Source organism: Triturus cristatus, chromosome 12, assembly GCF_964204655.1.
Source record: "Triturus cristatus chromosome 12, aTriCri1.1, whole genome shotgun sequence".
Taxonomy (NCBI): domain Eukaryota; kingdom Metazoa; phylum Chordata; class Amphibia; order Caudata; family Salamandridae; genus Triturus; species Triturus cristatus.
The window spans coordinates 306,785,638-306,857,726 of record NC_140595.1 but is presented as its reverse complement, the minus strand read 5'-3'; the positions used below and the strand labels follow the sequence as shown (position 1 = coordinate 306,857,726).

Below are 72,089 nucleotides of genomic sequence, written 5' to 3'. Positions count from 1 at the left end.
TCTGCACGACTCATCCTGGACATCCCTTGTTACTCCCACATCTCCGCCCACCTGAGAGACCTGCACTGGCTCCCCGTCAGCAAGAGAATCACGTTCAGGCTCCTCACCCACGCACACAAAGCTCTCCACGACAGAGGCCCCGAATACCTCAACAACCGCCTTACTTTCTACTCGCCGGCCCGCCAGCACCGCTCCGCCAGCCTCGCCCTCGCCACCGTCCCACGGATTCGCAGAACCACCACCGGAGGAAGATCCTTCTCCTACCTGGCCGCCAAAAAGTGGAACTCCCTCCCCACCCACCTACGACTGACCCAGGACCACCTCTCCTTCAGGAAGCACCTCAAGACCTGGCTCTTCGAGCAGTAGCAGCACCCCCCCTCCCCCCCCCCCCCCCAGCGCCTTGAGACCCGCTCGGGTGAGTAGCGCGCTCTACAAATTTCATGATTGATTGCAGCACGAGTCATCCTTGAAATGTTAGCTTTATGCACATTTTTTAAATTAAAAAGTTAAGAGTTATGACAATACACCCATTGTTTATACATATATTAAGAAAACTAAGCAAAAGTTCTGATTCAGCAGACTGTGCTGCTTAAAGGAGAACTATTTACTGGTAGCAGGAGGGCTATCAGTAGCTCATGATCTACTCGCTGGAGAAGCCTGGTTATATAGGAATGTTACACATCCAAATTCTATAGAACAATAGCAGGCAAATACGATGTGGTTATACATTATATAATGCCAGCAATTAAATAAAAAGAAAAGAAATACATAATGATAAAAGTACCACTATAGTACACTATAGTCAGGGCCACTGGAATTTTGCTGCAAGAGAGGACGGAATTATGTGGCAGGGTTTACTAAATTGTGCTGCAAGAAAATGCTAATTAAGAGGCATAATGTGGCACACTTTGTGATAGCATCAGTTAATATTTTGTCATTTTTACACGTTAATGCTGCCTGGACAAACACTTCACTTTATTTTAATACTAAAATACAGCAATGTGCAACTGAAAGCTGAAAATTCAACCTTTGCAAAGTGCCTTCCGCTGCACAGCAACATGCGTTGCTACATTTTTAGTAACTTTTGATCCATTTGAGCTAGAAACAAGTTTTTTTTATTAAAATCTGCAAATTATTATGTAGCAGACGATGGATTATGTGGCAAATGTGGCAAATCAATACGTATATGAAAAAAAGCAGCAGGTACAAAATCTCATAATTCCAGTGGCCCTGAGTATAGAGTTGGGATGGAACAGTCCTCTGTATGGTAATGGATATGTACCCCTGCCCTGACTGACCAACTGCACTATTGTCTGGATCCCTTGTTATGTTTTGTAATGTACCCCAATATAGGCCTGGGTAGTCACCTAACCTGTCACCTACATTTTTCCTGCCATTGTTCTACAAACCGGTTTTTGGTATTGACCTTTTACCTACTTAAGGTGCTGCATAAGTGTTGTGTGGTTTTCCCAGAAAACTAGCCTCATTTATTATGCACGAGGATTCTCAGACTCACAGCAGGATTACCATCTTCTGCATAATAACTATGTATAAGAGTCATCCCTTTCATCACCCCCGGCCGACATGACACAGCAAGGTAAAACTCCTGAGGGTACCTTTTGGGTATATAAACACCATATCTTTGCTGCGGCAGGCAGAGAAAGACTTCCATGCTGACACTGACGCGAGACGCTGAGGTTCCGGCACACAAACACTCCAGCTTGCAGTGGTCTGACATCCCTCGCGGGGTGTCCATCTCGAGACCAAGACGGGGTCCCACAGTCTCTGACTTCAGGTAATGGGGTTGGCTTTAGCCTATTGGGATTCTTGGCTTTACACCTAAATACATGCTAGGTACACGTAGGTACATCTAGTTCGGGTTGCATCTTAGGAGAACACATTATTACTGTTGTGGATTTGTATACCTGCCGGTATTCATTATTTTAGCACTATGGTAGGAATCTACCATCCTTTTACTCTGTTGTTGTTTCAGCACACCTATTTTACACTAGAATGAGGCTGGTTCAATAAATGCTTATTGAAAATGTCCCCATTATTTATTCTGTGTTTCTCTCTCTGAGGCAAAGTGAGCGCGAGTGAATGAGCGAAAAGTACTGTATTGTTTCTATGATCCCTGATGGGACAGGGTTGTCATGTTCGATAGTTGCCAACAACTATTCTCTCCTTGGTAAGAGGAGTTTACAGTGGCACTGAGGGCTAGCTGGTATACAGACGACCATACCAGGTGGGGGTGTCTGGAATCAGTCTGGACACCAATCCCACAGTCTATGTTGTCTAAACGCGCAGATCCTATATTGGTTTGTAGGAACTACACAACACCCTAATGCTGATTTTTGTTGTCATAAGCAAACACGAATCATGCGTGTGTGCCATGACATCGGCCTGTCACTTGAATTGCAGCCTTGTTGGACCTGGAGGAGCGTCCAAAACAATACCCTCATAGTGATGGATGGCTACAGCCTTCTCTAAATTAAGCAGCATGAAAGTGATGGTGACAGCATACCTTGTAGTGATCAGTAAGAGTAAACCGGTCCTTTTTAACCTTTTCAACCAATGTTACTGGAGTGAGGCCTATAGGCTCACTCACCTCTTTGAAAGTTTTGCTGATGTGTGATTAACTCACCCCTTGGCCCGCATCAGTTAGATGTAGAGTGCTGCACAGCACAGAAGTGGCGATTCTGTGCTGGATTTGTGTGCGCCTAGGAAAGGGTACAGTACAGGGATAAAGTATTGCTGTACAGTACATGCATTGTAGGTGAGTGTCATGGGCGTATGTTTACCTACGACGGATATATTGCATGAGAGATGTAGTGCTGTGCAATGCATGTGCAGTGGAAGCATGGGCTGGGTTTATGTGTGCTTGATAGAAGTACAATACATAAAGGGTGAAGTGTTGTGCAGTGCACATATGGTGAGTGTGTGTGCTGGCAGTGTGTGTGTTTTCAAATGGCACACCATGGCGCAATACAGAAAGGCTAAAGTACTAAGCGGCTTGCACAGAATGAATGCGTGGACTGAATGTATGTGTGCCTGGGAGGGGAACACCCCCCGAGGAAGCCTTGGACTGCTCGACCCCAGATATTACCGAGAGTCAAGTGCAGAAGAGGTACTTGGCCAACTTCTCAGGATCCATAGTAGGTCAGGCCCTGCGACACCAAGAGTAAATGGCCTCAACCTCCACGGTTGGGCCCAGTAACCGATGCTTGCCCCGTGGCCCCCTGAAAGGGGTACTGACATATAGTAATAGTACTGAGGACATATATAAAATCATATCGCAATAATAAACAAGAGTGTAATTTGATTATTACTTGAGTGAATAGAAAACCGAAAATGGACATGAAAATGAAGATGCAGAGAGAGAATAGTGAGCTACAAAATGTAAAAAGGGGTAAACAACCAATATTGCTAATGTGTATCAAATGCATGTTATACTTATAATAAGAGATTACATAATACCTGTATAATATTAAAAACAAAATAACAGCACCAGGTATTAATGATTTAATTTTGGCAAAACAAAGAATAACATTGACAACTAAAAGAAATATTAGGCCACGGTTTAGGAGACAGAAATGTAATAAGTGTTAACAAAAAATGAACACTTATAACTTTAACATTGCATTAACAGCAGTTACAGTACCTATTTTATGTATTACATTACATTACATATGACCCAAACTTTGTCCCACCTGCAAAAATTGGATAATATAGGAAAACCCATTCAACAGGAAGTTGCTCGCTGAAAACGAATAACTGTATTCACATTCACAATAGTAATAAATCTCGGCCAATTGTCTTCTACCAAAAAGATGACTATGAAGTATATCTGATTCCAGCCATCATTATGAGAGACCCTTAATGGTATCACTGTGACGGATAGAGCTCTGGGCCATTTTAGCAGTGGCGGCTCCTCTGTTATGGCGGAGAAGCATCGCCCCCCCTGCTGAAAGCCAGCAGAGGCAAGGACATAAATGTAGTGATAATAAAACATTTTTATTATCATTTTATTTTGCGTCCTGTAGGCTGCCTGCCAGCCAAGCCAAGGGAGGGGCGGGTACAGCCACAGTGACGCTGCCGCAAGCACCAGGGAGGAGGGGGTGAGTGGTGGGCACTGTTGAGTGTGCATAATGGTTTGGCTGACCCCAGAGAGCCAGCCAAACTGTCATGCACACTTACCTTTTCTTCACCTAGCTGTGTTGTACAGCTGGGTTGAGAAACAAACACAGGCTCCCAGTCAATGTCTTAGCACCGAACCGAGGTGCTCAGACACAATCCCAGTGCTGCTCCCATGCTGGGACAAGCATTCCCCAGCATGTGAGCAGCACTGGGATTGGGAGCTGGGAACCTGCGCAGTGTGCAGCAGTTCCTGGAAGCAGGCAGGGATCAGGAGGAAGGTGGCGGGTGTCGGAGCAGTTAAGTGCTTTATTGTAATTTTTTTGTATTCTATCTTTTTTATGTGTTCCCTTTCCCCCGCCCGACCACTTTACAGTACTAGCGGCCGCTACTGCATTTTCGCTTTTCCAGTGTATCTGAGCCTAGTATTTTCGGGTCTGCAAACTCTGGACCCCAGAATTCTGGGCCTTAGACACCAAGTGCAGACTTGTCAGTAGAACAGCGGGAGCTGTGGGCAGCTACTGCACTGGCTTCCCCCGGCTCACTCACTTGAGGGAATGAGGAAGCAAGAAACACTTTTTCACATGAAATCAAAATGTATTCACATTGTGCCCTTGCACCACCCCTTCCTATCCCTGACACCAGTGCCTTAAAAAAAAGTCCCCATTCCTTATTTACCTCATGCTCCAAGGAGATGGTAAATGTGTGTAGATGTGGACCCACAAGCAGAAAAACATGCAGAATAGGACGTGGAGTTACCAGGTCACGTGTAATTCTACATGATGGTAGACATAGCATTTCATGCCTGGATACAGGAGCAGGGAAAATGGCTGGACTCATAGATTCCAGTCCTCTGGTATCCTTGGAACTATATAGTAGGAACTCCTAATGAGGCCCTCAGTGTTTTATTTTCACTAACAAAGTGATGCTTAAAATACATCTTGGGTACCATCAGCAAAGCTAAACGAGAAGGCCATGAGGTTGGATTCGTATAACTGGTTAATTAAAGAGAATAACTGACGAACCCAGAGGGATTCCATAGGGAAGCCAGAGCAGATTTGGAAGTAAATACATCAGAAAGACAACAGTTGACGCAGTTCTTGCTACTCATAATATCTAGGGATCTTAATGCTTGCCTTTGGTAGAGAGCAGCTCTGTGGAGGACGGCAGGTAGCAGCAAACTGTAAACTAAGAGCAAGACGATGAGTTCCTTCTTGCAACAAAGACACATCGCTCTGACTTTTGCATCCACCTGGTGCTACCACAGAAATCCCAAAATAATACTCGAAAACCCTTGAAATGACCACCACGCGACTCACAGAAGAAGAACATCCACCATCTGTAATGAGACTCATGCACCAGAACCCGGTTAGACACGATGACTGCGGTTGCCCAGTATACACTGATGCAATCGCAAAATTGGCAAGACATTCGGAAGAGGATGCACAGAAACATATTTGAAGGCATAAAGAACATCTCATTATAATAATATTACAGCGGTGTCAAGACGTCACTCGGAAGCTGGAATGTCATTTTTCCACCTAAGCTAAATTTGACATCTAGTCATTAATTGTACCCACATGCCGAGGTTTCGTACACAACTGTACTGATGTCACAGTACGAACAGAACTCGGTTTTGACACCGGAAGTGGCACCTGTCAACACCACAAATACACAGAAAGAGACAGACAGAGTTTGGTTGGAGGATCTGTAGAACTGCATGGTGCTCGATGATGTTTACAAGGGCCATTAATATTGAAGGGATGTTGGAGCACTGAAGGCCAATTAGAAAAACGTTATTGTAGAGGTCAGGAAACAGAATATGAGAGAGAACACAAACCTTATGGAAACCATACAAATTGATACAATGGTAGTGATGGTTATAATAGTCGCACATCAAGTTCTAAACATTTCTCAAGTTGAAAATTGTGCTACGAGTTCACGGTGCCCATCGGGGTAGAAAAGACATCCCACTACCAAAGATGTAAAAATGAACAGGGCATTCAGGAGGAGAGCCTGTTGCCAAAAACGTTTTTGTATTTTCGAACTATCCCGGCACTCTAACGTTAAAGTTGCAATGTCAACCAGTGTTCTGAAAAAGTGAGTAATGTACAACCATAGGTGACTTTACATATAATCAGTACTGTCCCGTCAGAAAAAGACCATATATGTCAGACAGAGCTCCTTGAAAAGAACCCAAAGGAACATCAATGTACAAACATGATTTGTGTAGTTAGTATCCGCACAATTTGATGTGGTGTAAATGGTTTTAAAATATACCAAATGCAGTCTCAAAAATGATGATGAAAGTATACTATAGATTACAATAAAGTCTCTTAAATATACAGCACACTCCATGTGGTTTAAAACTAATTCTTCATACACTGTACAGAATTCAGAAACACAATTTTAATATTAGGAAACACAATTTTAATACTCAAATGTCTCATTTAGAATGCACAATATACAGAGTAATGACCCAATATGAAGATCTGATTCTGAAGGTTTCTCAGGATAGATATTTGAAAAAAAGGACAGGGAACACAAGACCCCCGTAGGGGGAAACAATCCAGAGTCGCCACCCCGTCGGGGAAACAGTCCAGGACAGCCGACACATGTTTTGTTACAATGTGTAACTTTATAAAGGCTTAAATTCTAGGTGAAGCAAATTGTAAGTGGATAAGGTCCAAGGTGTAAACCGTCGCCCAGTGGTCGACACAATGTACTTCAACAATCCTGTATATGTGAAGGTAAAAACAAACACGAAGTCTTAACTATTTCACACGTAGGGAATAGTGCAAATGTATTCCGGTTTATGGAGTCGTCCCACGGATCGACGCCCGAATTGCTGCTCACCTACTTGGCTGAGAAGGACCTATCATAGTACTTCCAGCGCCAACTATTTTTTGTTGCATACAATTGGATGACGACTCCATAAACCGGAATACATTTGCACTATTCACTACATGTGAAATAGTTAAGACTTCGTGTCTGTTTTTACTTTCACATATACAGGATTGTTGAAGTACATTGGCGACGGTTTACAACTTGGACCTTATCCACTTACAATTTGCTTCACCTAGAATTTAAGCCTTGATAAAGTTACATATTGTAACGAAAATTGTGTTTCCTAATATTAAAATTGTGTTTCTGAATTCTGTACAGTGTATGAAGAATTAGTTTGAAACCACATAGAGTGTGCTGTATATTTAAGAGACTTTATTGTAATCTATAGTATACTTTCATCATCATTTTTGAGACTGCATTTGGTATATTTTAAAACCATTTACACCACATCAAATTGTGCGGATACTAACTACACAAATTATGTTTGTACATTGATGTTCCTTTGGGTTCTTTTCAAGGAGCTCTGTATGACATATATGGTCTTTTTCTGGGGGGACAGTACTGATTATATGTAAAGTCACCTATGGTTGTACATTACTCACTTTTTCAGAACACTGGTTGACATTGCAACTTTAACGTTAGAGTGCCGGGGTAGTTCGAAAATAAAAAACGCTTATGGAAACCATGTTAAGAACCAGCTTTAACAATTTGGAACCCGTATAGCATTGATTATTTTTACTTAAAAGCTTTAGAAGTTTACTACAAAGAGAAGAAAGGTCTTAGGAACTAGAAAAACACAAGCAGTTAGGTATTAGAAAGCAGGCACAATTAAGTGTGTTTTTCAGGACACAAATTTATGGGTACAGCATGGGTTAATCAACTTGACTGTGATTGTTTGCTTGCTTTCATCCAGTTGTTTACCATGCATTAAATGAAAGCTAAGGAGTGACTGATGTTTTCAAAAGTATACTTATAATTTTAGACATTTCTGTCTATGGGGAAGAAAATGTTTTGTGCTCGTAAAATATTGAAACCTGACAAAGGAAGGCAGGATGTACACCAGAGGGACAGTAGCAGACATCCACAATCAATTCCCTTTCATTTCCTGTCTCCAGGGCACCGGCCAGGCCACGAGTAAGAAATTAGTTAAAGAATAACCAAAGCACACGCCCACACAACCTTTTCAGAGAATAGAAGAGAAAATTGGCATTCAGAAAATCATCCTACAAACATAAATAAATAAACAGAGGAGAAACAAGTCAGGTCGTACTTGCACCAGACTCAATTAACTAACAGTATCCCTTGTTCACAAACTCGCATTTACAATCAATTAAAATACAGGACTTAGGGGTACATGCATCAAAGGTTATTGTGATCGCAAACGGTGCGATTCGCAAAATCGGACGTTTGCGATCGCAAAATGACCTTTTGCGATGCATGAAACTTTTTGGGATGCGCAATTTCGGTAATCGCAATTTTTTGCGATTTCTCAAATTGCAATTGAAGGAATCGCGATTTGCGATTCCTTAAATGCAATGCTTGAAGCACTTTCAAATAGCGATTTCGCTATTTGGTGCCACAAATTACCGTAAAATAAAACTGGTCGGTAATTTGCAAAACCTTTGAAAAATGCACTGAAGTGCATTTTTCAAAGTTTCATGTTACACACACACACACACATGCCCTTGGGGCATGTGTGTGCGCAACATGGGTGCACAGTACAATTTCATGGGTGCAACAGGGTGTCCTTTTGACACCCTTGCACCCTTGAATTTGCATGCGCAATTTGCTAGTACCAATTGGTACTCGCAAATTGCGCATGCAATGTCTCATTCATTCCTATGGGCCTGCAGGCCCATAGGAATGAATGGTAAGCCATTCCTTACTTGTGACTCTCAATTTGCGAGTCGCAATTAAGGAATGTTTATTCCTACATGCAAAGGTTTTTGCAAGTCCTTAATTGTGAATCCTTAATATTCGCAATTAAGGACACGCAAAATCCTACCTTGATGCATGTGCCCCAAAGACTAGCATACCTATTTAAGAGTCTATTTAACTTCTTAATGTGTACATCTTACACTGCCACAACAACTCTAGCCTAGATACTTTACTTTGGGAAGAAACACTTCACTAAAGGTAACCTCTTGCCTGTTTTCCATTTTCTTTTTTTCTGTCTACCAATATTAAGTCATCCATCACTGATATAATGCATCCATCACTATTGATTCTTTGTATATCCTGCCTGTAACTGATCAACTAATTGATACTCCAACAAGTGAGGTGCATTGGTCAGCATTGACTTCGGGTGATTTCAACAGGTAGACCAATGTCTCTGGACTGTCAACTAGTCACAAGTCAATCACAGGTAAGACCAGAGTGTTTACCAGGATGGGTGTGTTATTTTAGCCAGTCACCGGGACTGTAAAGAGATTGAAATCAAAATAAGAAGACTACTACACAGATATACAAATACATCTGCCTGTAACAATAAACTCAAAGCAACTAAAACACAGTGTAATCTAATACAGGAAGGGCCAGATGTACAACCCTTACAAATTGCGAGTCACAAATTGCGCCGCTTTGCGACTTGCAAAATGTAATTTACAACAGTTTCTCAGACACTCTTAGCGATTCCTAATGGGGTCGCAAATTGCCTGCCTCATTAATATTCACGAGGCAGGTGCAATTTGCGACCCCATTAGGAATGGCTAGCACTCCCATGGATGGTGGCCTGCTGGGGTTGCAGACCACCATGTATGTGACTGTTTTTTAAATAACGTTTTTTTTTTTTTAATGCAGCCCGAAAACAGGATGCATTTGAAAAAGATAAATGAAACATTTCCGTTTCATTTTTTAAGAGTATGCAGTGTTCCGTGGGGCCACTGCCTGCTCTAAAAAAATATTTTTCGCACAAACTTACAAAGGAGAAGGGGTCCCCTGTGGACATCTTCCCGTTTCTGAGTGGCTTACCACCTACTTAAAGTAGGTGGTAAACTGTGAGTGCTTTGCGACCGCAATTGCGGTCACAAAACAATCATGCATTTAAGTTTGACTCGCTATTGGGAAGGGACGCCCTTGGTACGCCCCTTCCTAATAGCGAGTCGCAAACCCTATTTTGCGAGTCGGTAATAGGTTACTGATTCTCAAAATAGGGTTTGTACATTGGGCAGACCAATTTTGCGGTCGCAAGCGGGCCCATTTCCCGTTTGCGAACGCAAAATATGGTCGCACATCTGGCCCAAGGACATAATCAAAATACCAAGGTGCGTTTCATCTGCTACAAAATGTATGAAAAATTATGTGACCAAGTTAAAGATACACATGAGTTGCGTACGTTAGTTTGGTTCATTATAAATATTACAGCTTTTGTAAACATAGCAGCTTTTGGTGGTTAGTGACGGAGGCCTGATGTATCAAAATTACATTTTCCAATAGCTAAATAGCGAGTAATACTGAATTGCGATTTAGAAATTGCAAAATGTGATTTACTATGAGACCAGTGTCTTAAATAGCGAAATTATATTTCAGAATACTGAATCGCAAATCAGGAATCGGTATCATTTGCAAATAGTGAATGGCACTGGGTCTCATATTTATGATATCACATAATCTATAAAAGACCCTAGAGAGCACATTAGGCCACATGTGAGATGTTTTGCCAGAGGTTAAGGAACATTCCATTGCCACCCACCCCCATCCCGCATCATGGCTGGCCAAATTCCCAGAACAAAGGAAGTAGGAAGGGTAAAAGAAAATTTAGCGACCAGGAACTTGAATGTTTGACAGAAGAATGTGTCATTGAGAATGATAAACGTTTTGGCAAGTCATCAGCAACTGTTTCAGAGGCAACCAAACAACAAATCTCGACCTGTATCCAACAGAGGATGAATGCGGTTGGTGGGACAAACAGGAGTGTGGAAGAAATTTGAAAAAGATGGTATGACATACGGTCGAACAAAAAGGAAAAACATGCGGCAAGATGTCACATACTGGAGGAGGACTAAGTACTGAACCTTCAGCAATACCCCTGGAGCAACCGATGGAATCTACGCTCCAGTCAGAGGCAGCGATGGGTGTCAGTACCATTGACACATCTGAGAGTTTCAAATCTTATGCGCTTTGTTTTTTTTTTTAAGTGATATACATATATATGTTTAACAGATCATACACACATTCAAATCATTCTTCCTGCAAATATTTTTTTTAAATGTGTAAAATGCATTTTTTAACGTAGTACAGATTTTATGTAGGGTCTTGCAATGCATTGTGGTTCATGTAGTCAAGATTATTAGGTAGAATATTTGCTCTTGATGCAAGCTATTTTACAAATAATCCTATTCGGTTTGTAGTGAAACTTTAAAATGTTTAATTAGATTATCAAGTCAACATATGGTATATTAAATATTACTGATTACTAATGAGCACAAGATGGGAAAGAGGAAAAACCATGACAAGGTCCAGGGCATGGTTAGCTCCAAAAAGAAGAAGTCTCTTGGCACTACTTGCCATGGGACTATGGACCGCATTGAGACAATACTAACTGAGTGCAAAGAAATAGCTGACTCAGACTTATTGAGCTCCCCTACTCAGGCGGCTACCATAATCAAACGAGCCACAACCAGAGATGATGATTCCGCAGCCCCTTTTGACTCCTGACCTAAATTAGTACAAGGGAGAAAATCTGGCAAGATAATTCCTCATATGTTTAAACAATGTACTAAAGGGTCAGGCAGGAGTTTGAAAAACCGACTTATCAGTCTGGAACCCGACCTGAGTAAATTTGTGCAATGGACCCAGTTAGGTGGGTCCCCTAGTACATCACAAGCTACCCCAATTGAATGCCGAAATAGAGTTGAGATCCTTGCCAATGAGGAGGTAGGGTGCTCGAGAGAGAGAGTCTAACGATTACCAAAGTGTGCTGTAGTGCCCATGCCCCTGAGGTGCTTGAACTGAAGTCGCTGATCGAGTCAATGAGAGACGAGGTCGCTGCCCTCAGAATGGAGGTCGCTACCTTGACTGAGGGGCAGTATGTAGGAAGGAGATGTACCATGGGCCTCTTTTAGCTCCTCCTCCTGTAGCAAAATACATAGAAGAGGACAGGGGCTCAGGGCTTTACTCTCGGGAGATCCCGGAGCCCCCAAATAAAGCTAACCCACACAGCACCTTATACCAACCTCCTGACAGCCCTAGGAGCCACCACCCAAGCCACATATATCCATTGGCAAACAGACACACACAGGCAGGTATTGTCCATGCCAGGGCTTGATCCAGAGCAATAGATTAAGGTGAGGTGACCCTAGATGAAGGCCATACTCCTAGGCAAGGGTGCAGGGAGACATGGGAAATGGGGTCAGTAAGGGATGGTTTTTACACGAGGCAGAGTGTTCAGGATGCCCAAGATATGGTTTACCTCCAATCTTTGACCCTTAGTGGACGATATGATAGTGGTGAAAAGATCAGAGAGTGACCACAATGCCCTAGCTCTAGTCTTTACAAAACTTGGCCCCCCACAGACAATCAACCTGGAGTGCCCTGACTTGGGTGTGCTCTCGGTCACAAACAACCAAAGAACTGTTAAGTGGGGCTGGGTGGAGGAGCATCCGGCAGCTTTAGAAGCAGTGAAGGAAAAAGCAAGGCAGTTGATCAAGGAGCTGGTCTCGCTATCTACCAAGGATGCAGTGGAAAGTCTGGGGCCCCGCCACGAGCGTTTTTTTTTTGTGAGATAAGGGACACACTTAGTCGGCCATTTACAGAGCGCTGGAAGGGGAGACATTGTAATGAACCACTGCAAGACACTAAGAGTTCCTGGTAGAATCAGGAGTGCAGGAAGGCAAAGTGTGCACTTATCGGTGCATTAGAATGTAGGGTATGTGCGGGGATCGCATCCTGTAGAGTTGAGTACAAAACTGCCATCAGCAGAGCTAAAAAGGTTTGAGCGGGTTCTCTTTGGATGTCCTTACATACTGCATTGAGGGATAAAGACCCCAAGGCCTTCTGGAGACAGGCAACATACTGGCTAAAGGGGGCAAGGCAAACCCTGGAATATACTGTCCAGCCCGATGAGTGGGTTGCCTCTTTTGGCCCTCTTTATGGTAACGGAACAAACGAAGGCAATGAAACTAGTGAGATGAGGACCGAGTCCCTGGGAGGAGAAGGTGAAACTCTGGTCTTCTCTAGAGGAAACCCAAACAGCAGTTTTATCTTGTGTGCCAGCAAGAGCCCCGGGTCCAGACAGAATACCAAATGACCTGTACAGAGAAGGCAAAATGCTCTGGGGTTCGTACATAAACCTGGTAACAAATCTGATTTTGTCTGGTGCCCCTATTCCATCCTCATGGCAGATTGCTGAAATAGTGCCAATCTACCAGAAAGATTATAGAGCCAAACCGATGAGCTACAGGCCAATAAGTCTTATAGACTCTCTTCAAAAGATTTTTTGTAAACAGGTTCTAGGAAGGATACAGAACTGGATGACGGAGGTCCAAATCCTGAGTGATTCCCAGGCAGGGTTCCGTACGAAAGTTAGTACCCTGGACCAGGCCTTCCGTCTTATCTGCATCTACTGGAAGGAAGTAGTCGTTAAGGGGGGCAAACTATATGTGGCTTTTGTCGATTTGCATACTGCATTCGACTTAGTCCCCCAGGCAAGGCTGTGGAGTGTCCTAAAAGAGATGGGCCTCCCTGCTAATCTTTTAAACCTTTTAATGTGACTCCATTTATCTAACACAGCACAGGTTAGGTGGGGCGCCAACAACCAAGTAACAGAAGCCTTTCCTGTCCAACGCAGTGTGAAGCAGGGTTGTGTGTTGGCGCCCACCCTTTTTACTCTTTTTATTAACGGAGTTGTTGATTATGTAGACAGGGACGGCTGTGATGCTCCCAAAATTGGTGTTAGAAGAGTACCTGCACTTTTGTTTCCTGACGACACACTTCTAATATCCAAATCGCTGCAGGGTCTCCAACAACTGAACGATTTTACAAGATTTTGTGCAGCTAGGGGTTTGATTTTAAATGAGATAAAACACAAGTTTATGATTTTTAATAGAGGGAAAAATAAATCAACAACTAAGATCTGTGTGGGCTGGTAGCGCCAAGCTGGAGCAAGTAGAAGTATTTGCCTACCTGGGAATTCGTTTGACTCCATCGATCAACTGGGGAGCACATATGGAAAAAGCAAAGTTACAATTAATTTACCTATGTGCCCACATCAGCAAAATACATAGGAAGATGGTATCTTGTCAAATTGCCCCAGTCCTTGAAATCTACAACACCAAGGTTTTGGGAGGAGTTCTCTAAGGTGCTGAGCTATGGGGCACGGGCAATTAATCCCCCTTACAATTGTGGAAAACCGCTTCCTAAGATCGCAGGTTAATCTTCCTGGTTGTTCCCCCTTGAAACCTTGTACTTGGACCTTGCCCATAGGCAGCTGCAACATAAGTTGAACTGTAAACTGCTAATGTTTTGGTTTAGGCTATGGACAGTGGATGAGCTGGAAACCTATGGAGAGACTCTGAAAGACCTCCTGAAATTTCCTAAGGCATCCTCGATCAGGTTGTATATCTCCTTACGTGAACTACTGGGAAAGTTGGGGATGGAGACCTTTTGGACCAATCCTGAAAGTATGGTCCAATTCTCGAGGGTGAAGCTGAAAGAACTGTATTGGGAAAAGACACTGACAATGGCCCTGGCAGAACCAGCTAATAGTTTGACAAAAGACTTTCTGCTCTTCAAATCTGTTCCATTGTTTGAGTCAACTATAGATGAAATCATTCCAACGTTTGCACGCAAAAGTTTTTTTACAGTTCCGTTATAAGACCCTGCCCACCAGACTACTTTTGTTAAGTGTGTCATGGTGCTTCTTTTGATGTATTGAGTCCTGCATGTAAAGCTCGCCCAGAATCAATTGTCCACCTACTCTTTTTTTTCCTTGTAATTTATCCATGAGGTGAAAAAAAAAATACCATTGTGCAGACTTGTTGGCCCGGGACATTATCTTGAGTTAATGAGAGTATTATGCACTGATACCCGTAGACCAATGGTTTTTGACCTTTCAAGATTCTGCTACGCTCTGCGGATCAGGCGCGGGAAGTTTCTTGCATGAAGCACTTTATTCTTCTTGGAATTATTGAGTACTCATCACAAGAGCAAGGCAAACATTGTGAATATGTAATTAAATCAAATGTACTTACACACTGCAATGACATGTCACCCCTCTCACTCCCTATAAATCCTATTATTGGTGATACATTTTTTGTGAATCGTTTAAACTTTTTGAGCAATTTACTAGTTTTTTTTCATATAATGAAAACAATATTCATTACTACAGTAGAATTTCTTGTTCTTAATGTTCTTTATCTGTGGAAAAAAATGGTGTTACTCCAATAGAGTAGAATTATCAGCATCACTTCTTTGAGTATTCCCTCTTCAATGCCTGCCCTCTGCTGCCATAGTTGCCTCTTGTCCTGGTTGTGTTGGGGGAAGTGGTGGACCTCCATCTTCATCAGAGCGGTCATCCTCAGGTTCACGTGGTAGTCCTCTTCTCATTGCTGTGTTGTGCAGAATTGCACAGTTGGCGATAATGTTACAGCTCGTTTCAGGTGTGTACTCCAATGCTCCTCCACTTTTTATGAAGGCAGCAAAACCCGCCTTCAGAATTCCAAAAGTGCCCTCTACTACTGATCTTGTTCACTTATGTGCACAGTTGTATCTGTGTAAATGTAAATGTATGTGTCTTGTAAAGCGCACTGCTGCCCTGAGGCGTCGTGGCGCTGTAGACCGCTGGGGAACCCGTCCTGGCTATCCCTGTGAGATGGTCCCTCCTGGGTATCTCCAAGGTGAAACCAGGCATCCCCGGCGAATGTGGGGGGCCGTTGTGGAGATGAGGCAAGCTAATGCCCAGAGTTGCCGAGTGTGTTCCTGGTTAGAGTAGGTACCGAGGCGAGAATTATCGAGTCCGTTTTGACCTTGGTCCACGACCCTGCCGCTTCGGGAATTGAACCCTGGTCCCTGGCCGATTCTCTGCTTGCGGATCTGCCGCCTCTAAGCAGTGAGCCACACCTCTCTTGTGTCTCTTGTTATGCTTGCATTTAGGTAAGGGGTCATAACCCCTGGACGAATTGCACATGCTCTGTCACCTACATTTATAGAAAAGGCTCATTACACTTTAAGAGCACGTAATGCGTACTTTAACAAAAGGTTCAATTATCATGAATCTGACCAAGAAGATAGCCCTGTTTGTAAAGGCCTGAAAGAAGAAACATGACCGAGTCATGTGTACTTCCTGGGTATTTTTCTACTAAATCTGTGATAACATAAACAGCATTGCAAACTATTTGAATATTCAGTGAATGGTGATTTTTTTTGATTTCACAAAAACAATCCTTCCTGAAATGCAGGCACACTGGCACCATGGTGCAAGAGTGCCTGCGTTTGCGCTAGGCAGCGTGTAGTGCCCCAGCGCAAAGAGAGAGCAGGAATGCACCATATAATGTTAAATATGCTGCATTCCTGCCCTCTCCCTAGGCCACAATTAAGTTTTGAGATATTTTGATAAATCTGCCCTTCTGAAATGGAAGTCAGAAATCCTCAGCGGGGAAAGAGGAGTTGGGGGCCTAAGAGGGCTTCATGTTGCTTGATGAGCTCTCAGTGAAACTGTTTACTTTAGACAAGAAAGCTTTAAGCAATAGAAATTTGAATGTTGTGCACAAGGAAGGCCCTCGTCTGCCGGAAACCTTTGGATCTTTTGACCGGTGAAGATTTCTACCTTCAGACTATGGGCCTGATTACAATTTTAGCTGATGGGATACACCGTCATAAACATGATGGATATCCCGTCCGCTGTATTACAAGTTCCATAGGAAATAATAGAATTGTAATTTGGTGGACAGGATATCCGTCACGTCTGTGATGGAGTAACCCAGTCCGGTAACATCGTACTCAGACCCTTAGTCACTTGTTTGGAGCTCTGAGTCTTCCAGCATGGGAAGCCTGCGTGGCAAGCCAAAGAGGGCTCCATGAGGCCACATACCTTCTCTGTTTGTCCTGCTGAATTGGATTTGCTGCTGTTAAAAATCTCAGAGTGGAAGGAACCTTAAGTTTTAGCTCAGGGGCATCACATGTTCATCTGACCAGCTTAGCAGGTTGGTTCCAGTCCTCCCGAACTCTTTGAAGCCAAAAAGCTTCTTCATTCCAGCTGTCGGGAAAAGATATAAAGAGTACACTTTGGCACCAGCCCAGGGTACAGCCTTTATTCCCCTGTGCAGAGCTCCTGTGCCCACCCCAGAGGTGTGGCCAGGGAAATGAGTAACCCCTCCTCTGCAGTCACACTCAGCCAGTTCTCGAGGCAGCTTCTCTCCCACTGGGATTGGGGATAAAAAAGGCCCTCCTCAGGTGTCCGCTAACTTTTGTCTGTGACAGGGAAGGCCTCTATGAAATTATTTAAGTTCAGAAGCAGCTGCCAGTAAGAGGCCGCCAGGGCGCCGCCCACCAAGATTTGCAAGATATCTGGATGGTGATTGTCAAGAGCAATTACCATCCACATAAATACTTTTTTTATTTAAATAAGGGCGTTAAGCCTGTGCCGAGTGCTGCTCTCAGTACCTGGCTGCCAGGTACTCTTGAGAGGGACACATGCTCCAGTGAGCATGTGCCAAGCAGCAGTATCCGTTTATGTTTTTTAAATCACTATGCTGGCTAAGGGCTGGCCTCATCCCAGCCCTGGCGTGCAATTGTTGGGGTCTAAGACACCTCCCATATATGACGCACAGCAGCGTCATATTTACAAGCAGTCCCAGGTGTCTAGGGCCTAAGCCTTGCATTCCTGGAATTGCCCGTCAATCACTTCAGAGGCTGCGAACCAGCAACACCCTTTCCCAGCTCTCACCTGTGAGGAGCTGAGAAAGGGTGTTGCTTGCAGCCTCTGAAGTGATTGAGGTCATGTGACCTAACGCTGTGCCCTAAAGCGGAGCGTACTTAAGAAAATGCCATCGCTTGGAAAATAATTAGCTGCCAAAAAGGCCACCGCAGCAGTACCAAGGTACGGCCCTCTGCTCAACACCGTCAGTGTTAAAAGCAAACCTGCAGCTTTCACCAGAAGGGGACTTTATATGCTCCTTGCGAGTGAAGGCGGGGGCCCAACATTTAGTTTTAAACGCCAATGTGATATTCAATGTAGAGGAGAGGGAGTGGCGTTATTGCCGGAGCTGCCGACTTTCTAATTGGGGAACCAGGGTGAAGTCCTGGAGTCGGCCTAACATCCTGTCATCCTGGGCAAATGACTTAATCTCCCCAGTTAATGTGACCTTTTGAAATGCTCCAATACCTTTGGGTCGAGTTCACACTCTAAAAAACTGTAAAAATTAAAAAAAGAGGAGGATGGATGGATTTCTTTTGAATTAGATAGGGACCAGATGGCTCAATGATTAGAGCGGCAGACTCTGATGCAGAGGTCTAGCCCGGGACCAGGGTTCAATTCCCCGCCTCGGCGGGTCTTGGTCTCCAAAATTCCACGGACCTGATCAATCTCGCCTCGGTGCCTATTCCAATCATGGAGTCCCACTCTGCAACTCTGGGCAATAGCTTGCTTAATCTCCACAACGGCCCCCACAACGCTAAGGATGCCTGGCCTCCACCTTGGGGGTGCCCAGGAGTGGATGCCTCACAGGGAAAGCCAGGATGGGTTCCACAGCGGTATTCGTACAAGCGCCTTGAGACCCTTGCGGGTGAGTAGTGCGCTATACAAGTATCAAATTTACATTTACATTTACCAGATGCGAAAACAATATTTTAAGTCAATACAATGCAGGGAATTGTAGAGCGCTTAGAAATACCGGCTATCTTTCAACTGGCTTTTAACCTATGCTTCTGAAGCCTGCCATGTCCTTTTGACCTTGAGAGACACTATCCTTTCTGATTCCACACTCCTTGGTACGTCCTTTTCCAGATACCGCAGGCAATTCACCAGCCTCTATTACGTTGTTATGTTATGTTGTATTGATTTGTATAGCGGGTCGAGTTCAAGCTCTATAAAACTGCAAAAAGAAGAGGTAGGGATGGCCATTTTGGGCAATCAGTAAGGGTGGAATGGGAGAGACATCTCAGAGGTCTTCATGTAGAGAGTACCTGTGGAGGTAAGACCTGAGGGGCCGGGTGGGGGGGTTTTCGACAGACGACCACGAAGAAAAATTAATTATATATTTCATTTTCCCTCGTCAGTGTCTGTCGCAATTCCCCCAACCCAGCCTCACCGCTCTTACCCGCACAGGCCGAGCCAGCAGCGTTCTTGTGGGGGGTATAGAGGGTGGCAGAAAAAAACCTTCCGTGATGTATATGGACGTTCTGTGGATCACCATACACACTTGTCAGCGCTGTAAATGATTCTGCTGTGGGCAGAGAGCAAACCCCCCTTGTGCAGAGAGGGAACAGAAGCAGGTGTGTGCCTGCTGAGGATGAAGATACATTGTTTTTGTTCAGGAGCCCTAAAGTGTGGGCTGGAATGTGCTTGTCTTCGTGACTGCTGCGTGCTGGAGTCTGAGGAGAGAAATGAAACCTAATGAATAATTCTAGTTCCATACAGCTGTGAAGAAGGGAAAGCTGCTCTTGGATTTTAGACGGTGGCATTCACATTTTTGAAAGCCAGTTTGCCTTGCGTGTTCTTTTAAATTGCTAAATATTCTTTGCATCGGCACATCTGCTCTCAAGGGCAGGTGTTGCTCCTCAGTGATCTGACAGTGAGTTGAACTGTTAATTCATAACTGCAGAGTTTCAGACTGCTTTTGTGTGGCATTTCCAGAGTTCCAATGAACTTATGACTGACACTCTTCTGTTATATGTGACCCTGTTACCATATGTAATAAAATTGTAAAGTAATAAATGGCATTGTGTACGCTGCCTTCTCTCTCACAGGTTGGGACCTCATTAGTCCCCACTGCTCCAGCCAATATTCCATTCTGTTTCTTTCTTGCTTGATACACACCAATATCTTCAGGGATTGCTTTATCAATTGACAAAGTAATGTATTTCTCACTGATTCATTTTATTCAAATTTATCTTTAATTTAAGGTGTGTGCGCTCTTTTGTAAGCAGTTACCTTTGCGTACACCCAAAAATATATAGATTTAAAACACTTGTTTTATATTAAACAAAAAAACTTTTTACAGTTTTTATGGCAGCCAATCTTATACATTATGCATAAAAATGTTAAAATATTGGCTTAGATATTAAAAGGACCAACTCAGTCGCAGGCTGTCACCTTGTAGCACTATAAACACACAATTGACTATTTCAAAATGCACCAACCAAGATTTAATTCTGTTTCTCTCCGGTTACTCACACTTTCTTAAACGTGCTTTAAAATGCAGCATTTACCACTCTTCTTTTCAAACTTTTCTCTAGGGGAACCTCCTAAACAACCCATATGTCAGTGGGGGCGTAGCAATCATCCCCAACTTTTACGCTGACCACCTTGAAGTGTCACCAGCCGCCGCTGTTTAAGTTCCTGGACACATCTGCCTGTAGATTGACATGGTGTAAAATCAAATACGTTTACATAAACTCATAGGGCTACATTTTAACTGGATTGGAATAGACCTTGAATGCACTGAGACACAAGATTTTATGTATTAGGAAGGTATAATAAGATAAAATACAATAGACAAACCAGATGTAAATTTAATTTCAGTAACAATCACACATACATAGAATTTTACAAAGTGCATATGTCATACCATCATAGTTTCAATGATGATGAAATCAACCCACAGAAAAACCCTAATTATGTGCATCAGAATTAAATTACATCCTCTGAAGGTAGCCAGATATTCAGCAAACAAACCCCTCCCTGAACGGAGCCCCCAACTTTTTCAATTTGTGCCAGTTAGGGTTATGCTGCATGATTGTAAATTCCAAGCCACAGGCAAGAATGATCTCGTGCCAACAAGCCTTTGGATCTGGGCGCTCGCTTTGCGACAAGAACCTGGCAATGCCACTGTAACTGCGTAAAAATATATCAAGACCAGATTACGTGGTATTAAATTAGTATGGCCCAGAATAAGAAACTTTGAGTAGTAGTGGGCTTCCCAACATAACAAAATGTTTAATTTATTTAAAAACTAAGCCCAAAATGGTGAAAGGACTGGACAGGAAGCAAAGATATACTGGCTCTGTACACTGAAAACATTCAAAGGCTGCCCTAAGGTCCATTTTAAACAATCAGTAAGGAGTATAGTATATGTCATATACAATCTTAAAACAATGAGCTTTAAGCCATGACACATTACATCTGCTTTGGGCCAGCTGAACACTAGAGCTAATGTCCTCCTCAGTCACAGTCGAGCCTAAATTCTTAATCCAATTTTTCACTATTTGCTGGAAATGTTTTTCATTAAATCTACTGCAGATTAGAGTCGGATACAAGGCACTGATAGAGCTAAATTTAGAATGGATTGTGACGCATAGGCATCTCATTGGCTGGAAGATGGGCAACAAAATCTCTAAGCTGCAAGTATCTAAAAAAGTTCTGCCAATATGTACCGCAAAGATGCTGAAATTACCCGAATGAAAGAAATATCCTGTTAGAGAACAATTGACCGAGCTGTTTAAACCCAATCTGGTGCCAGAATTGTACAAAACCATCATGCAGATCCAGCAGCATGATAAGTTTTAAGACAAGGGAAGTGTACTGATTAAAAGACAATATGTTATAATACGTTTTAATAGAAAGCCAAATCTTATGATGGACAAAAAGCATCTTAAACCTAGTGTGTTTAAATTAGACTGCATCGATCATGCCCTGCATAGGTGACAAGGTGCAATAAAAAATCTGATGTTCCAGAGAAAGACAGGACAACTGCCAGTCAGACCTATCCATAACAGACAAGAGTTGCCACCCAAACAAAAACAGAAAGTCCACCCACAACGAAGGAAGAGCCATACTGCCCATCTCACGAGGGAATTGCAAAAACCGGATGGCACAGCGAGGTTTTTTATACTCCTATATAAATCTCTGCCAACTAACCACAACTTAAAAAAAAACAGCTTGGGGAGATAGAGGGGTATGGACCTAAACATGCACAAAAACCTTGGCAGAATAACCATTTTAATCAGGTTGTACCACTTGATCAGCTCAAAATTATGCTTATCTCATTTACGAAAGAGTCATAAAAGTCATAGATTCATGATACAGCACCTCGTACAAAAGATCTACAATACCCCTCAAGTAGGTGGAGATAGGAGCCCCTAATTAAGTGGCTTCTTTTACATGCCGGTGGTTTGAGGGGCCTGGTGATAAGATAGTTATAACCTGTGGTTTGTCGATATTCAATGTATACCCAGCAACTGTGCCAAAACAGCCCACCGCTGCCCCATTACCAGAGAGCGCTTGAGCCCGAGAGGATGACAGTATGGGGATATCATCCGCATACGTCATCACCTTCACCGTAAATTGATTAATTCGGGAGGATGGAACCTGAAAGCTTCAGCTTCTGGATAAGAGGTTTCCAAATATAACAATGATACATAAAAGGAACAACGAGCAACCCCGTTGGGTCCTCCGTTGAAGCTTCACACTGTCCGATATTCTTCTCATGTTAACTATTCGGGTCGACAATGAGGTATAGAGAGTTATAACGGCACTATTAAACTTCTCTCCTAACCCCATTTTCGCCAGAACTAACCACAGAAAGCTCCACAAGACTTTCCAATGCCTTCTCAGCGTCAAGCAGGATCATACCTGCAGGATCCCCCTGTGTTTCTGCCACGTCCATAACAGAAACGTCCATATATATATATGAGCTGTTGTATTCCACAGTGGGATGGAGCTGTGCTGCATTGTTTTGACTAAAGTAGAGATGACTGAAGATAAGCGATTTGCAAGGATATGAGTGTATTTTTTTGTGTCTGTATTCATCAACGATATTAAGTGGTACGATCCACAATTGAGAGGATCATTACCCTTGTTTAGAAAAATCGAAAAAGACTTTTCTTCCCAGGAAGTTAGCACAGACTGCAGAAAATATGGAGAATTCACCAGCTCTTCAAATCTAGGAACAGTGATATCTGGAAAAGCTTTATGAATTCTATAGGCATAGAATCAGGGCGAGATGCTTTTCCTGATGCCAATTGAGACAGTGCTTTCCTAATCTCTGCTGACGCAATTGGGACATCCAATATCTCGCGTTGAGTAGCTGATCGTCAGGGTAAACTCACCACCTATAGATAGCCTTTGATGACTTTTTGTGAAGGAGGACTCTCCTCATGATTAAGAGCAGCATAAAACTCTTGAAATACAGATAAGAAATCCATAGGATCTGACCTAGTCTGACCCACTGAGTTCCGGATGCTAGTGATTGTATTCTTAGATCGTTTGTCTCTGATCTCAAAATATGAAAACTGCCCCATCTCTTTACTGTGTTCAAAACAAAGACCCTGCTTTGTCTGCCACCTTCGATAAGCTTTATCCCAAATCTTTTTCTGTATAATCATACGTGCAATAGTTCGTTGTTCCAATATATTTTCTGATTCAGGAAAGTGGGCATCACAGACTCATTTGGAATATTCTAATTCCAACAAAAGGAGATGAACGCCGGGACTGATCTAACTTTTGTTCCCTTTCATTACATTGAGAGGGGTAGCTGAGGGTCTAACCATGTACCAAGCTTTCATTGCATCGCACACTATTGTCGAAGAGGCTGAATTTTGGTTAGCAGAAAAGTACTCTTTCAGGCAGTCCATCATGTAATTTACATACTATTTTCTGAGGTACTAATTTGAGATCAAAAGACCACCTAGAGGTAGAAACGATAAGAGCCCAGGAGCTCAATTTATTAAATACGAAAAGACCATTGTGATCCGAGATGACATGCAGATTAAATTTAATAGAGAGAGCGGAGACAACAGTACTGCTTGCTAGAACCATATCATTCCAGGAAAGGGCCTTATGTGAAGCCAAGTGGAATGTATGACCAGGGTCTGACCCACGACATGCGTGCCATATGTCAACAAGAGCGTGAGTATAGATAATGTCCTCAGAGCAGCGCAAGACTTTTTCATGAGCAGCTCTGCTGACATCAAGCCAGTTAAAGCCCCCGCAGATAAAAAAAAAAGTGGGACGCCATTGAAACAATTTAGAAAGTAAAAATTTAAAGACCAAAGGATCATCCTTGTTTGATGCATACAGCACACAAACCGTCAGTTGTCAACTATCTTTCAATATATTTTCAATAACCCACCTACTAGATTGGTCAATTTTAACCAAACGGACCTTCCACCCTTACGAACAGAGCTACCCCCACTGAGACCCCTCCCTACCCGATGCGGCCACGATGTTATAGCCCAAATTGTTCTGATTTTTAGTCTCTGACAAAGATAAGTGGGCCTCTTAAATACAAAGGAAGTGATGCTTGAGTACACGGAGTTCGTCCTTAACATATTGGCTGTTAGAAATGGGATTTCTGGTTGGCTAGGGCATGAGCCTAAGCCAGGCAGAAACCACCACTCTAATCAGGGCGAGGGAGTTACACACCAAAGATAACCCCTGCTCACCCCCTTGGTAGCTTGGCAGAGCAGTCAGGCTTATCCCAGAGGCAATGTGTAAAGCGTTTTCGCAACACTCTCACACAGCAGCGACACACTCGGCACACCACAAAAGAAACTCCACATCAGGTTATATAAAAATAGGCTTTTGTATTATCATAAAAACACATTAGAACATATCACATCTATACTCGGTGCCACCAGGCATTTGTCATGTATTTACAGATATTTCCATAAATCATTAGGCCAATCTGCATATAATCACAAGTGCACCATGTAACCACTTGAAATGAGGATAACCAGTAACTACTGGCTAGAACTGCCCTTAGCACAACACCTTATGCCTAAACATCTGCAGCAGTGCACATTCCATAACACATCATGCCCCTCTTGGGCATAAACATCATTACTGCACATAACACCAGTGGAGTGCACACATTACAACCGCATTAGGCAATAACCCTGTACAGTATGGCATAAACACCATCCAAAGCAGAAACCTGTGTTCATTTTACCCAGGACGTGGTACTCCTCACATGGGAATTGGGCACCACAGCATCTGTACACCCCCAACTGGGGTAACCATACCGCCAGTGACGTTGTCCCAAAAGCAGCACATTCCTAAGCAGAGGCCCTGTCCTGGGTTTGCCCCGCAATGCCACTGAAGAAGTGCCCCACTATTGGGTTGGTGCTCCCACTGACTTCCTCGGACCAGGACCCATGCCCGGTCCGCGAAGTCGGAGAAACGTCCCCTTTAGGGGAGGGGCATGGACTCTGTCTCCCCTCCGTTTCAACAAAGTCCAACTGCCCAAGGCAGCTGACCAATAAGGGTGAGCCGGGGGGCTTCATGCCCTGGCTCCTTGAACCGCGGCTGCCCGCAACCACACGGTGCAGCCGCTCAGTCATGGAAAAATGTCAAACACGGACCACAGGGCATGGAGTGAAGCCTCCGTTGGCCCCACCCAGATCCAGGCTCAGCCTCTGCCTGGCTTACGGGTTTCTGTTCACTTCTGGCGACCCGCTTCTCCCTCTACCAGGCGGGGGGAGGCGGAGAGTTGCGGAATGGAGCCTGTGAAGCTCCGTCCCTTCCTTTGGCTCACGAACGCGGGGTAAGCTCCAACCTGAATTTGGGATCTGTGGGGTCTCTCTTCCTTGTAGCTCTTGCTCATTTCATTAGTCATTAGTCTTGTTATGACCCTTACATTTAGATGTTTTTATTTTACTAGAATATACCTCACTTGTGTGGGGGAAAGAAAACATTATTGGACCTTGGTTCTGAAGAAGGTGGTCAAGAGATTTCAATAGCCACCAGAACTTACATTGACCAAGTTTGTTCGGAGAGACCAGGCCAAGAAGCAACAATGCAAGACTAAAAGGAGTGGTCTATTTGTTGGACTTTTGAAGGATGCTCTGGGGTTATGGTAAATGTGTGTATGAAGTGTACGTAAGTGTGTTGGTCAGCTGTGAATGTGAGATAGTGAACCAAGAGTGGGGTGGTCTGTGACATATTTTGTATTGATTTAATCATTGTTCATGTTTAAATGTTGCAAGTATAATGTGCGATTCTGTTCAGAAAAATAAGAAAAAAATGTTGTGTAATATATGTATAAAAAATAGGAAGTGTATGAACATTTAAGTACATTTTAAATAACAGAATAAATATTTGAAAGAGGATTTTGAGTCAGTGACTACACTGGATTGATTCCTTCCATCAATGCAGCTAGGATGAACAGGAATGTTTATAATTGATGATTTGTTTCCCCCTATTCCCGCACTAAATAGCATATTTAGGGGTGCCCTTCTTATAGGTGTGAATAAAAAAATGTAAACTTTCTAAAAGTGGTATTATCAGAATTGCGACTTAAAATACAACTTTTCCATTAAAGAGGATTTGAAAATATATTTTTTTAGACACCAAACATGACATTTCTACCTGCTCCCAAACAAAAGTTATCAGTCAAACTTTATTTTGGTTATCTGTATTTTGTTTTGTGACTAAAACTGAAAATTAGGGTATTTTTTGAGTGATTTAAAATGCTGTCAGTCATGACTGACAGGCCAAAAGCTGTGTGGATTGATAGGTAAAGAGGTTAAAAAAGAAAGGAATTTTAGTAATGATGCCTAAGCAGCAGGAGTTGTGCACAGCATTGATACTAAAAGTTGCATATTTTCATGTAAGTGCATTGATTTATCCCATGTCAGTGTTCATATATTTTAAACTTGTTAGGCATTCGAGTAGGAGTGAACATATTTTGGGTTAAATAAATGTGGAAATATACTAGTTTCAACTTAATTGTTTCAAAAAACCCAGAACAAATATGGATAAATACAAATAAATTTAGCCAAAAATAAATATGGATTAAATAGAGACGGAAATGTAAAATAAATAAATAACAAAAAAACTATAACCCCTATTTATAAGTAATAAAACAGGAGTTTTAGGCCTGGCAATGGGTTTATTTTGCTAAGTGGAATTCGCAGTTTAAAACTGCTCACAGGCTGCAATGACGGGCCGGGGTAATATTTTAAGGGGCTGTCACGGGGCGGGCGTCTAGTGCACTTGCAGTAGAGATGACAGACTAAGGAATGTTATTGATCCCAGATTTATTGTCTTACAACAGAAGTGAAGGAAGGTTTTAAAGGGCTGGCACTTGTGATGCAGTGTTTTCAGCGTGGGGCGTTCTTCGTTGGTCCTGAGGGAACACCAGGTTTCTTCTCCGGTTGGGACTCAGGGGTCGACGTCATATAAACAAAAAAAGAAAAGACCTCTCTTTAGTTACAGGGACACTTTAGGAAGTGCGGGGTCGGGTTGTGAAGGACACTGTAGTACGGAAGTGGGTGCGTTAGAGAGTAGAGCCACCATCGTTGTTTAATTATTAGCGTAGCAACCGTAGATGAACCGTCTACTAGTTACTGGAAGGCGTCCCCTTCTTTCACGCACACCCGCCGCCCTGATCCCAGGATTCGTTCGCGTACCTGTCGGAGCCAGGAACCTCCGGGTCCCTGGCAGGGCGCTGCGTGTCTCCGGCCTCGTGGCTCGTCTGTTGCTCCTTCTCTGCTTTCTCCGGTCAGCACGGTCTCGTCCTCCTCCTTTCGCTCGTCTCCCGCTTGCTCCGTCCTTTCTCCTCGCGTCCACGGCTCTCCCTCGGCTTCCGGGTCCGGTCCTTTTCCGGTCTGGCTCCGCCAATCCACGTCGACGTCGTCATAGGGGGCGTGTCCTTCACCCGACAAGGAGGTAGTGTCCTGAAAGGGCCAGCGCTGCAGATCGGCTCCCATCGGAAACGGCGAGGGTCCTGTTCCGGCCACCGGGGCCTGTGGGTCAGAAGAGGGAGGTGACAAAGGTGAGTCCGGGGTCCGTGGTCGAGGGACAGGCCGCACCTCCCGACAGGGGCTTAATTGGGTGACACAATTTGTGCTGCAGACCCACTAATTGCATTTAATTTACCAGGCCTTGTTATATGGTATACCACTTTACTGGGATTTACATGTACATTAAACATACCAATAACGTGTAAGATAATTTTACCATGTTTTAGGGAGGGAGCACACACACTTTTGTACTGGTGGTAAAGTACAAAGAGTCCAAAAGCACAACTGAAATCAGGAAAGCAGGAGGGGAGGAGCCAAAAGGTTTGGGGAAAGACCACCCTATGGCTAACCAGTCTAACATGTGCCCCCTCCAGCTGAAAGTGGGGAGAACTACTCAACCTCCTGGGAGTTCTCATTACTAACCTGGAAGAACTTGGAAAGACAATCAGCATTGTAGTGGTCTGACCCAGGGCGATGTTCCATGGTAAAGTCATTCCCTGTAGCAAAATGGACCACTTCAATAGTTTGGAATGGTCACCTCTGATTGGCATGAGCCATCTGAGGGGCCTGCGGTTTGTCTGATCTTAGAAGTGAGTCCCAAACAGGTAGGGTCTTAGCTTCTTCAGTACCCAGACCACAGCAAAAGCCTCCCTCTCAATAGCATTGCACAACTGTTTCCCAGAAAGTAACATTTTACTACTGAAGGCTACATGTTTGTCTAGGACCCCCTCATTCACCTGTGATAATGGAGCCCTCATGCCACGCTCTGATGCATCAGTCTGTACTATAAATTCCTTGGAGAAGTCAGGGGCCTTGAGTACTGGTGCTGTACACCTGGCCTCCTTGAGGGTGGCAAAGGCTTTCTGGCAGGCCTCTGGCCAGATCACCTTCTCAGGCTGCTTCTTAGAAGTCAGCGCACTCAAGGGGGCAACAATGGTGGCATAGTTCTTAACAAAACTCCTGTAATAGCCAATGAGGCCTAAGAAGGCCCACACTTCTGTCTGAGTTTTGGGGGGCTCCTAGACCAGGATGGTCTCAGTTTTGACCTGGAGGGGCTGCACCTTGCCCCGATCCGCTAAATGTCCCAGATACACCAAAGTTCCCTGACATATCTTGGACTTGTTGGATTCAATAGTAGAGCCTACCTGTTGTAGGGCCTCAAGTACCTCCCAAGGGTCGTACATGTGCTCCTCCCAACTGGAGCTGTAGACAGCTATGTCATCCAGGTAGGCAGCACAGAAGGCCTCCTTCCCATCCAGAACCCTGTTCGCCAACCTCTAGAAGGTGGCAAGGGCATTCTTTAATCCAAAAAGGCAACACCTTTAATTGATAGTGGCCTTCTGGGGTCGAGAATGCTGACCTCCCTTTTGCCCCCTCAGTCAGGGCAATCTGCCAATACCTTGAGATGAGCCTTAATCTCTGCTCTCTCTCCCACACTAACTGGGACAATCTCCTCCCCAAGTGCTACAGTAGACAAACCGGGGGTTTGCCCACCAGTGGGGGCTGTGCCCTCTTGGGACACTTGACATTCGCTTTCTCGTGCCCAAACTTGCAGCACTTCTGGCACTTGGGGACAAACTTACCTGTCTTCTTATCCCAGAAGCCGTAGCTCTTTTGTTTAGAATAGAGCTAGGTTCCCTTCCCCTAAAAACTGTTTTGGGGGCCTCAAGAGAGCTCTTTGCTTTTATTTTTCTCTCCCCCTCTTTCTTCTCATGGGGACACGTCCACCCTATTGGGAAACCCCAGATGCCTCCTTAAATACTCTGGTACTGACTCAGAGATCTGCATCCTTAGCATGTTCCCTTAGATCAGTGAGGTTACTGTCAACCAAGTGTTGGCGCAGTTATGTAAAACAGGTATTGAGCATGTGCTCGCTCAGAATTAGATTGTACAGGTCAATGTAATCATTAACTTTGCTCCCCCTCGCCCAGCCACTCAGTGCTTTGTTGGAATAATACAGGAAGTCTCCCTAAGACTCTTTGAGAGTTTGTGTCTGTCCCTGAAACTAAGGCAGTACCTCTATGGACACCTCAGACTTGGCAAGTAAAAAGGTGTTCAGGGGAGCATACTGCATTTGCTTTCACACCTCTAGTATTAGAGAGATGCCCCTCCCCACTGTGGGCATGTGTTTTCCCAAGCTTGCTTCCCAGTCCTCCTCTGGGAGCCTGTGCATTCTAAGGGCAATCTCATATGTAGGAAACCATTTATCTGTGCCATGTACCGCCATGTAGCTGGGCACCAATATTGTGGTATGCGGACTCTCACCTCTCCCTGCCACCATTGTTGCTGGACTCTGCTTGCTTGGCTCTGATGTCCAGCTCCCAGACACTCAGCCCATTGGACATTCTCTTTTCCTCCATGGCCATCTTCCTTTCCTCAAGACCCCGGGGCATCATCTGCTGCCCTCTTGGCATCAGCCTCCTAATTGACCCACTTCTACTTCAGGGTTGATTTCCTTTCCTCAAGGGCTCTTTAACTTGGCCAGCTGCAGCTTGAACTTCTTTTCAGCTCTTCTGTCCTCCAGCTCCTCTGGGGACAGACTGGTGTAAGTCACAATGCTCCCTGTCCTTTAAGGAGGCTCCTTTTCTGGGGGCAAGTCTTCCTCCTCCATCTTAATGGAGTGACTTTAGAAAAAAAGCTAAATAAGGAGAATTTGAAATTAGGTCCCATCTAGTATCAAGTTGTTTATATGGGATTTTAGTGTTAAACTAATCACTGTATGGTACTGCACAAACACAAGCACCGTGTCCCACCACTGATCACCCATGTGAGAAATAGGGTTGTTGGTTAAGGGGAACAAAACCATACTCAAGCGACAGTCGCAAATATTGTCAGGGTGAAACAAAAAAGTTACTAAATTAACTTGCGCTGAACTTTCTGGTACGCATGGCACAAAAGCAGGCAGGCTTAACTTAGAGGCAATGCGTAAAGTATTTACGCAGCACTTAAAACAGTAATAAAGTGAAAATACAAGACAAGAAAAACCCCACACCACTTTAGAAAAACATAGCAAATTCTAATAAATTATTTGACACCAAATTAAAAAAATCCAATCATTAGAACTGAGTTATGTTTTTTTTAAATTTGAAGATCAAAATCTCATCTAAAGGATCATAGTGCCAACCGTGGTAATCCATTCAGGCAAGATCGGGGCAAAGTCTAAAGTGATGACTGACCGTGATGGAGCGCGATTCAGATACTCAAAGTTAACTGGGCCTGGTCTCCGCTTACCTTCAGACTAAGAAGAATTTTTCAATAAAAATTTCTACGAAGGTTAAATTCTGAGGGGCAAACCCACCGGCAGTGTCAGAGGAGAAGACGTAATCATCAGGGAGCAGCTAGATGAAGTCGCAGTGAAGATTTGTAGAGCTGCAGGTCATATGACCGCCTGTTTTTATGGCAAAATTATGTTTTATTTTAATGACAGTATTTATTTATGAAGTTCTTAACTACTGTGATATTGGATTATTGTTTTTTTTTATGTACTGTTTTTTCGGTAAGCATTTTTTCCGTTAAAGTTTGCAGTGAAGATTACTACCTTCCGACTTATTCTCAACATTTTTGTTAATTGGTTTTGGAAACTTCACCTATTTTCACTTTCCGCTAGTAAAATGAAATTCAGCATGCCGAGCTGCATTAAACAAGCTATCAATTTACTAATGTGAGCTGAGCACTCCACCTTTCACCGCTCATTTCACTATTTCGGGGGAGAAATATATGCCCAGTAGTAGGATTGTGTGTCTCCACCCCATTACATGAGGAAGTGATGATTCTTAATATAGAAAAAATTATACTAACATCAGGATTTCAGTCATACACCTACCGACTGAGCTCTCTGCCATGGAGATCTCCACCAATGTAATGGAAAACTCCAAATGGGAAAGAATAAGGAAATAGGGTTCACTTTATGTAAATCACACTCGCCTTCTTCGCCTTGGACTGGATAATATTGGGAATGCCAGAGAACTGCTACACCTCCAAGATGAATACCATCCCAGGTCACCACCCTCAGTAGACTCCTACTGTCCATCGTGCACCCATGCCTGCTATATAGCATTATACACAACAAGGGGCCTGTTCACAAGGTGATATCAATACTCAAAACCCTAACACACTTGTTGTCATACATTTAGACAATCTATTAAGCCAGCGGTTATACCATCTGTACTACTAGGGAATGGATCACCAAAATATAAAAAAAGCTTTAAAATCTGTCTCTAAAGAGAGTGACCTGTGTCTCCAACTACCCTTAGTGTAGTGAACTCAAAAGAGAAGAAGTGAAAAAATGTGAAAAAGGATTGGTGGTGCCTCACGGTAGTAACACCAAGGGGGTAAAGCAGGAAGGTACTCGCCTGCTACCTCAAGATCTCATCATCAGCTACCACCGCTCCAAAGCAAAAGTGTATAGAAAAGTGAGAAAAACCCATAAAGACAAGGTGCTAAGGTGTGTAAACAAAGATTGTCTGTGCACCAACTCGTGCAACAGGATCAACCCCACAATTGAAATTTAGGAGTCAGGCTATTGCTCCCCTAGTCCTAATCTAAAACTGAGCTAGATCACACTTGCTAACAATCTTTATTCAATGCGGTGTGTCTGCTCATTAAAAAGCCGACATGTTTCATTGCCACAGGAGAAAAACTCACGGCAATTTCTTCAGGGCGTGGGTCAGTAACTCCACCCTGCACCAAAACTTGTCTATTTTAAAATTCCTACGGGAGACACAAGAGAACAGACAGACATGCAAAACATAACATAATTAGTTGGCATCTGGTCACATTTAAAAAGGTTATTCAATATGAAAAACCTCCCACACATTTTTGTCACAGAATTTACTGGGATGTTGCCCAACATGGGCATACCTTTACCCTCAAGCACTTGTGTGTGTGTATTCAATCACTCTTTCACTGGCTTTCCCAGTCACTTCCACTCGTGTATCTGTAAAACACGGTAAAATATCGTAAGGCAGTGAATGTTGGCAAAACACGATTTCAATAACGTTTCATGCACTGCCCTATTGTGCCATTAGTCTCATATGGCAACGGCAGCACGTGTGTAAATGTCCTTGTTACATTTAACCCCCTGTCTCAAACATCTACTCCCACTGTAGTATTTAGAGAACAGAGAGGTCAGATCTATCCCTTTCTATGCCAATACAAAGCGTGATGGATTCGCCAATACTATCGTGGTCGCTTCCCTTGCATGTATTCAAAGGACCATATCAAAACAAGCTTACCGTGACCGTATCGGTCGAACTGGCCTACATAAATGCAGGCCAGACTGGGAGCAAATGTTGCCCCCATCGAAGTACCAGACACCTGTAGGTAGATCTGGTCCTTAAAGGCAAAGAAGTTTTGGGTCAGTGCAATCTCTATACATTGTAAGACAAAGGTCTGAGGTGTGTCATAAAACCACTCGCATTCCCCCAGGGCGCGAGCTGCTGCCACCAGTGTCGCTTCCTGGGGGATGCTCGTGTACAATGATTCAATGTCTATAGTGACTAAGAATTGATTGTGCGGATCGTATGTTACATCTTCTAAAATTCTAAGCACATCAGTTGTATCTTGGACATAAGATGGTTGAGTAATGACACATTCTCTCAAAAAGTAGTCTGCGAACTGCGATAAAGGTTCCAGCAATGACTGGATCCCCGAAACTATCGGGCGTCCTGGTGGCGGTCGCTGGGCTTTATGGATTTTGGGTACTATATAAAATGCCGGTACTCTAGGTCTCATGTTGATCAAAAATTCGGCTTCCTTATATGTCAACCATTTTTTCTCCTTTGCTTCTGTAACCAGCTTAATAATGGTTGCCTGCAGTTCTTTTGTAGGGTCCCTCACCAATGGCCTATAATTACAACGGTTTCCCAAAAGTCTGGCGACCTCAGTCTCATAGTCCTTAGTGTCCATCACCACCACCGCCCCGCCCTTATCGGCCGGTTTGATGGTGATGGCTGGATTACTCTGTATAGTTTTTAATGCTTGCCAGTCCCGGCTACTCATATTACTATGTGTGGTAGCCTGCATATTGTGTTCCAATCCTGAAATATCATGAAGAACTTTCTGCTCAAAAACCTGTACCTCTGGACCTATCAAATTGTTAGGTGGACAAAATTGTGAAGGGCAGCGCAGGTTGGTCGAGAAAATAGAAGGATTGTTCTGTTCCTTGCCCTCAAAAAACTTTTTCAGTTTAATCCTTCTCATAAGGCCATGTAGTTCACCCCAGAGTTTAAAACCATCATGTTTCGGGGTAGGGACAAACCCCAACCCCTTATTGAGCACTTTCAGTTCATCTTCAGTCAATTGATTTTGTGAGAGGTTAACCACTATGTTGCTGTCACTCCCAATCATAGGGGTATTCTGCCCCTGCTGCGTGTGATCCTTGGGGAGAACGTCTGACAAGTTGAATTCAAATTCTGGCGAGGGCGTTGGGTTTGTTGTCCTAAAAAAACCCTAAATAGAGCGCCCAAGTCCTCGTTGGTTCTATCTTGGGGACTGAATCTCACTCTTTGGTTAGAAGTGGATGGTTGGGCAATATAGTCCTCGTCCTCGCTACTCGTATTCTCAAAGGTCCAATTATTTGGGGTCCTTCTACTCTGTCGACGTCCATCCCTCACACGTGTTGGAAATGATGTTTGTTCTTGAATTTGTTGGTAATACTGATCTTCTACGTATGGAAAGGCCCACTCATGGCTAAATCTATCTAGATTCCTTCTTAGTACCCAAAATCCATAAAGCCCAGTGACCACCACCGGGACGCCCGATAGTTTCGGGGATCCAGTCATTGCTGGAACCTTTATCGCAGTTCGCTGACTACTTTTTGAGAGAATGTGTCATTACTCAACCATCTTATGTCCAAGATACAACTGATGTGCTTAGGCTTTTAGAAGATGTAACATACGATCCGCACAATCAATTTTTAGTCACTATAGACATTGAATCGTTGTACACGAGCATCCCCCAGGAAGCGACACTGGTGGCAGCAGCTCGCGCCCTGGGAAAATGCGAGTGGTTTTATGACACACCTCAGACCTTTGTCTTACAATGTATAGAGATTGCACTGACCCAAAACTTCTTTGCCTTTAAGGACCAGATCTACCTACAGGTGTCTGGTACTCCGATGAGGGCAACATTTGCTCCCAGTCTGGCCTGCATTTATGTAGGCCAGTTCGAGGCCTACCATATCTATTCTGACACCAATTTCTTCCAGAGGAACATTGTCCTCTGGAAGAGATATATAGATGATGTGTTATGCATATGGTCAGGGACTGAAGAGAGACTCAACGAGTTCTTAGGATGGTTAAACAGTCTTGATGATTGCCTCAAGTTTACATGGTCTGCAAACAGACTTTCAGCAACATATCTTGATCTTGATATTCAAGCAGAACACAACAAGCTAGTGACTAATGTTCATCAAAAACCAACTGATAAAAATTCGCTACTGCATTACAGGTCATAACACCCTAGGGCCCCCCGAGATAATCTGCCTGTGGGCCATTCTTACGGTATCGCCGTAACTGCTCTACCCTACAAAAATATTCAGAACAGGCAGTTGACTTAGCTAGCAAATTGGAGAATCGAGCCTATCCTCAGAAGGTCATCACACAGGTGAGAAAACAAGCGTATAATACGCCACGTGCCGCACTATTGGAAAAGACACCTAAGAAAAGTGGAGAATGTATCCCGGTGGTCACTACCTTTGGTCCACTTTCAACGAAAGTTAGACAAATCATTCGGTGGCATTGGCATCTGCTAAGCACTTCCAACATGCATATGCCACAGCCTCGCTTTGCCTTCAAACGATCAGCTGATATCCACGATCGGTTGGTGCACACCAGACCTAAACAAGAACTGAGAGAGACCAGTGTCCCGCGGGGACATTATCCATGTGAGAGCTGCTCAGTATGTGAATGTACATCTCCTACAAAGAGTGTTACTTTTGCTAGTAACAAAACAAACTTGGTTCTTGAACAAGTTTAGCAATTGTAACACAACCAATGTCATTTACAGACTGACATGTCCGTGTGATCTACACTATATTGGCCTCATGACACGGAAGGTTAAAATAAGGATACAAGAACACTTGAGCACACTGCGTGCAGGGAAACTCACCACCAAACTGGTGCAGCATTTTCAAACCTGTAAACATGCACCCAGGGATGTCCGCTGGGTTGTCCTTGAGAGGGTAGTGGGGGACCAATATAATATGGAAACCAGACTTAGTACTAGAGAGGCACGGTGGATCTATCAAGTGGGTGTAGACCAGTCCGGATTGAATGACCTTATTGAATGGAATAAGGTCAGTGTATAAATTAAGAACCCAGCTAAGGTCCCCCAGCCTTTTATATTTACATCTACATTCATATACTTACTATCCTATGAATCCTATGAAGCCCTGTGCTATAAAAAGGTGTGACTTTGAGTGGTGTTGAAGATGCTCTGTCAAACACTATACTTATATATTCTATATATTTTTTCACACCCTGTAATTTTCTTTGTTTGGGGATGGCACAACTGCTTTTGACCCACGTGTAATATTGAAGTCATCAGCACCTTAGACATCGTGTGAGGAATACTTGAATAGCCATGTGTGTTCACCACGGGTTAAATAAAGCTATTAAGTGTTCAATTTATAAAAAACAACTCCCGAGTAGGGGTAAAGATAAATGAACCTATTTTTAGCTTTATGAATTTAAATGGTCCAAGTTGTGGTAAATATGAATACCGGGACCCGCATCACCGTGCGAGTCCATGTGTATATAGGTTTTAATAACATTTGTGAATGGATGGTAAAATCTAGGCAACTTGCTTCTAAATAAAACATTTATATACGATGCATAACAACATTTGAAATAAACGGCTATGAAACACTTGATTGCCGCTATAACAACTAGTGAATCAGTAAATTAGCGGTTCCAACACCATTTAATAATGGCGCCGGCGTTAGCATGGAATGTACAGTGAATTAGTTAGCAAAGGAGGGGCCATATGCGCACGGTGACGTAGAGCGCCGAAGCCCGTTAATACTAACTTTGAGTGCAATCCGGGCCGATGCGGTGCTGAGTCAACACCTGACACCGATACGGTCACGGTAAGCTTGTTTTGATATGGTCCTTTGAATACATGCAAGGGAAGCGACCACGATAATATTGGCGAGTCCATCACGCTTTGTATTGGCATAGAAAGGGATAGATCTGACCTCTCTGTTCTCTAAATACTACAGTGGGAGTAGATGTTTGAGACAGGGGGTTAAATGTAACAAGGACATTTACACACGTGCTGCCGTTGCCATATGAGACTAATGGCACAATAGGGCAGTGCATGAAACGTTATTGAAATCGTGTTTTGCCAACATTCACTGCCTTACGATATTTTACTGTGTTTTACAGATACACGAGTGGAAGTGACTGGGAAAGTCAGTGAAAGAGTGATTGAATACACACACACACAAGTGCTTGAGGGTAAAGGTATGCCCATGTTGGGCAACATCCCAGTAAATTCTGTGACAAAAATGTGTGGGAGGTTTTTCATATTGAATAACCTTTTTAAATGTGACCAGATGCCAACTAATTATGTTATGTTTTGCATGTCTGTCTGTTCTCTTGTGTCTCCCGTAGGAATTTTAAAATAGACAAGTTTTGGTGCAGGGTGGAGTTACTGACCCACGCCCTGAAGAAATTGCCGTGAGTTTTTCTCCTGTGGCAATGAAACATGTCGGCTTTTTAATGAGCAGACACACAGCATTGAATAAAGATTGTTAGCAAGTGTGATCTAGCTCAGTTTTAGATTGGGACTAGGGGAGCAATAACCTGACTCCTAAGTTTCAATTGTGGGGTTGATCCTGTTGCACGAGTTGGTGCACAGACAATCTTTGTTTACACACCTTAGCACCTTGTCTTTATGGGTTTTTCTCACTTTTCTATACACTTTTGCTTTGGAGCGGTGGTAGCTGATGATGAGATCTTGAGGTAGCAGGCGAGTACCTTCCTGCTTTACCCCCTTGGTGTTACTACCGTGAGGCACCACCAATCCTTTTTCACATTTTTTCACTTCTTCTCTTTTGAGTTCACTACACTAAGGGTAGTTGGAGACACAGGTCACTCTCTTTACAGACAGATTTTAAAGCTTTTTTTATATTTTGGTGATCCATTCCCTAGTAGTACAGATGGCATAACCGCTGGCTTAATAGATTGTCTAAATGTATGACAACAAGTGTATTAGGGTTTTGAGTATTGATATCACCTTGTGAACAGGCCCCTTGTTGTGTATAATTCTCTGAGTGGGGGATGACCTGTTCTCTGCCCCTAGAGCTCCTTATTGTGTTTGGGCTGCTATATAGCATGCCTGTTCAGGGAAATCCCAAGCCAGGCTAAGTAAAAACCAAAACCTAACTACCTTTCCACTACCTTACAACTTCACCTGAAGCCACATTGTCCTTTCCCCTCACAGATAGGCACACATCTCACATGTCACTCACACTCAGATTATCCCTCTCTTTACAATTTGAATTAACCATACTAATCTTCACACACTATGGGGCCGATTCCGATGTCGGACGGACTGGAGTCCGTCCAACATCGGTCAGGAACCGTTCCCGACCGACCCACTGTCGTCGGTCACGGCCCAGCAAGTACGATGCGACCGAACCCTTTTCGGTCGCAATCGTATCCCACACAATGGGAGCATGCATTCCGGGCAGAATGCATGTCCGCATTGTGCAATGGAGGGGTGCAGTCCATCCCTGCACCCTGTGGCCGGCACCCCAGGGTGCCTGCCACTGGGTGCAGGGATCTACACAGGGGCACCATAGGTGCCCCCAGGCCACCATTCGGCGGCCTCGTACCCATGGGGGCCCACAAAGACAGTTTCCGACGTCCGCTTCGTGTCGGAAAGACCAGCACAAAAAGGCAGTGAGAAACTGCCATCGTACTCCCTCGGTCGTAAAGAGGCGGCCGGGGTAGTACTGAAGGATTTCCGGACGGCAGACGAGCTCTCTGAGCCTGTCGTCAGCCATCCGGAAATCCGAGTCGGATTCCTTTCCAACCGAGCCCATCGGAATTGCTCGGTCGGAAAGGAATCCGGCTGGCACATTCCGATGCGGGCTGAAGGGCTCCGAACGTCGTTCGGAGCCCTTCCGACCGGAATCGGAATCGGCCCCTATATCTTTCTTTTAAACAGTCCTTAAATCAGGCACATTTGTAGCAACAACTGGAGCTTGAGTAGCGTATATTGAGGGAGGGCAACAACCAGGCTGTGTGTCTAAATGCATCCCTACCATAGACAAAGATATGCAACTCTGCTATCAATATCAGAATCAAACTACTGACAATTATATACCTTTGTTTGTTATATCTCAACACAGCCATTATTGTATCTTCTTCGTATATGTTAACACAATGTATTCAACATACACTTTTATTGTGATTGATTAGGCCTCACATATGCTCATCCACACCATGTCATCATTTACTTTGTAGGTCCAGTGTTGTCAGTCCCTCTGCCACCTGCCATCACCTCCTCTTCTGCTCTAACTAGTGCTCCAGCATGTGGACTGGTCAGTCTACAGCCTGCTTAATTGTGATTTGTTTAAACAATTTTCTCTCTGCATGGGTGTAAGGATATTAATATTATATTTCAATAAGACAATAAGGACTCCACATTCAGCATGTCTATTATTTGAACATATGTCTGAGTCCATCTCTCGCAAAATTCATTCTTCCATTTGGTTATTTATTGTAAAGTATGTTTATATGCTTATAGTCACCGACTTTATTCACCACTGCAGTCAGTCGTTGAGTGTTATGTACATTGTTGCAGTAACTAACACTCTCTTTCCTGTCAATGCCTGCCTATAAAAAAAGACACATTTATCCAAGTAGATGCCACACATGAAATGACGCTGTGAATGTTTATTTACTATGTAAAATTACGATGTTAGCATATTCTCACACTATTTGTGTTGGTATATTTTTATACCATACATATGTTTCTATTTACAGCTTCAGTGATACAATAGCACACTGGTATCCAAACTATTCATGCACGGCTGGCACAGGAAAGAGCGATGGGGCGGGCTGTGGGGGAGGAAGTTGACAGATGAGGGGATAGGTAAAATTAAATAAAAAACTAAAGAAAACCACTTACCTTGCGCTTGCCGGCAAGCACAAGGTAAGTTGTTTTATTATTTTTTGTATTTAGTTTTACCGATCCGTCTGTAGACTTCCCCCACCTGGCCTCATCGCTCTTACCTGTGCCAGCCGCACCTGAGCCTATGTCCACTCCTCGGCTGACACCAGAAGACATCCTTCAAGCAGCAAATCAACCCTCTACCGTCCGTCAGTCAGATAACTCTATGAACATAATACATGTACTAATATTTATCCCAGACTGTAGCTTTTATCCCTACTTTGTCATTTCTAACAAATGTATGTCCATTTCTCCATGTGAAGTTAGGGTAACACACATCTCAGTTTCACTTTTCAGTATTGATACACTTTGTATCTCCTGCCACAGTTCTCAGTTCATTGTCACAATTCTGAAGTTTATCTTTACTTTTTTCCTAAGCTGCTGCATCAAGGTAAGAGTGACCACCACCTTCTTTCATGACACTCATTCAGCCGCTGACATCAAAGGTTCATCCATTCGGTAAGCATCCATGGCAATAGGGTATGTGCACATCATAGGAAACTGATGCTATTGTCTACTAATCTAAAGTTCCAATTGTCTGTACTAAAGTGTATTTTGTTGCTAAAAGCTGAGGTACAACTTGTCTGGTCTTGGCCAGTCTTTCATGTCCAACTTACAATTTACATTACCATTCTCTTGCACTCCTTTGGGGACCAGGAGCCTGAGGATGATGCCATTCCCTCCATTCTTGGAGGGCGGTATGCAACCCCCCCATTCTCCTCCAAGCTATTATCTATACTGCCGCCCCTGCTGAAAGGTAGAAGTGATTGTTGGTTTCACCCAGAATGCTCTCTCTAAAAACACCTCATGGCCACCAGCAGCAACCTTCTTGGGATCTCCCACAGCTTGCAAGTCCCCAGGCACCAGGGAAAAAGCTACGAATACTCATCTTGTTACACAGGACTCACCTCCAGTCACCAAACAAATGTATTAAGTGAATTTAATAAAGTAAGTTGCCAATTTGTAATAAATAGAGCCATATGAGATTAGTGGCCAGGACATTTTAGAAAAAGTTCAAATGATTTTTCAATAACAAGTTCCTGTGTGTAATATATTATACTATAATAAAACAAATAACAATTTTTTTTTTTTTTATGATTAACTAACTTTTACATCAATTACATTAATTCAGCTACACATTTTAGTGGGCAACAAATTATACAGATAACACTGACATATAAAAGGCACATTACCCCTCAAGACATGAGACTACAAAACTGTCAATCCGCAGCTATAATAATATTTTTTATGTGGTAGGACTTACTTCCTTGCTACTGCCCATAGCAGTGGCGTAGCAAGGGGGCCGGGGCCGGCAAACGCAGGATTTGTTCACAAGGACCCCCACTGTTACAGCCGGCAAAAGGCCTAGCTATGCCACTGGCCTATGGGCTGCCAGCTGAGCGTGGAGAGTAGACCGAGCTACTTATAGGACCCTCCTGTGCAGTGGGTAGAACCTGGGGTACTGCGTATAGAGCTGAGAGTTTAGCCCCAGCATATCCTGTGCCTTCAGGAATGCCCTGCACCAAAGGTCTTTCCAGTGCTTGCAGCACATCTTGGCTCTATGGGTTTGCACACCTACTACATTGCACATTCTCATGTGCTGCCAGATTTCCATGCATGCTGCTTTATGGAGTTGAATAAGAGGTCCGCCACAGAGTTCATGATATTTTGGGAGCCTCCCATATTCCCAATTACCTCCCATTCTTCCGATTGAAAACTAGGGGGGCTCTCTTCCCGTGCCTCAGCCCTTTGGGGGTTTCTGGAATAGAAGCAGCAGTATGATGGAGGATTATTTGGTGGTTCTCGAATGGCTCAGGAATGGTTCATTTCCTGGTCCAGTCTGTCCAGACCAGGAATGATCAAATCTGCAAACTCCTGATCTAGTAATTCTGGGCCTGGTGACACTGAACCCTTTTCCAGGCTGCAGGCACTGCAAACAACTGCACACCCTGGCTCATACCTGCCCCTACACTCTTCCACCCAAACATTCTATCTTTCTAAACTCACCACTAGTCCAGCTGACGCTTTCCACCTGCTCTGAGGGGTTCAAAAATGTTAACGGTTTTCTCCCCGGAATCCGAAAAACTACAAGGAAAAGGTTCTAGTATTACAAGTTTGAGGCAGTTATTCCCCATTATGGGGAGACAAGTCTAAAATGCTTTAATTTGATGAGGGACTACCAACTTAAGTCGTAGATTCGCACCCTCCAGTGAGCCAGCACCAAAACAGACACTTCTAATGAGGGAAAATAGATTTCCCGCCATCTCTTGCAGATCATACTCTAAATACATCCTGCTGACTTCATGAAAACTTCTGCGCTGAAGGTTTTAGGATGCCCACAGCTAAAAAAAATTGGATTTCATAAAAATTTCTAACTCTGTTCATTACAGCAAACTCCCAACCCCAACCCAACCCAACCATCTGCACTTCTGGTTCAGTCTAACATTGGCCCCGAAATCTGTAAATTTTCTGCCCTTTCCTCAGATTTGCATTAATTTCCATTCCTTGGTTAATGTTTAGATACCTTTATATTTTAATGTAAGAAATGTAAGGCTATTTAAATCGGGGTTTCCTTATTACATTTTTCACAAGCATTTTTTTTATATTAATCTAGCAAATTTTATGTCATGGCTTTTATTAATTAATCGTTTTACTGTTTTACTTTTTCAATTCATCATTGCATCGTGAGCATCTCTCTAAGGTTAAGGGCCATACCTAAGTTTTCATAGAGGGATATCAGAGACAGGATTTCCCCTGAGCCAGCTCAGCAGGTTTAGGGTTTGCCACTGGTGCAGTGGCCCCTTCCTCCCTGAAGGTGCTTCACCACCAAAGCAGGAGCAGTTTCAGAAAGATCAAGCAAAGCCGGCTGGTAGGAGATTCCATGATGGCCGAGAGGCTGATCAGCATTTCTTTTTATTTTCCAAAGATAAATCCCAAAATTTGTTATTTATTTTGGGAAAATGTAAAATCAATATCCCTGATGTCCTCTTTTCTCCCAGCATTTGGAAGATATTGCTAGTTTTTTCCTGCTGCACATAGTGGTCCCACACGGGCAAAAATGCACAGGACATGGCCAAGGCCATCTTGGCAACATTATAGGCCCCCGGGCAAAGCAGTGCACTGGACCCTGTCAACACAACCACTCCCAGGAATAAAAATGTTTAATGGAAAATTAGTGTTAAATTATGGTCTGCATGGGACCCCTATCCTCGTGGGGCTCCCAGGCAACTGCCCGGCGTGCCCATGCGTGAAGATGGCACTGGACTTGGTGTTGGAAGTGTGTGCCCTAAATAGGGTTGGCTTACCAGCCAGAGGACCAGCAGCTGTGAGGGTGTTTCTGACTGCAGATCCAGCTGTGGTTCTGGCATTAAAAAAACAAATATTCCCTGAAGTTAAAGAGCAGGGGAACTGAGAGAAGGGTGAACAGGATATCCACCAATTGTAGGCAGCTGCCCTTTTACTACCCAGCTAATAATAGACCACACTGTTAATCCAGTCCTCATAGTGAGCTGTAGAAGATGCAGCTGCAAAAGGAGGACACACTGCACAATAAATTACCTTTACCTGGGTATCACAATTCTTCCTGTTATTATTGCCACATGCCCATACATTGTTTGGAATTGTAAGTAGATGTTATGAGTTAAATACCATCTGCACATGAACATGATAGATCTTGATTCACAGAATCAGTATCTGCTGATATTTATGGATACTAGTGGAACACTTAACTATAGAAAATCCACAAGATGGCATGATTGTCATCAGTCATGACTATGAGAAGGGATAGGAAGATGAGCGTTCCCAGAAGAGGGCCAGGGAAGTGCATACCTGTCAACTCACACGGTACCACAGTGTGACACACAAGTTCATCTACCTTCACACGGTCTTCAGGTGAGGAGCCAATATCACGATGTGGCACAAGAGGGGAGCTGGAAACCCCTTCAAAGAGTGGGTTTTCAGCTACTGTTTGGAGGCCCTGCACAGACCGTGTCAATTATGGGGTGGGACAGTGAAACCTCCACAGGTGATCAGTGACAGGCTTTGAACCTTTATTATTATTTTTGTGTGTGTGTGTGTGGCGGTGTTGAGGTGAATAGAAGGGCCTCAGCACTCAGCTTCACCCTGCAAGACCCCGCTCCTCCTCGCACACAGTTACACTTTTGCAGAAGTTGGCAGGCCTGGAAGTGGCCATTGTGAACATTACGGATGCTCAGAAAGTCAGAGGTTTGTGGAGTATAGAGGAAGTAAATGCTTCCATGAAGAGTAACAAATGAAAAAGCTGAGTGGGGAATTGTGGGATTGCAAATTTTCCCAACCCTAAAACTTTGAATGGTCTTCCTGCTGACAATCCACAAGACTACAAATAAAGGAGGTATGAGTTTGACTGGGAATCTAATATTTGTGTAGTTTTCCATACACACTCTGTAGGATTTTGATATTGTGCATGATATTTGACATCTTGAACTTGAACCTCTGTCACACAGGAAGACAATGAAGGCATATTTGGGGTATGAGATGTGCTTTTGCCTCCTGATTTGTATTGTTTGTAGTTTCAGGATTTGCAGTTATGGGAGATAAGCATAGCCACTATTGTATTAGTCCAACCTTGAGACTGAGACTATTACATAAAGTAAATATAGCCAGTATCATGGAGTAAACATACTATGTTATCTGTGTATAGCATAGTCATGGCTTGTATGTTGTCAAATCATATTCTGTTCATCAGTAAGTTATTGTGGATCAGAACGCATATGGCTCTATCTCCAGGGTGAACAGCATAGAAGACGTTGGACAACCCTTGCTTGTACCGAATGTAAAGATCAATCTCGAAGACAGGAGCTTACTAGCCCTAAGTTCTGTAGACAGTGTCTGACCTATTATCAAAATCTGCTTAACGAAAAAAAGAACAAAGTTGAACATGGCCATAGCTTTCTTGGCATCTAGAGAAAGTGCAAATGATATCGCGAAGACGGCCTGGTCTAGATGGATAAGAACTGGTAAAACTGATTCTAAGCAGGTGCAAAGTTTTGGAGTAAATCTTTTCATCAACTCTTAAAATTGCAGTGGACCTGTAGGAAGCACAAAGTATGGAATCTGTATCATTTTTCAAGATCAATGAAATTAGAATGTTGTCCATAGAAAAAAAAAAAACACTTGTCTCAAGGAAGGAATCAAGCGTTGTTCCTTGGCACCATTTAAACCAGGAGTACTTGTGGTGGGCTACAACGAGCTACCCATGCCAATATCAGAATTCGGCGGGCAGATCTCCATCAGGGAGTTTGGCAGAGTAACAGTACTCAGGGAAGCCCCTGAAGATGCCACACACCCCCGTGGCTCGCCTGCAGCAGGCGGTGACTCAGAAGTGGGCAACAGAGCTCTTCTTCTTGGACAGCACTGCACTAGGTTAGACATACACACCAGGCAGAAGTGCAGGTGGTCACTGTTGAGGAGCACCACAGCCTTTTAGTTTCCAACTCGTCCCCAGACACCTTTCGGATTAGTAGATCCTGGAGCCATCCAGTTAGGGAATTAAATCTGGCAGAAAAAGGTGGAGAGCTCACAGCAGGCTCATCCTCAGTGAGTTTGGAGGTCCTCTTCAGTTGTGATACCTAAGATTCATAAAAGTCAAACAGCACATGAAGTCCCTCTCCATTCAGGGAGAGAATCAAGTAGTCTCTCTTCTCCCCCATGAAAGGCTATTTCGCAAAAATGGAAGAGGACTCACTAGACTATCTGGGCCACCCATGCTCACATTTACACGTTTAGATCATGGTCTGAGCCCTACATCTGCGTATTGTTCTGAGCAGCTTTTCCCAGCTGCTTCTACTTCTGTGACCATCTGTGCTTCCCTTGCTCTGTCTTGCATGAACACATCTTTGTTTGTTCCCTGATATTTGCCTAGTCTACCGTGATATGTATTTAATGTTCCTTTTGTGTTTTAGGCATTCTGAGCTCCTGTCTGAAGTACATGACCTGTTTGCTCTGCTGGTAATTACAACTACTACTTCTTGTCTTTTGTGTAAACATTGCACTTTGCACCTTCATCAGATGTGCCCAGCTTTGTTTCATGAGGCCTAAAACCGTCAAATGATGCACTTATGCACAATAATTCTGCATAAGGAGCATTGACACAGTCAGTGGTTATTTTGAAAATCATGCATGGCTCCGGCACTCCTGGACAACCTTTGGAAAAATCGTGTCACTAATCAGGGCCGGCTTTCGTGCTAGTGGTGCCCGGTGCCACAGTCTACTTTGGCACCTCAATCAATGAGCTCCTTTTCCATGAATTCTTTCACTACCACTCTCCAACAGTGCACCTCATCTCTCCATAGCCTCTCTATGACATACATTTCATGTTTTTATAGTGCTATTTATAGTTCACTCACACTCAGTTCTGTGATCCCCATGGTACACATTCTTTGCAGCAGGCACATTAATCCCCCGCACTACTTTATGATGAGTCAAAACTGCCGCTAGATAAAATTCCGATCTGTCACCAATAGGAACATTAATCACCAGAGTTATCTTGACATTTTTATTGTTGCCTGACACCAATAGGTATTTTTAAACACAGCGCCCTCCACCAAAGACAGTGCCGGGTGCGACTGCCCCAGTCGTACCGCCCTAATATTTCTTAGTTACTTAATTTCCTCTGTACGTTACAGCCATTAGTGGATCACCTTTCACATAAGGCAATACGCATTTTTAACCTTTTTTAGTGGTTTGGGGTATTGTTAAACTTGTAAAAAGAATCAGTGCACATGCACAACGTTTTTCTTATGAGCTCACCAACGGGACTGCTGCTTACTCTGTTTCCCAAATACCAAGGCTGTCTTATTTTGATTCCGCATCATGCTATTTCTTCCACCACCCTGCATGGAATTCCTGTCTCTTTATTTCACTATTGGGGGGGGGGGTGCTTTTTCATCCTTACTTCCTCTCTCTGTAACTGTTTCTCTATCTTTCTTTTGCTTCATCTTTCTCCCATTCCTGTCTTTCTCTCTCTCTTGCTCAAAAGTCCCCAAAAATAAGAATTGGTGACCACTACCTGCAACCACCAGCACAAATTAAGCACTGGCTTTTGGTTCTTCTTCCTAATCACCTGCATCAGAGAATGGATATCTGTAATAGATGCTAGGGCTATACAAACAACATATTGGTCATAATGTTACTGATAATATGGAGCCCATTTCCTTTGATAGTGTCTGATCTCGTTATCTGGACACCTGGATGCCTAGTAAAATGGCCGCAGGTCTCTAGAGCTCCATGCGGCTTCGTGCCAATTTAAAGGAACGGGACCAAAGAACCCGTCCCTACCGGACCCTCTCCTGCTGCATGTATGTCAGAGGTCAGTCGCTGACAAAATAGGCCTGTACGTATTTTCCTTCTATGTGGCGGATGTTTGCACTCCATTTCCTCATTACCTCTTCACCATCCTTTGATGAGGCTGGAGGCAAGATGGCGGCACGGGCCCACACTGCTCTATGTGTGGTGGGCCTGTGAGTTGCACAGAGCTCCAAAAGAAATCTTCTCCCGCAGTCGAAGGCCCAGGGGCTCCTGCAGTATGACCCGAGACCTGGAGTGAGTCTTTAAAGCTGCGGCGCGGAGGGACCCAGTGGCGGAGAGCGGCAAAGACATCGGCTGGGCACTGGAGCTTCCCCAGAGGGCTTGCCGCAGTGAGTGCACATACGCCTCTATAACATTTGAAAGGGGGCGCTGACCCCTAGCCCTTGAGGCGGTCGAGACCGGAGAAGGACTGGGGCCCTTTCTGAGGCCTGACTGCTCTGTTGGGCACATCACGGGGCAAGATGTCTACAAACTAGCTTGATTCTCCCCACCCCCGTGCAGCGCGAGATCTACTTCCAGACTACCGCACGCCCCTTCACCCACCACCACCCGGCCTTCTACCCCTACGGCCAGCACCAGCTCTGGGATCCATCCAGGCCCAAGAACGCCATCAGTGAGTGCACCTGCACCCTGATGGCATGGCTGAACGAGCAACACAAGAACTATAGCAATGGCGAGAAGATCATGCTCTGTAAATATGTAATGTATATTTGTCCAAACCTAATTGCTTCAACTTTCCTTAAAATGAAATCTTGAGTGAATTTGCCACTTGTATATTTGTAACTCTAACCACTAGTATCTGTAGTAGACTTATGTACTTACTACCATTCTTATGTGAATTTAGAGTTTATCTGTTTGTATCTTTTATGTAATTCATGTACTCTGAATGCCTATTGTAAAGCACTCTGACATCTTTGGGTATAGTTCATGCAATATAAATAAAATATATATAATATATAATATAAATAAATAAATCTCCATGTATGCGTATTCCTCTTCCTGGAAGCCCTTCCTCTGTTGCTACCAGTATCGATTCCTGCATGAGCATTGTTATGTCCAGGGCAGAGCCTGGGAACTTCCTCTGTCATTTGTACACACACCTTTTGTAACTGAAAGAATGCAATGATAGGGTCTGATGGTAAGGCAATTCTTTTTTAATGGGAGTTCCAAACTTTTTCACTCAATGGTACATTTAACTTTAAGGATTTTTTCTAGAGGCAGTTGCAATCAATTGAGATCCAATTCTATTGAACTGTTGCCATAAATTCAATAGAAGGCTGAGGTCGGCAAATCATGTGGTAACTGTGTTAGTTAATGGTCAGTGCCTTATACCTGCTCCACTTCACACGACTTCACACCCACAAAGAGAAAGTTATCAACATGCATCAATTTGCACACAACCAGACCAGGTTGCCTTAGTTTGGTTTGGGTTCAGGGATGTCACACACTCTAACCTAATGCTTAGGTGTGCTCCTCGTCCCCCCTGTATTAAAAAAGAAAACCACTCAATCTCGCTCCTTCTCAGGAAGCGCGCCAACCATCTGGAATGCCCTCCCCAAGGAATTGCGTTGTAAGCCCCCCAACATCGACTTTAAAAAAGAACTCAAATTGCACCTTCTCAGCAAATACTGGGGTCCTTAATCTGGCATCTGACCCCTCACTCTGCCTCCCCTATACTTATACCCTTCCCCACTTCTCTTCCCCTACTTGGTGCCCCACGCCTACTCTTATCTAATTATGCCTCACCCGCAGTCCAGCACAGAACCCTTTTTTCTCCTTCTGTCACTCCCTATGTAAACGTATCTGTTATTGTTGTTTCAATGTTTGGAGACATCCGTGGAGTGCCTTTTCATGTATATTGCCCTCGGCTCATTTCAGTTTGATGGGGATAACATATGGAAATTAGATTGTAAATAGGCAGACTAGAAGGGGCTGTTGAACAATGAAATTGATATGATGTTTTTGATTTTGGGGAATGTGATTGAATTATTGATTTTCTAAAAATACATAGGGATCTATATTGATTTGTGTACTTATCCTTTTTTTTCAGCCCTGATGGCGTCCAAGTGAGGACGAAACGCGTAGGTTGACGATTGGATATTGTTATATTTGGCTGACGACTGGATACCGTTATATTTTGGAGCTATGATTTTCCTTTGAATTAATAAATGGAAAACACATATGAAATGAGTTTGCCTATGGATTTAATTCTCGAAAAACAATAATTGATTGGATACCATAGTGGATACATGGACGCTGCTTTCCATTTGTAGAATTCATTTTTGAGGACTGCGTCTTTGGTGGCGGGACCTGGGAGAGTGAAGCGTCATTCATATAGGACTGCATGATTTGTTAAAACAAGACTTTGAATTGCTCACCTGTGCGCATGGTTGTTGTGCCCCCATTGCCTACAGAAAAGAGACATCATTTCAGTTTGATTTTACTTGCTTTTATGATCTGCTATTGAACATTCCTTTCTTTGTCCTGTAATCTTGTTTTTGCACATGTGAAGCGCTCCGATACCCCCGGGTGTAGCCAGCGCTATATAAAACCTTTCAAATAAATAAATAAATACCTCTGTTCAGTAAACACTGAAACCCCCAGGGTTTTTAATGTCCTACAAAAGAAAATCAGAAAAACAGGAGCTGTCTAGGCAGAGGTAGTATGTTCTGTGAAAAAAAGTAAATACAAGTGGAAGAATTCTTTATGCACTGGATTCTGCATGTCTCAATATTTGCCAGAATGTTTCCCCAAGTACATTTCTGCAGGTTTAACCTGAACAGTTGTTTGCACCAGAATCAAAATATTAGGGCCTTGATTACTAGATTGGTGGTAAATGTAGGAAAGTAGTATCTGCTTCTTATGGTTACCCCCACTTCTTGATGATGTCACACTGTTTTTGGACTAGTCTGACTGGGATCCTGCTATTCAGGAGCCCAGTCTATCTGCTTTTTCCCTTAAACTGATATGCATGTACTTTAGGTACACTCCAGATTGGATTCTGGGGTACCCTTATCAGTCCCAAGTATATGGTACACAATGTACCCAGGGCATAGGTACCCCAGAGGCCTCCCATGGGCTGAAGCATGTATTGTGCCACCCCTGAGAGGCCATCCAAATTGACACGACAAGCCTGCTACAGCAGATTGTGTAAGCTGGTGCTTGCATCACTTACTTAAGATACAGGTTCACTATATCTATCTATATCACTACACTTAAATACCTATTAGTCACCCCAATGGCAGGCCTTAACAATCCTGAAGGCAGTGTGCTGGGTTTTACATGAGAGGGTGCCCCTGCATAAGCAGAGCTCTTCTGCAGCCTTCAGAGACCATTCTCCAGGGTTGTCTGTGATACTGCCAGACATATATGTTTCAGAGCATTATAACCTTGCGGTAAATGCTAACTTTAAAACGGCTGCTTAGAAACATATCGTGTTTGGTGTCAAACACCTTGGAATCATACCTCCACACCAGTAACTGGTGTGGGAGGTCTGATTCCACCCTTCCAAAGGGACATATGTGGGTAACCGGTCTACCCGGTACCAGCTTTCTCGACCTGGGCAGCACAAAATGGATGCTGTAAGCCACAGACACAATTCTGCTCTCCTGCTGCTGAGCCAAGCCCGAGCAGAGGAAGGCATGACAATAGGCATCCTGTCACAGGGAGGTGTGACCACCTCCCAGACAGGGTTTAGTGTATTGGGCCTGGGTGGGTGCACTCTGAGCGTGCCAGAAAGTCTGCACTGGGGGTACATTTGGTGTCCCTGTGCATAGTCCAGCTCCAACCAGTTCTGGGAGCCATTTCCTCCTGCTCTGGTGCAAAACTGGGCAAAGGACATGGGTGTAGCCATCCCTCTGTTCTGCCCCTCCCCTAGGAGGATCCACAGAATCTTTCCAACCCATTCCCATGGGTATAAAGTGGGTTACCTGACTACAGGACTTTAGATTTTACCTGGACAAGATTCTGTTAAGAAACCAAGTACTTCGACTGCCGGCACGACGCTGGACGACTGAAGAATCTTCCTTGGAGTAAAGGAGTTACTCCCCTGCAAAAGCAGGCACCTAAAAGCATCTGACCGGTTTGCTTCTCCCGAGCTCCTGAGGACTCCGAAGATTTCAGCAACACAGGAGGTGGGTTCCCGAAGGTCCCTGAGGTTGATCTGCCCTCTCAGCTAATCTGAGACCAGCATCCCTCGTGGGGACCGTGCAACCCGAACCCCTGTGCACTGCATACATTTTCAGTTACATATGCTTAATGACAGTTCCCGAGCTTGTGCATTGGACTCCGTGTAGTCCTGACCCAGAGCAGTATTGCACTGAAGATTTCTGGCCTCCACTCCACGAGTGTCCTGTGGGCTGATACTTTGCAAACTTGCTTGAGGTCTCCTCTCGGTCCCTGGTCCGTTGGCCTGTGGGTCCTGGTGAGGGTCACCTTGTTGGTTCTTGGGCTTACCTGGTTGCTTCAGATGTGCCCTGACTCTCCATTGCTTGGAGAGTCCCCTGGACCTTGCTGGTCCACACCGTAACCTGTTTCCCCTGACCGCGTGGGATACATTTGCTAAGGCTTGTTGGTGCTCCAGCCGGACATCGACCCTTCAGCACTTGCCATCCTTTGTGGGACAGCTCACCTCAGTACTCTGGTCATCCTAGATGTCTCCTGGTCCCCGTGGCTGCAGAGTCAAGCAACCCTTCTTCACTCCTGAAGCACTCAATATTGGTGGGCATTCGACTACCGAGCCCCTGGTCACATGAAGTGACCCAGACTCTGTCCCTTCTACTTTCAGGTTCTTCTCACCTCGAATCCAGGCTTGGATTCCACCAGACATTCTTCGCCCTCCTGGTAGCAGGTCTTCTTTGCAGCTCTCCATTGAAAACGACGAAGGTTTCCGACACCACTTCACCACTATGCACCCGGCTCCTCTGGGATAGGTAACACGGATACTTTGGTACTCACTGGTGGGTTGGCCTTAGAACTTCCTAAGTTCCAAAGGGTTTGCTCAAAGTCCTCTTAGAAGTGTCCTTAACTTGTAATTTGCCAACCGCGACTTTCCCATAGATTTGTACGGAGCACGCGTCTGTGTTTCTTCACTGCACCGTCCTCCGTGGGCTCCCTGTGCCACTCCTCTGGGGGGTTCCTTGGGGTCCCAGCGATTCTACGTGCTCTAGGCACTGTATCTAGTTAAGTCGTTGTTGTTATACCATTTTTTTAGTATTATGGTTCGGTCCCCCCCTGGAGCCAGCTGTGTATTTTGCTATTTACGAATGTTCTATTGATTCAGTAGTGTGTGCTTTGTGCCCTAGTCTCGTAGAGAGTGTTATATTAATAAATACATATTTTTATATAAACACTGTGTGGTTCGCCTTTCATTTAGTCATTTAGGAGGTGATATTCTGGTAAAACAAGCTGCTTTACATTCCTTCAAGATTAAGCCTGAAGTCTGCTCTCCATTGCTACCACTAGGATAGCTTTCAATAAGGTTATCTTTGACCTCATACATTATAAGGGTCATGTGGACTGGTACTGGGTGCCCACTTTAATTAGTGGACAGCATATACCAGGCCACCTTCTCACAGTAAAAAACACCAAACTTGCACATAGGTTACATTCCAATACCATAGGGTTCAGTAAATAGCACAAGTTAAATAATGATGATTATGAGTTTTTACCATGCACTGTGAACTCAGCATTTAGCCTATGTGTTAAAAACAGAATGTGTGTTATTTAATGCATGTGGTAAATACTCAGGCATTGATTACAAGTGGAGGTTTGAACAAGGAGCAGAATTTCAAGTTGTTTGACAATGATCACACCCTCAGAATTTCCTTCCAGCATATTCCGGCAGGTCAAACCTGCCCAAATTTATCGGTGGAAAAGGCCCATAAAAACGGCATAACATGCAGAATTTGATGTGTTAAATACCGATTTGCATGTTATGCTTCGTTTTAAAGGCTACAACTTGTAATAGGCAATAATGATTGCTCCTTTTAAATTCTGATCCCTGTGGTACCGGAATTTAAATTGTGCAATAATTATTGCCTTCTCAACATTGCCCTTGTAATATGGACCTAAAGGTGCTATTTAGCTCATGTGGAAAATGCTGCACCCAATAAATAGCACATACACAAAACATCAGGAAGTGGTCATATTCAGGCATTAGAAGTACCTGGAGTGAGGAAAGTTATCCCTAGAGAACAGAAACAGCCAGAGGACCACACAGGAGGACTTTAGAACACCCAAAAGAACACTAACAACTCCCTCTTGTGTAGGAGCATGCCACTATTCAAGCGCCTTGAAAAAAGACAAACAGAATCCACTGTCATCCTCTGATATCACTCAGTCATCACAAGGGGAAAATTTCCATACTGTTACATCCTGTACCCAGACCGGGAAAGGAAATACAGGTTTATGAATCCTGAGCTGGAGGTCCAAACCAAAGTGGTGGTAAAACACTAGGAGTGTCTAATGTACCAAATCATGCTGAAGATGCCACCAAAAACAAACAAAAACATGCTTGTGGAAGGGATAATGTCCAAAATGCCTATGAATCAACAAATCAACATGATCTTGAGAACATTAAAAACAGGTTCTAAACCTTGAAATTCTGGGTAGTTAAGAGAGTTGACAAATGGTGGTGGTTCACTACCTCGGCTCTATGTAAAGCTGTGGGAAGAAACAATGATGACCATCCTCAACATGTCTGGAGTGCAAGACATGAAAGAAGGTCTTGACGTTGGAAGAATCCAAGGTAGGAGACATGAGAATAGAAATGGAAGTCCATGTGGTTGTTAAAAAAAATGCCTTATCTGAGAATGATCATCATTGTGAAGCATGGCTGATGTGTTTTGTTACACATATTCTCATTGATCCATGTAAATGATGTTAAAAGGCTGCAACTCACTAATGGTCCTGCTCGCATTTATTGAAATTGGACTACAACAATCATAATGCACTGTAATCTTGATGACAAAGGGTTGATTTGTCAATACAGTACCTTAGGGTGACGTGTTAACAGAGTATGACTAATGTTGCTTCCTGTCAGGATCCCTACATTGACGTTCAGTCCAGTGCATCTAACACACAAGTTCTGTATACATACAGGAACTGCTTTAGTGCTGTTGGCGTCCGGTGCGAAATTAATTTTTGGCACCCCTCCGACCTCCTCCTCGGATTCCCTCAATACCACCAGACAACAGTGCCCAACATCTCCCCATAGCTCCTCTCTCATATACATTTCATTTGTTTTAAAGAACTGGTAAAGGCTAGCTTCACTAATAAGAATGTATATCTACCCAAACAAACTCTTTTCAGCAACATTAGGAATAGATGATGAAAGACTGGGAGAAAACATGACTTCCAAACGATTTTATGCAGTTTGCAAGCAGCTCTTTCATGACAATTTGTTAACAGTCACTGATAGGGTTGTAAAAAGCAGTAATCCACTCAGCTATCCACATAAAATACAGATCTGTGATATACACTGGACGTGTTAGTTGCAGCAGGCATATCAACCCTCCGTGCTACTTTATGGTGAGTCAAAACTGTCACTAGAAAAATCTCTGAACTCTCCCTCTAGCAGGAACATTCATCACAAGAACTATCCTAACATTTTTAATGCTGCTTGAAAACTGGATATACAAGGATCATTGGCCCAGGTGTTTTAAATCATAACTTATTGCTAAACACAGCGACCCCCCTTGAGGTCAGTGTCCCCCCCATCCCAGGTCAGCTCCCAGTGCAGCCGCACTGCCCTAAAGCCAGCCCTGTATACATATATCCACATCATACAGCATTTGCAGATAAATAGGGTAGTTTATTTTATGGTTTCAGCACACTTGTTTCTATCTACTTGAGGTCAACAGGTGTACATAAGTGCAGTTCGTTGACCTTAGGATATCAGGAAATCCTGCTGCATTACAGATTTTTGCTTTGTTGGCATTAGCTGCGTGGGTGCTCAAGCGGAACTGTACATGCGGCTCCCTCACTCTCTGCAAAGCATCTATTGCGTATCAGAGTATTTTGCTAGAGACTGACTGAGAAATGCCATTCACCAATCCTTCTGTCTAATGTGTGGTGCCTGCTGTGAAGAAATCTAGCACTGCTAGCATTTCCAGGAAGGGAGGATGACAGCGGATCCCTATGTTGGGCTCCAGGGTATCCGTAATGATGAAAATATGTTGTGCATGGTGCCCATATCCAGCCTGCGTATCCTCTGGATGTAAAGCTTATTCATGTTTATGGATTCCAGCCTTACTGGCTTTCTATCTTGTATTGCTGCGCCATCTAAGTTCATTGATAGGTGGCCTGATTTCCATCCTCATACCGCACGATTTGTTGTATCAGAAAATGGATCTGGCAGAGCATGATATAGTGGCCTAACAGTCCTGAATCATGGTGGTGTACTCCAGAATGGAAGCGTGGGCTGCTGCAATCAATCTTGCCGAAGCTTCACCTGGTTATAGCTGTTGCTGTAGGCCTGGGCGTGAGTGCAGATTTTGCTATTTTCAGCTCCAACGGGTGCATGTACTGTGTTTTTTTTCATTATTCTCCTGGTCTTTTTTCTTTTGTTTTAGAGCTTTTCTTTCAATCCTTACACTTTCATGAATTATTACCACTTGCTACTGACTGGTGGTATTTTAAGGGGGTATTTTTCACTGGTTTTTAATGACCTCTCATACTTGTAATTGGGTGATATTTACCACATGCATTAAAATAGTGCATGCATTAAATAGCACACGTGGACTACAGACAAGCGGTATTTAGTACATGTGCTAAATGACACATTTGCTTTTCAAATCTTGATCAGACAATGCCGTAAAGTCATGTGCTATTTACCCCTGCATGCGGTTATTACCACTACACCAAACTTCTAATCAGGGCCATAGAGATTGCCTTTTATCCATAGTCCTCAAGGCTTTGCTAGACTTACTGATCTATCAAGCATGCAACTGGAGTCAGATTTAGGATCAGCACAGGGTTATTAATCATTGAAGTACACTGGTGTCTTTCTTTCAGAAGGCAAAAAGTCTGATAATGACCCATAGCCAATGCAGAGTCCTATGCAAGGTTGTAATGGGGTGATATAAACTAGGACAGAAAAATGACACTATTCAAATCATTGTGTAACGTTTGAAGATAAACCAGAGGAGCAGCTTCTGTTTAGGTGTACATACCAAAAATGGAACTGATGGCTAGCTAAACTGACAAGCCTTTATTCAAGGTGTATCATCATTAGTTTCTGCCTTTTTTAACTGTTCCCTCATGCATGTAAAGGTTTATCAGTACAGCCAGACACCATTTAGTAGAGACAGATTTAGCTATTTTACCGGGCTCAAGTAATAAACAAATCATAGATAAAAATACATACATATATACATACTAAGGCCCCAATTCCGATGTCGGATGAACCGGAGTCCGTCCAACAGTGGTTTGGATCTGGAACCGAACGACCTCCTATCATCGGTTCTAGCACAGGAATTAGGATGCGATGAACGCTCTTCGGTCGCAATCCTATTCTTTACAATGGGAGCATGCATTCCAAACTGAATGCTTGCCTTCATTTCAAAGAGCAGAGGTGCAGTTCATCCCTGCACCCCGTGGCAGGCACCTCATGCTACCTGCCACCGGGTGCAGGGATCAACTGCCATTTGGTGGCCTTGCACCTATGGGGGCCCAAAGACAGTTTCTCAATGCCTTTCGGTGTCAGAAAAGCCGGCACAGAAAGGCAGTGGGAAGCTGCCATCGTAATCCTTCTGCCGGAGAGAGCTGACCAAGGGACTACTGAAGGCCTTCCGAATGGCGGGCGGGCTCTTCGAGCCCATCGTAAGCCATTCAGAACTCCTATGTGGAATAATTTCCGACCGACTCCATCAAAATAGGCCGGTCGGAAATTATTCCAAACAGGAGATAATAATGCGGTAAGAATGGCTCCGACCGACGGTCATAGTAATTTCTTACCGCATCCTAATAAGGCCCCTAAGAGTGTCTTTGGTTCAGTCATCTTCATCTATTACTATGTTTTACTGTCATTAACATTTTGATCTGCAAGTGTGACCACCTCTCTCGTGGTCTAGCTTCAATTGAACTGATTAGACTAACAAATGGGAAATCAATTGTTCTGTGTTGTTTAAACTATGCCTCCAGATCTCAGAAATTGAAAGCCAATAATACATTTTCTTGTACAAATAACCTTTGTATTTTCCTGTGATGTGCATTAAAACTAAAATGAACTTCTATGTCTGTTCTGAGTATATGAGCTTGCTAACTAGCACCCATAATGTTCTATTAAAACTGTATGTGATGGTTTATATATTTTTTTAAACTGTAAATTTTATGGCAGTCATATGGCCATTATAGTTAGGTAATAGAATGTTTTTTTTTTTTCTTTTTAAATTTGTGATTCATGCTTTTATTTTTGTGATTCATTCAGCCTGTCTGTCCATTATAGATTATCACTCCCTCAGCTATGCATTTTGAAGAAACACGCAATTTATTCACCAATACAATTGACACAATTTACTCAACCTTTGACACACAGTTCCACTTAGACGAGCTCCCCTAGGAACAACTTGGTCCCCCTATGGTAACTAGCGCATACCTAGGGAATTTCACATTTTTTTCTGAAGAAAAAGTTGAAAAAATGATGGCCAAAGTTAAGTCTGGATCCCCTCCAGATCCCTGTCCCCACTATATTTTTTCTCGCTGTCTCCTATACTATGCCCTACTTGACGCAAATCCTCAATCTCTCACTGTCAAACACAGAGTATCCTGATGCTTGGAAGCTAGCTTTAATATTTCTCTTTGTGAAAAAATCTGGGATAGGTGTTTCCATCCTGTCCAATTATCGACATATTTCATTGCTCCTCAGATGTCTAAAGTCCTGGAATGATTAGTCAACACACAGCTAATTGTCTTTCTTGAAAATAACCTGTTAGATCCATCACAGATGAGTTTCAGAACCAATAACAGCACAGACTCCACTCTACTTCCCATGCTAGATAATATCAGATTAGAAGTGGATCAGGGCAAGGCCAAAGTCCTGACTCTACTTGATCTTTCTGCAGCATTTGATACCATTTACCATAGTTTACTGATCAAAAACTTCATGAGATTGGGGTTCATTCCAAATCACTAAATAGTTTGGTTCCTTTATAAGTAAGAGAACCCAATACATTCACTTAGATACTTTTAGGTCTCTTCTCTACGTATCTTAATGTGGGGCCCCCCAGGGCTCCTCCTTCAGCCCAATACTTTTCAATGTGAATGTCTCATCTCTCGCGATAATTGTCAGAAATGGGACTTTGAGATCTGCTCATATACCAACGACACCGAGCTAGTAATCTCGATAGGGAAAAAACCCCATGAAAACAGGAAAAACCTTACCAGCTATCTCACTGAGGTAGCAAGTTGGATGAGAGCACACTGTTTGAAATCGAAAACCGATAAAACTGAGATCCTACTTTTTCGTGGTGCCCATCAGATTTGAGACTTCTCATGCTGGTCAGCTTTGCTGGGTTCAGCGCCTGAACCAATACAAAAGTGGCAGAATCCTAGGTGTGTAAATCGACAACTCTTTATCCATGCATGAGCAAGTCAATGCCACGTGTGGCAAATTCCTTGGCTTAATTAAGAGCGAAGAACCATAGTCCAAGCTTAATTGCAAGTAAATTGGACTACGGAGATGCACTTTATGTGAGAATGGCCGGCTCTCTCTTCATTCGACTTCAGTTTATTCAAAACGGGGCAGCCATGCTTATCTGTAAAAAGATAGATTTAGCTCAGCATCAGCCTGTCTAAAAGCCCTCCACTGGCTTCCAATGCGCAAAAGAGCTACATTTAAACTTCTCTGCCACATACATAAAGCACTCTATGCATCTGGCCCTCAATACTACGATCAAAGTTGGAACTGTATAAGCCAACATGAAGTCTGAGTTCACTGAACTCAGCATTAGGCAAAATTAAGCTCATCAAAAAAAGTAAGAACTGGTGGTCACTCTTATTCCCATGCAGCAGTGGTCAATTGGATCTTACTGCCTCGGGACCTCTGCCTCATGGTCAATCATATTAAGTTTAGAAAAAAAACCTGGCTTTTCTCCAATGAAATGTAATGTAATAAATGGGCATTCACCAGAAGAATCCCAGCCTTAGCCATTTGAGATCACAGCAACTCAGCACCGTGATATCCCCTGGGCAATGAGTGTTTGTGCTTTTTAAATTCCATAAATAAATACACAAATGCTTACAACAAAAAAATAAAATAACTTGTCAAGGAGATTCCAAATTGCTTAACCAGTGCTTCTTAAATATGTTCATGTACACATTACTCTCAGAGCCAATAATGTTCACCATTATCCTCTGTGGGACAAGTTAGATATTTGTGCCAGTGTTATGTAGTGGTCCACAGACCCTGGTCCGGAGAGAGCCTAACACGACAGGAGGTAGCCTAAGGGACAGTATTTCCACTTGAACACGAGTGATTAAAATCAACGCCAATAGTGAGAAGCCGAGAGGCGGTTGAAGATAGCATTGACCTTCTTTCCGGTGTATCTGTGAGGTTTCCTCACTGTACAATGCCAGTGTTAAGTGCTTTCTGTATAGTTCACATATCTTCTCTACTCTAGCTTAAGAAAGATGTACAAAATAAATATTCTTGTGCACACTCCTTCTCACTATTGATGGATGAGATTCCTTACCAAAAGTGGATCTAATTTCAGGGTCTGTGTTTAAGTTTCAGCCACAGATTGCTCCTGCTGTCTGCTGGTCAGACCTATTAGATTAGGCATTGGGTCAGTCTGTAGCTTGCAATTGGATGGCTTTATTGTACATCCTCTTGCCAGGCACAATATCAGTAACCTAGGCAAGACTTACTGAACTTTCCAGAATAGCTGACTGCATACTACTTTGAGGGAGAGAGCTGACTGACTGCTTTGAAGTGACATTGGAGATATCCTTGTACGAAGAAGATGAGGCTCAGAAGTAGAATGTGTCCTCATGTAACGCAACTGGTGCTATGTAAAGCGCTCTGATACCAGATACCGGGTCAAGTTCGCGCTATATAAAACTCAGTTAAAAAAACAAATAGGCCTAGACATTTCTTCCTTATGGAAGCAGAATTGATACTTGTGACTGCAGGTGTCCCAGAATTCATCCTGAAGAGAATTCCACTTCAAGCCTTAATGCCTAAAAGGACCAAACCGTTGAGGAAATTCCAGCTGTTGACATGGTCAGAATTTTAAGAAACTCCGAGTACGGGGGATGTTCACATACAATAAGATATGGGGACAGTGGTGGGACTAATTTCATCCCTGTAATTCATAAAGTCATTGTCTTACCAAGGCAAATAACTGTTAAATCTATTATTGAAGCTTTGTGATACTTTACACATGCTCCGCATTTGTTAGAGGACTTTATCTGCTGTACTCAGTGAGTTACGTGATTTATAAAATTAATAAAAATTATTTTATTTAAAAAGAATGTCACAGTGCTGAGAGAATCCAACAACATCTGGAGGATTGACACCTTTATGACCATGGGTGTGCACCTGGTGGTGTGAGGGGGGGGGGGTTGAGATTCAGCCTAAGGATGAACACACTTAGCAAGATTCTAGCGACTGTAAGTTCTACTGCCACGCAGGCACCTCCACCAGGCTTGGGTTCATGCTGCCGCGACCTGCCTCTCATAATGGGTGGCGCGCATTGTGAATCGCAAACTCTGTCAGTTGGGCCAAGGCCGTGATTGACGTCACCTCACTTGGTGCGCTACCATAAGGGCATACTATCCCAGGGGAGAGAAGCGAGTGCACTCAAATGGAGGCTAACTTAGAGATTTGGCTGCGACTGAGAACAACCAGAGCACTAGGTAATGACCCCTTCCAGACACCATACCACTCCCTAACTCCCTGCAGGGCCGGAGTCCAATTTACTGCACCAGTAAAGACTTTCCCATAACATACCGAGGTGCTGTTCCCATTAGTGTCTGATTACCCGCCCGCTGTAAAATTGTGTGCAACGATCCCTTTTCTCTATTGCGAGTGAATAAAATTGAAGTATTTTCTTCTCTACAATCAATAGTACTGGCTGCACAGTGATGTATAACTTCTCACCCAATACCTTCTGAGTATTCCATCTGTAACTCCACACCACTTTCCTGAGTAAGTTTTGGACTGCTCAACTATACTAGCCTGAAAGTCAAGAGCTGAAGGGATGTATTTGGTGATCAGTTTGGGACCAACAGTAAGCAGCCACAGCCTGTGCAGTTAAGGGCGGTGGGGCCGGGGGGGGGGGGGGGTAGTATTTCGACAGACGATGACCAGGGAAAATTAAATAAATACATTTCCCTCCTCATCATCTGTCAATATCCCCCCCAACCAGCCGCACCGCTCTTATCTGCACGGGCCGCGGCGGACTGTAAGGTTAAGCTCCCGGACACCAGTGGTAAACGGCTCTGTTTGATACAATTTGAACCAAGTAATCCCAGGCTGCCTAGGGACTCTCGAAAAAGTTCCCACAGTAAATTTTCTAAGACTACTCTTATGAAGTCCACTTCTCCCTAATTTCTTTGGTTATTACTGGGCATGAGTCATCAGTCTCTTTCTCAGTGACATATTCCTCTCTCTGGTCAGTACTGAGAGGCTGTGCTGCTCCTGGCGGGGAGATTTCACACTTGTAGAACATGGTTTTGATCCCACAGGCCTTTCTGCTCTAGACTTCGAGGGTGGTACAGTCTGGTAAGCGATTCCACGGATGCTTTTAGTTGTCTCCCTCCTTTGTGAATGCACTATTTCAAGAATCAACTTTGACTGCAATGCTAAAGGGGGCAGGCCATAATGATCATTTCATTCTTGTCCCCAGACTCCCCTTTGGTAGCAGTATCTGTATAGGTGAATGCAGTTATTTCTTATATCAGACCAGCTCTTTCTCCATAGAGCATTATTTCAAGCATGATTAGTCGGAGTTAGGGTTAACTCTTGCTCCATCAGCATGTCTAGAACCACAGTTTCCCCCCAGTGCCTCACTATGTGGTTGGTGTGCCAGGCCTGCCAAATCACACAATGTTGCTGCATAACACACAGTTTTGTCACTAATCACACAGCTACCGACAGCTATCGCAAATAGGTTTCCAGCTTGGGTGTGTGTAGACTGCACAGCCTGCTCCCAGGGTTGGCTTTAGGGCAGTGTGACCGGTGCGGACGCAATGGGCGCTGACATGTGGAGGGGGGCGCTGACCTCAGGGGGGTGAGGCTGTTTTTAGCAATAATTTATGATTGGTAAGATGAGGGTCACTTTTGACCGGTGATAGCGAGAGAATCCGAGAAGGAGGTCATGGGATGTGGAGGCGTCAAAAATGATTGTCGGTATGAGCGCAACCAGTGCTAAAGCCGGCCCTGCATGCTCAAATTAAAGATCTCCCTATTGCATAAGAGGTGGCGTCAGATGATTTAGTTCTTGCTGTGGAGGAGGGTACGTTTGCTCTGCGGCTCGGCTTCCAGGGGTCTCTCCCCACATGCCCACGGTGCACCAGGCCATACTCTGCAGGATTCCGCCTCCACTGCTTAATTTGTGCTGGTGCTTTCCAGTGCTCAGCACTGGCACTTATTTCACTGGGCCGTGACTATAAATTTCTTCACTTGCGGTCGGATTGCCTCATAACTGTTCAAAATAAAAATAATTAGGTGGGTGAATGCCTGGGTGTTGGCGGGGTAGGATTACTGTTTCATCTTGTGTGATTGGGAGATCAGAGGAGTCCTAAGGTAGGGCAACTTGGGAGCAAAGGAGCCATAATATTGATGACTGGTCTAGTCAGAAAGAAAGATCATGTTACTCTAAATGAAGGCCTGGGATATGCAATCTGATGGAGTGCAACACAACTGTGCCTCCTACTGGAGACACGAAAGGTGAACACGAGTGTACAGGACTGGCAGTCTGGCAGCTTACAGAAAGGTTGTAAGCCTCACTGATATTAGATACCAGGTATGTAAAGTACACCCCTGCAGCCCATATAGTGTGTGGGTGGGGGTCCAGGGGCGAGCCCTGTAATCCTGAGATGGCCCCTTCAAGTTGTGTGTGCAGTTGCGGCATGGCTGTCTTTCACTGTCTTTTTAACTCACAGTGCTGTGTGCAGTAGACTAGTAGAGCCAAGCTGCTGAAAGGCTGAAAATAAAAAACAAAAAAAGCATGTTGAAAAAAATGGGAGGATGCTCCTTCAGCGACTGAATAGAACCGTCCCGTCACTGTGCTCATATTAAGAGTTACGAGGATGGTCAGTCAGTGGTAAAGGGAACACCCCTTATTTACGATAACAGCCCACTTGGGACCATCTGTCACCCGCCATCACCCATTGGCTCTGCAAGAACCCATTTTCCTTGTTTGACCAGGGCCACTGGAATCCATGCCATGCCTCTGGATGTGAACCGTAAAGTAATATCAGTGCTTACATTGAGTCGGTGGCAGCAGGTGGGGACACCTGAACTTATTTTTGGGCACTAGCACTTATTGTTCCTATCACACTTTGACCCAAGACAAGAGAGAGAAAAACACAAAAGGGAAGACGAAGAAAAAGATGGAACAGAGACAAAGGGTGGAAGCAGAGATGTCAAAGAACGTGCAGGAGTGAGAGGGGCACAGAGTGTCTGGTGGTGGGTTAAATGTGCATGAAGGGTGCTCAAGCCTACCCGGGCTTTGTCTTTGGCACCACAACATTCTGCAGTGCTGGTGGCAGCTTCTGAGCAAAACTTTGAGACCCGGCACTTAATATTTTACAAATCAAGCACTGTCCGCCTCCCTGATGACCCCCAGTATTGGCTTTGGTGCTGTTCCCTCTGCTTGCTCGTCCCGTCAGCCTTGGAGGACAGTTAGGGAAAACAAATGTTCTGATATCCATTGAGGAATTTGGTCTACTCATCTAGGGGGAATGTGTTAAAATGTGGAATTTTTACACTTCAAAATGTATAGTCAGACAGAGGAGCACATTAGCTTCATGTCCTGTCAAGTAGGTGCATGTCAACGCTCGCCCTAAACTAATTTTTAGAAAAGGAAATTGCTATTTGCCTACAAATATAGTCTTGTGGTAAATAAATGATAATAAATAATGCTAACACTGTATAGTACTTATCTCACTGAAGGATCTAAGAGCGTATGCCATTTTGTCTACAAATAACATCACTAAGCATTGTTTGTGCATGTGTGCGAGCATATGTGTGTGTCTTGGAATATGTGTGTCTGGGTACATGTGTGTGTGTGTGTGTGCTTCTAGACAGGGCCTGCTTTAGGGGGGTGCACAAACGCACTGGGTGTGTCCGGGGGGGGGGGGGGGGGCTTACCTCAGGGGAGGTGCGGTGTTTAGCAATATCATGCAATTTAAAAGCACCTGCTGCAGAGTTCCTTGTGCATCAAGTTTTCAGGCTACAATAAAAATGTCACGATAATTCTGGTGATTAATGTTCCTGCGAGAGAGAGAGAGAGATGGGAGTTTTGTCTTGTGGCAGTTTGGACTCGCCATAAATGTTTTTTATGCCTGTTGCAAAGAACAGATCTGTATTTTATGTGGCTAGCTGAACGGATTAGTAAAGCCAGCCTTTACCAGCGCTTTAAAACAAACAAAATGTATTTCAGAGAGGGGCTATGGAGAGATAAGGGGCACTTTTGCCGGGTTGTAGTGAGGGAATCCTAGGAGAAGGTCAAATGGGGGGGGGGGGCGCCAAAAACATTGTAGCGGCGGGTGCCACCAGTGCTAAAGCTGGCCCTGCTTCCACATTCCTACTGTCAGGCTCAGTGGAGGCAGCGCAGCAACACAGTTTGATGTCATCTTCCTCTTTCCTCCCTACTGAAGTGGTATGAAAGCACCTCAAATGTCCAGCAGGAGGCGCTGCCATTGCTTTCCATATTGTGGGCAGTCTTAACATTATAGAGGCCTGCCCTGGAATAATGGCAGCCGCCCCTTCCATTATGATAGGCATTCCTGATAGAATGATAACCAGCCTTAGCATACATGGAGCGCTAGCCTAGGATGGTCCTCCCTCGCACATTGTTAGCATCCTTTGCATGGTATTGTGTTATTATTATGGCATTCACATAGCACATTCCATACCACGGTGTGGCACTGATGGACTCATTTGCAGTGGGGTACTCTTGCCCGCAATCCTATAACCTCCCTTCTGTGTATGGTTTTATTAAGCTGCAGTGGCTCCTTCCTGCATGAGGTTGAGAGGTCCTTCAGTGAAGTAAAAGCATGATGGGCATCGGCCATGTGGGCAGCATGGTGGACTGGACGTCTCTTTTAATGTTCTCCAAGACTGGCATACAAATGGGCCTGGTTCCAGATGTTGTTAACGCTCTCATAGAAATCATGTACTAAAGCCAGGGCCACCGGAATTATGCGATGGTGTGGCTGCGGCGTTTTTCGCGTAGTTGTGGATTAGCCACATTTGCCACATAATTCATCATCTGCCGCATAATCTGCAAATTTTGACAACAAAAATATTTCTAGCTCAAACAGTTCAAAAGTTAGTAAAAACGCAGTGATGCCTGCTGCCACACAATGGAATGTCCTGTGCAAAGGTTAACTGGTCAACTTTCTGTTACTTATTTCTATATCTGGGTGTTAAACTGGTACTAATGAGGTGCAACCAATGCCCAGTGTAAAAATGACAAAAATATGAAGCAATACTATCATAAAATGTGCCGCATTATGGCGCATAATTTGCCTTTTCTTGCCACATAATTTACTCAACCCTGCCGCATAATTTGGCCCTCCCCAGCCGCATAATTCCAGTGGCCCTGATTAAAGCCCTTTCCTTTTACGCACCTTACCAACAGCCCAGTTGCACTTCACCTGCCCTCTGCCCCACTCAACATTCACCCACCACCAACACTTTCTATTCACACCCGTCAGCTCGCCCCTCACACCAACAAATGTCTGCGCGGCCGTTTTCACCCCATTCGTCTCTTACAGTCGGGTTCTGGTCCGTCACCTCTATTGTGTGGCCTCCACCGTGGGTGTGAAGACGCTGGTCTCATTCCAGAGGGGAGGGAGCGATTAACACTCGCATCACTCCAGCTTTAATCAAGCGTCACGGAGAGCTTTCAGAGAACAATGGGCAATCATTCTTTCTGCACAAAGTCAGAGCGGCCTGGCCGCCCTCTTTCTTGTGTCATGACTGGGAGCCCAGACTCACACCGCACACAGGAGGCGACCTGCAGGTAAAGTAAGCACCAATAACATTCCTGATGTAATGCAGCACCTATGGAGTTAATTGTTACTTAATGGTCTGAAAACATGTATATCTGGCTCGCCTGTACTATCTTCAACATACATAGCTGAAGAACAATACTGTGGTGCTTGTTAAAACAACATTGAAATTCTTGTGTGTCACTTGCTTTTAGAATATTATTGTAAGAATGTTCAACAGAGTCCACAAAAAAACACAATTGGTGCAAAAAAACGTTATTTTTTCTTTTGAGCAGATGTGCACAATTGTATTTTCAATATTGTCTAGATCTGTACCGTTACTAATCCAGGGGCTTTCCTTATACATCTCCAAGTATAGCACCAGTTCTCAAAATCTGTATTGTTTTCTAGATAAATATGAATTCTTGCCTACTATATCAGCCTCGAACATCTGTATTGCATTATAACTGCGTTTGTATAGCGCTTGCTAGCTCTGGCAAGGCATTGAAGCACTTTACAGGGAGTAGTACTCTACTCCGTTACTCATGGTTAGTAGTTAATCCAGTAGTGATTGCTTATTGCTTACTGGGATTAGTTGTGTGCTCTTAGGGTAACCGTTCCATGCATTTACTCCACTTTCTTTGGGGTAGAATAAGTTAGAAGGAGTTAGATGTGCTCACTAGTGGGAGCGGGGGGGGGGGGGGGGCATGTGAGCCTGTGCATAATGTTTTTATTTTTATTTATTTAAAAGGTTTTAAAAAGCACGAACATGACCCAAAAGGGTATCAGAGTGCTGTACATACAGTTTGTAAGATGAACAAGTAAAAATAGTACATTAATACATGTAGGAAGTCAGGGGAGCAGTAACACGAGAAAGAACAAATCAGACAAAATTAAGTAATAAAATATTACAAAAGCATCATTGAGCTTTAGAAAAACAACTGTAACTCAGTGACCTCAGCCTATCTTTGCAGGTCACTGTTCAGGAGCAACCCTTTGACTTCTGTTTTGCATGTGGCAATCGAGGGGTTGGATCTGAATTCAGGATTGGTGGGAGGAATCCAAAGGCGAGAGGGGATTAGGTGGTGTTAGGTTGCAGGAATATAGTTTCAAGGAAGGAGGTTATCTATAAGATGATATTTTGTGCAGAAACGCAATGAAAGAGTAGGCAGACAGGTATGTGGCTTATGGTCTGCTACACTAAGCGAGAGGAAGGCATGCAGAGGATGAAGGGTAAAGACAGGACCACTCGATAGAATAGAAGGAGAGAGATCTGGTCACTAGTTTTAAGCCAAAGTCAGTTTTCCATGCATGGTTTTAGGAATATAGAGGAGGCTTTTTCAGACAGCATGCAATCTGAGGATTTAAAACTGTAGAAACAACATTATGGGGATAAAATTTTGAACAACATTAAATGTGGGATTGCATATTGCACTGTAGAATTTATATAGAAATTAATACCCCGTGTGGGGCGTACAGGCAACAAGGAAAATAGAAGGGAAGCATGGGAGGCCAGCACATATATTAAGACACTCTGGTTGTCATTATATTGTGCGTTGGTATTCGCACTGCCTGCTAATGATGCCGAATGCCCACCTTCTTTATAAACAAGCTTTAGCAAGGCCAATATGTCTGAATTAAATTGATAGGGAATAGATGCTTCCAATCATTTAACCACTCCTCCATCTGTCCATACACGCAATCAATCATCCTTGCACTCATGCATCCATTAATTGAGACATTGCCTCATTCTTGCATTCACCTACTCGTTCAATCACAATACCATACTCATAAACTCCCAAACAGAGAGACACTTGGTTTATAAGCAAGTTTGTGAGTGGTGTGACAATGATGTCACTAGTATGATCGGTACTCTGATGGGTGTGAGAGTGCTGTCTGTAGTGTGTGATTCTTAGTCTGTGAAGATTATGAGAGTGTTGTTGGTAGTGTGAGGCTGCTACTGTGTGAGGGATAAAAAATGTTGTTAGTAGTGTCAGACTGCTGCTCGATGAGATTGATGGTAATCTGTGGCTACAAGGAGTGTGCAGAACTCATGGAGTTTCACTCCGATAAAGTCCGCTTAGTTGTATAAAAACTCTGGGAGATTCCGCAGAGTTCTGCGAGTGGGTGGAAACGGCAAGTCACGCTTTTCTTTTTTTAGTGCTAGGAGCTTTTTTGGTGCTGCAAAATCAGCACAAACAAAAGCACATGGCACGCCAGAGGGCACTGCTTTTTTGCTACCACTCAAGTAGATTGTCTACTTGAGAAGCAACTTTTTCACTTTGAGCAGCAGCTTTCTCGCCGCGAATGGTCGCAACCACCCGCATTGAGAAAATCTGGCCGGGTTCCGTCTTGGCGCCTGAAAATCTCTCTAGGAGTCACCAATTCTTGCTTGCACTTGCCAACTTAACGTTGCTGAGCCGCACGTGAGAAAAAACTCCGCCATGCTGCAGTTTTGCCAGAACTCCGCATTACAAGCATAATGCGTAGTGGGCAAAAGTCTGCAAACTCTGCCAGCAGAGTGGAATTTATCACTCACCCCTAGTGGCTAAAAGTCTGTGGGGAATATATGATGTTACAACGCAAACCAATACAACAAATACCTTTACAATGAAATTTTTACAACGCAGCTACTATTACAATGCATGTTTTTTCAACAAAAACCATCACAACGTAGTTATATATAAATTACCTTTACAACGCATGTATTGCACAACGCATACTATTATAACGCATACCATTACTACGAATATTAAATTTGCTGCTATAGGTAAGTGAAAATGCTTTATTTTCTAAATTTGTAACCCATCCACTGAGATAGGATGCAGGGGAAATAGGGGTTTCGGGTGGTGAAGTATATTAATATTAACACTCGAGTATTGTTTTTAATGCTTGAGTATTACATTGTTTCATTTTTATTAATTTAAAAAACAGGTACTATTTTTAAAACCATATACAAAAAGGAGCTCAAGAGGGATACAGATCAGGTCGCCCCCACTCACAATATTACAACACAATGTGGACCTGATCCTTTAGCTGAACGTAATAATTGGAATTCCCTTCACCTTCATTGGTCACACAAACGTGTGTTAGTCAACAGCAGCTACGATTATACTGTATGTTGTGGGGAATCCATGTTCGCCTTTATAAAAACTTGTACTTAATCTACCCCGGTCAATCCCACCTAGTATTGTGCAGCGGCAAAAGATAAGAAAAAGTGGTGGAAGGGCTGGCAGTGTCTCACAGGAGTAACACCATGGGAGTTTGCAGATAGGTTCTCACCTGCAAACTCAGGTTCTCAACAGCAACTGCCACGCCACATCAGAAAAGGTGTAGAAAAGTAAAGAAAAAGCCAACGTGCTCAGTGTGGTGAATTGTGAAGCCGGCACTCGGATAACTTATCCGTATGCCCGATTAAACTGACCCAATTAAGGAGTAGCGGGAACTGAACATGAATACCGCTATTCCAAAATTAAAAACGAGCTAGACATCCACTGGCTATCCTATTTTATTTCATGCTGCGGGTCTGCTCACATTAAAACCAAGACACACTGTTGCCAACTTTCTATTTTGTTATAGAGGGCCAACATGTTTCATTGCCATGGGTGAATTTACGGCAATTTCTTCAGGGCAAGGGTCAGTTCTCGCCACACTTCAACAATTTTTTATATGTATTTTACCTGGGGAGATTAAAACAATACAATACACATATTTCAGTCAGCACAGTACATGAAAACAGCAGCCAGTATAGAAACCATGTTCGTCCCATTGGTATAGTTACCGGGTTGTTGCCCCTCCTGGGCATACCTGCAACCCCTTCTTTTGTGAATGTGTGTACTCCTAAAGTCTGTCACCACAGCTGCGTAACGACAGCCTGTGAATCAATAGGGAAATGAGTTATTAGCCCGTGTTGTATCGGACCTCTCTTTGAATTTTTTATTTTTATTTTCAATTCTTTAATATATTGTGCAGGGTATACTCCTCCCTATCTATACTCTCAGGTGTGGTGCCAAAAACACATTCAGGGTCTCTTCATAAATCTTCCCGCTACATTTTTACTGACCCGACCTCAAACCAATTAAGAGGGCAGTCGCCAGCCCCTCAGTCATGCCGCTTACCGGGTTTTCGAAAGTGTATGGCCTCCACTCAATACCTCCCGGTTCCAATTCAGCCAGCTCATTTCAACGCGCAGCTTCCAACGTACGCCCGTTTTGCCCCGCCACTCTCCTTCCGGTTTCTGATCTCACGGGGCATGAGTAGGCTAAAAAGTCGCCATCTTGGAGTGGCCAAAATGTGTTATTATCTACATATTTGTTTTATTACTTCTAGCACAGAGTTCGGGGTTATACTCGATAGTGCCAAAAAATAATTCAGGATAAAAGCAGTTTTGGAAAAAACTGTAGGGGAAAATGTATTTCTTAATAATACCACCGCACATGGATACTCACAAGTTCAGTCTGTACTAGTGTCGATGTACGTTTTACACTCAGTGTATTTCATAAACGTAAAGCAGGGGAAGCCAGACTCACGCTCCACCCATGCTACCGAATCTATCAGTAGTCTGTCAGATTTAAATTTAGAAACTATAATACAACTCCACGAGGCGCCCTCATATTACGCCCTAACTGATTTACTCATATCTGATTCTTCAATGGGTTGGATTCCCAACGATGTTTCAAAATTGTTGCATGCCTCTAAATTTAGGAGAGAAGCCGGGCGCAACTGGATCTGTACCTTTGTGGTCTACTAGGCCGACACCACCAACATACACACGATGTACCTACTTATAGTCCTGTGAGAATTACAACTGTATTGGCTCATTCATAGGTTATTTATGCAGGTTCCAACTAGTGTAAAGGTATTATTATTCTAGTATGTTCCTACTCTGTTCCATTCAATACCATCGTTCAGCCCACGCTGGTCCGCCCCCTCCTGGTAAATCTAACGTGCCTCTTTTGTGCCCAACCTACTTTCCATGTTGTGTTGGTCACCCAATACCTTTTCCAGGACCACCCGTTTGATGTCCTTGTAATGGTGCTTCTGTGTTTGGAAATGTTGTACCAAGCCAGTAGTCAGTTTTTCTGACTTTAACGTGCTTAAATACTCCTGTATTCCGATTTTGAGTTTACGCGTCGTGAGTCCAATATAATGAAGGCCACATGGACACGTAAGTCTATAGATGACATTAACAGAATTACAGTTGCTAAACCTATTAAGGTACCAAGTTTTTCCATTTGTCAGTGTTACGCTCTTGGTAGCCTCAGTGAGCTCACACACCGAACATCCCCCACATGGATAGTGTCCAGAAGGCACTCCGGTTTCCTGTATTTTTTTAACCAGCCAGGTGTGTACAAGGCGGTCACAGAGATTTGTAGACCTCTTGAATGCAAACCTGGGTTGTGGCATCTTCATTTTAGAGGTGTCAAGGAGATGCCAGTGTTTCCTAATGATTTGGCGAATTTTAGTGGACAATGGTCCAAAAGTAGTAACCACCGGTATACACTCACCACTGGTCCTGGTACTTCTCTCAAGAAGGGCAGCTCTAGATGTATTAGGGCCCTCTTTCTGGCTTGTTT

At 43.7% G+C, this 72,089-nt stretch overlaps 1 long non-coding RNA gene across 1 annotated transcript; it reads left to right on the top strand.

The window, feature by feature from the left end:
* The first annotated feature begins 18,283 nt into the window (after positions 1-18,283).
* Positions 18,284-49,745, top strand: LOC146775939 (uncharacterized). The gene is made up of 4 exons (XR_014972218.1): positions 18,284-18,701; positions 40,381-40,461; positions 45,945-45,990; positions 49,400-49,745. It is a non-coding gene; the product is annotated as an uncharacterized LOC146775939 (long non-coding RNA).
* Positions 49,746-72,089: the final 22,344 nt, after the last annotated feature.